We start from the raw sequence: 60948 nt of genomic DNA on the forward strand, positions 1-60948 counted from the left end.
CCAGATAGATGACATCCATAGCTCTTCCCTTGTCCATTGATGTAGTCACTCCATTTCTAAATATTCAAGATGTTTCATGACCATGTTTCCCTATCATTCATACAATACAATTATGAGCTTCATTAGACTAAGCTTGGTTCCAAGCGGCAAAAGTTAGAAATTTCAAACCAGACATGGTTTTGTGCTGACTGAATATAAACTTTAGGCTGATTTTCAGTCTTTATTTTTAATGGATTCTGAATGCTTCCACTAATTCAGGAACTCAACTGATTACAACAAGAGAAGGAGGACTTATTTTGCTAAATGTAATTCCTGCTTACGGGATTTACTGTGTACCCCTTATAGCTGGAGAAGGCAATGGGATTGTGAGCATTTAACATCTTACAGGGTCAGGCCATAACCACTGTCTAAATTCCACCAGGTTAATGCTCTAAGGGCAGATAACAAATGCTAGCCTGTGTCACATTCCTAACTACAGATAGGGCATTATATTTAGTATTTAAATGTGTGAGACTTAGTCTTTATACATGTTAAAGTAGATCGTTATATTTAGATCTTAGACAAGCTTTTATCTTAATAGAAGTGTCACATGTAGCTACAACTAGAATCCAGGATATAGCTTCCGTTTTTATAATTGCATTACTCAGACCTTAATAAAAGTGGAGAGAATATGCAAAACTACCTATTCCTGCTGTGAGCTACCAACAGTTTGGCTTTAGGAAATACTTACAGAACACGCTGTATTCATGTTCTCATGGGCTCGTAATACAGCAATACCAACATGGATGGGCAGCAGTATAAAACCTTACAATAGGAGTATTTGTAATATTTTAAACTGGCTTCTAGCCATTTTGATAATTGCTAGTTTTACAGTACAAAAGCTAATAACTGTTCTGGATTTCTCTGAGCAAAAATGGTATTATTTTTCAATAGCTTATTTTACAGCATAAATTCCCAGCGACCTAGATGGGACAAAGCACCTGTATGATTTTTGTTGCTCTTCACTCTTATTTCAATAGTCTTACATATGAAAGAAGTAAAAGACTACAGACGTTATTACTGCAAGAAGTTTAAGTACAGTCTCATCTTTGATTTCACATAAATAGCCAAAACTAGTTTAGAAAACTGGACTATGGAAAAACAATTTCTCTTTCAAGTGGTGAGGGACAGCTGTGCTTATTCATTACCCTTTGTGCTACATTCCCTTATTTCTTTCTATTTGTCTTTCACACTGGTATCCTCTTAGCCAGTATGCTGCTATATGGCCTCTAGCCTTAGTTCACAATTCTGAACAACTTTTAAGAAGTTAATACTCCTTTATAGAAGTGTTTCCTCACATCCACCCACCCACCCACCAGGACCCCAGGGAGAAAAACATCAAACTCTCAGAAGTTGTTCTGTTCTTCTACAGAGATGACAACTGCATTGCAAAGATTTCCTGTTGAGCGCTGAGCCTTGCCATAAAATTCAGAAATTCCTTTATATCCCTCTAGTCCTGCTGTTTTTATTCCACTTGCTGCTAACATTAGGTAGTTCTTACAAAATGAACAATTGAGAAAGGAGATATGATTTTTTTTTTCCTTTGGAATTCATCCATGGAAATAGTGAGACCAACAAAGAAAAAAAGATATGTCTAATGCAGCAAGGTCTGAAGTAGCACTGTAAAAAAACCCAACAAAACAAAAAAGTCCTATTGATTGAACATATATAAGTTGGTTTTAAATGTCCACATTTCTTTTCACTGAAAGGGATTGACCAATGTGAATGTAATTTTTATAAACATTCAATGAACATAGATTTTTCAGGAAAAATATAGCACATATGGACTGGCTAGCTGGTGATGTCTGCAGTACACATCAAATGAATGTGCAATAAAGGTAAAAGTTTGGATAGGGTCAAGCCTGTCTAGCCATCTGTTTTCAGAGACCCCTATTCATTAACACTATGAATTCAGGTATACCTCAGCACAAAAGACTGAGTTTCATAACTTGCATAACTGAATCACAGGCTGGGGCCTAAGGAATAATATAACATTTGCTTTCTGAATAAAAAAATCTTCTCTCTCAAAGAAACTACTGTAGCTTTGTTACTCCTGTGTTCAGGTTTTATAAAAAGGAGAGATGGTATTAGAAATGTCAGCACTGCATTCAAGGAATAGGTAATCTCTCAAGGTGCATCTACCTGTTGTGGTGAGCTTCACTGAGACATAAATACAATCAACCCATGACAGCTGTTGTATTAGTTTGTCAAGAAAAGTTTTGTCACATGATTCACATGTGCCATAAAGCAAATTTCCTTATTTGTTTTAACATCAAAATTATGTCATGGAAATATTTAGAAGATGAATCAGTAAGAGAATCTTTTTATAGATTCCTAAATGTAGGAAGCCTGCTGGTTTTGCAACATGCAAGTATCCTGCTGAGAGAGAAGAAAAATGCAGAACTAAAGTTGGGACAGAATTTCTTAGCCAATATGTCATTCACTGAAAAAAGAAGAGTCAGCATGGTATATTTACCCGTTAAATAAGAAATTAGCTTCTTAGTTTGAAAATTTGTTGAGAATTTTGGATCCTCATTTTGAAATGGCATTCTGTTCAAAACCAACATGCATTTATGTCAAAAATAAAGCTAGAAACCCAGGAACACAGATTCACATGAATGTCCAGTCCCTTACAATAACAGGTCGCTGTCCTTTCTGTATGCAGAGGTCCATCTTAAAATTATTTCCCCATTACTTCTTTTAGACAGCTTCAGAAACTTTTCATTTCCAACCTAAGTCTACTCACTATCCATCTTTTATTCTGCTAAAAAGACAACCTTTAAATTTTTTTTTTTTAATAAAAGCTTTCATCTCCCTGATTGGCCCTTTTGTGCATCTTTTAGTGTCAATCAACCCTTCTCAAATGTGACTACTATGGTATTTAGATGAGGACCTAGAAGTGGTTGTACAATAGAAACATTTCCTGTCTTGAACTGAAATACATACGATCAATTCACAGTTGCACAATATTACTAGTTTGCAGTAGTGCTGTGACTGACTGGTCTTTTTTCTTACTGGTTATTTCCAAATGATAGACTCCCAGATGACAGCAGAAGTTCCTTGTTATTAGAAGGACCTTTCATCTTGGTTCTATTATTCTGATAAGCCTCTGTATTAATGATGCCTTTAAGCCTCGTATCATCCGTAGGTTTATTATCATCCCCAGCTTTTGGTGCCAGTCTTCAGTGAAAAATATTTGGAGATATCAGTCCCAGATGTTCAGCTACTGATTTCCTTCTGACCTATATTTTTTCTGTCACCTCGGTAACTATAGACGACTTGGACTTAATAAAACATTCCATTTGATTCAAAGTTAAATATTTTCATAATTCTGCATTGCATTGATAGTCACTTAGTTGTGGTTCAAACAACAAGAATTTTTTCATTGTGATTTTTCCAGTCAGCCAATGAACTAGTCACATACCAGAAGAGCCAGATGCAATCTGGATACAAACAGAACATTTACAAGCACAGTCCCATAGCATGTACACTGCTGCTGGTGCTAACTGAGCAGAGGTCCCAGCAGTTCTCCTACTAAATCTATGTTTGGACATTACTTTATACAGATCATCTTGTAAGGTGCTCAGTATTCCAGACCATTCACTTATCTTTTTCTAAATAATGAAATTAAATCAATATATAAACAAGTTAGGAGAAATGTCAACATTGTACAATAGCTACTGCAATATAATATGCGTTCCTAAGAAGCCACAGCTGTGCTTTATTGGTCCACAGTGTAATTCTAACTAGGCAGTTTCATTAGAGAATATTTCACATCCTTCTTTACGAACACTTCCTATTGTTTCTAGGTATGATATTCAGTATAACAAACAGAATAGCAGGTAACATACATCAGGACAAACCTCCTGTTAGTCAAAAAGTGAAACAGAAATAAAGTTTAGCTCTGTAACAGTGTTTCTGACTCACTGAGCATGTAATTCTCAGAGGATGAATTTCAAGTATTGATATATTTATTGTAAAGTAAAATTAAGGGTCAAAAACTAGCCTTCATTACTATTTTATAGATTATTTCCTAGGAGGGCTTATAGAAATCATAACTTGAAACAGATAGCAAGTGATTATCTGAAATTCAACCATGATATAAAATAGAACACTATTGTGATAGCAGGCTCTCTGCTACCTTTTGGGCTGTACTATAAAGAGTAGGAAAGTAGCAGCAAAAAAAGAGGAAGGCCAGCAGAGGATCCTAAGGCCACTGAAGGGAGATGCAGAACAGAACTGAAAATTCATGAAATCGTCTCTGGACAATATCACACCTCACCTGAAGTGTGGACCCAGGAGAAGAAAGGTAGCAGCTTTCCAAAATAAAACATTCCCCTCCAGATCAAGTAATGCCACTTGAACAGGCTGCTGAAGCCACTGCCTGTGGGAGTATTCTGTGCCACCTACTCCCGCTGGAGAAGTGAGGCACAGACATGATGAACTGAATAGCAGAATGGTTTTTGTGGATGCATCTCATGAGGCAGGAGTAGGGAGCAAATCACTCTCTCAATCTGAGCTTGCTTTTTCTCTGAACTGAGAGGTCAGGTAGTCAACATGCTGCTCTCAAGAGCAGCTCTAGAGAGCTTCACAAGCAGAATATTACAAATTCCATGAATTTACTTTTTTCATTATAAGAATATATATATATTCGAGGATATTCCCTGTGAGATACAAGTGATGTACAAAACAAAGAAATTTTGTGATATTGGTTATATATGAGGTCAACTAAGGTGAACGCATGGAATAGCATAACCTTAAAACCTATGAATTGCTACATCACATGGTCTCACACAGCCCAGAAATTTAAAGCTACTTTCTTAATGGTACAAAACCACCTTACTGCAAAACCTTGCAAAGAAAGTCCTCCTTTTCTTAGCTCCTATAGCATTTGTAACAATTGAAAGTCATCTGTAATTTGCTGATCTGGTAACATGGGTAATACTTCTCATTAGACTTAAATAGCTAACTTGAAATAGTCATAAACAAGTCACGCTTGGTAATAGGAGTTCTAAATTAGGCAGCTACAGGACAAACAAAAGCCTGTATTTTGTTCTTGATCCTTCTCTTGTGCACAGGAAAACAATTGTGCACATAGCCTTTGATTCACAAATAAACACGGAAATTTCAGACTGAAATTTCAAAATGCAGCACAAAACACAAGCACTTGCTTGTATTCACTGCATGTGTCTGATCTACGTTTACTCTCAAAAAGCTCACTTTCGCACAGAAGACAATGTCTCATTTTTATTAACAATTGATTTCCAGCTATCTATATGGATGGAAACTAACATGCATATTTTTACATTTGCAAGCAGATCTTGAAGAGAGTTTCTAAAGACTCACAGCCTCTGATATTGTCAGAACGCTTAGAGAGTGCAAAAATAAATAAAAGAGCCCGTATGCAGAAATAATACACAGTTAATATTATTGCTGAGTTCTTACTCTTGAAGAGTAAAATTTAAACTATATTGTCACAGGCAATAAAGAAATAAAAGGTCAGCATTTGACATAAATGCCAACACAAAAAAAACACCCCTTTGGAGAAAATAGCAACAGCCTCAGCAGGCACACAAGGAGTTACTCCTCTACTTGTGAGAGCATGGGGCATGAAAGAAATATTTTGGGGTTGTTTTTTTTTTCCAACACTTCCAGTATAACACAGTAACATTTGAAAGGATATGGCCTTTCATGTACTAGGAAATAAGAACAAGTTCTCGGTTTACCTTAGCCAAACTGTCTTCAATCGTTGGCACTGTTACTGACCAAAAGAACCTTATTCTATTAATGAAATGAGACAAAATGTGTGAAAAACTCAAGTGTAGCTGATGAGAGGACAGTGAAATTCAGAAAGGAGTGTGTGAAAATAGCTCCAAGCTATCCTTTCCGCTTCACTGATCATGAATCAGCTGCTTGAATTTTTTATTGGCTGCTAATGACTCCAAGGGCACTTTATGTTAAGGTGTGAACAGGAGGCGGAAAAAGAAAATCCTGGCCATGCTGCGTACACTCTTAGTTCTACCTTTATAGATCGACCACAGCTTGGCAGGGTTTCAAACAAGGCAGCTCGTATGTGGCCCACGTAATACCCTCCCTTACAGGAAAGCACCGGTATTTTCCGATCCTACCAGGCATCTTACATAATTATAGGTAATTCTTTCTTACCCTGACCATGCGGTAGCTACATCATGCCAATATCACAGGCTGCCTCACTCCTGGAAATCCTCATTCCCTCATCTCTGCTGGACACTCTCTGGCAGTGATCCCTTGGGACCAACACACGCATTTCTCAGTTCACTTTTCTACTCATGAACATCTCTCCATAGCAAGGAATGATTCGGTTCACTTTCTTTACAAATATGCTAGTTTAGTTAGTTAATAAGCATGTTTCTTAGAGCCTGAGATTTTGGCAGTTGCTCTGGTATGTTATCCTACCTCAGTAACTCCCCTGTAGCAAACTTTGCATTGAAGCACATGTCACTGGGCCTCTCACTGCTATCACCATCTGCGACAGCTTCTTTTTTCCTCAATTATGCTCATGCTATCTGGGCTGAAAAAAATCTTCCAGTCCTTGCCAGTCTAAGCATATGCCTACATATTTATTCAAGTAATTTTTATCGATCTGAGTTGACAATGCCATCTTTCACATCATTTCACTGGGGTTTCATTAACATGAAGTGTCTGAAGATTAATGGAAAAGAGTCAAGTTTGGATCACGACTTCCTTATTTACAAGTTTTTCAGAGTGAAGTGGAATAGCAGAGTGCTGCCCAATAGACCTATTTCAGACAGACAGAGCATTGTCACTAGAAAAGCTATCTAAGGCCACTACTCTCTTCCTAAACCCACCGGGAGACAATATAGTGAATTACTGCTGGACTATACCAACAACAAACTAATATTTCTTTTCCTGTGGTGGATCAGTTGCTCTCCTCAGTGAGTAGAAAGCAAAGTCAAGATACATATATTTGAAACTCCACTGCTTATCCTCTACACCCAGGCCTAACACCTATCTCACCCACGCTGGGGTGCCAGAAATACCCGTACTCCCCTCCACATGTGTCAGCTACATCCCCATCTATTACTTAGTACAAATGGCAAACACGAGCAAGCTGCTGCACCCCTTTCCCTCAGACACCAGCTTGTTAATTCTCTGATAATAAGCACGTTTATTGAGCCTGTCTGCAAGCAATTCAGAAAGTGGTTAACTCATCCCTGCTATTTCACTTGATCAAGATTTATTTTGATGTTCAAGAACAGCTGTGCTAAATGAACATGTTCTTGTGGAAGGGGACACAAGCAGCAATAGCACTGGACTACAAGATTAATACAGATTTTTTTTTTTAATAGAACCTCTGAGGAGAAATATTTCTGACAATAGCTGTCATGCTATTGTCAGGCAGCTTAACCTTCACAGCGTTAGGTTACTATGCCCTGAACTACGGGGAAGATTTAGTCTAGCTTTAACTACATAGGACAGACTGGTGCTAGATTTGACATCCCAGCTGAAGAGGCAGAATCCACTAATTAGCGCGACAGTACATCCAAGGGACTTTCTATGCACCAGAAGCCAATTTTGAAATACAAGCAGTATTATTTACATCCCGAGAAAGTGCTAAAGAAGCTTCACAGCGAGTGTAATTGATGATTTAACAATTCTTTGCATATAAAGCCTTAATTAAGATGTTTTGAGAATCAAGAACCTCTCTGTAAGAGGCATTTACCATTACCATCTTCTTTTTATTACCTGGTCACAGATATCATGCTGTAGGTACTCACAAAGTTTTTATTAAGCAAAATTACTACCCTACCAGCCAAACTAAGCTGGTTTAAATAGTTGCTATAGAAAGTATGGACTCACCACCTTTTTAGTTATACTGCAGACTTGCAGACATCCCCAAACTGATAGTAAATAACTGAATTTTGAAATACTGTTGAATTACAGAAAAAAAATAGAGACCTTACTTCTCTAATGAGGAACCTGACAACCTAAGCACATGTGGACTGCAAAACGTAGTGTACTTTATAAACATTATTATTAAAGCATACGTTTTAAAAGCATGTGTAAACTGAATAAGTACATCTTTTTCTTTTTTTCTTTAATAGATGCTTGTTACTTTATAAGTATGCAAAAATAAGTAAAGGAGGTAAATAAATTTATGAAAAATAGTGCATTTGATTGCATTACAGGAACTTGATATAGGAGAGGGTAAATGCCTATTTAAACAGAACAATACAGAGCATATCTGATATCAGTGATGTGCTGGCTATTAGAAATAGAGATATTGCTTTCAGCTCCTTGTAGAACAGGCCAAATGCTAATCACTGTCATTGATGTAAAATGAAATTAAATCCACTGAAGCCAAAAAGAATACAGAATACTTGCAAATATATACAAAAGAGCAGATTTATACAAATGTAACTGATGTGGCCCATTATGCTAAAAAATTATCTTAAACAGTAAAGATAGAAGAATGAGCTTTTAATTGTCCAAGACAGCTGAGCTTCTGATTAGGTCTAGAAGTAATTATCTACTAGTGCACCTACATTTTTTCATTTTTGTAATTACAACATTTTTGCAGTATTAGAGTAGAAAAGTCCATTCTCCACACTAATAGTACACATCAAAAAATTAGGAATATCTTTTAAGAGCACACTCATAATACCTCAATTTTAAGAACTTGCTTCCTGAAGGCTTCCAAACTGTGTGATAAATGAGGGGCTACATGAAGGGATAGTAGCATAATCCTCTCTAAATGGGCTTACACGATGCTGTTAATGCTGCTTTTGTGGCATTAACATACTTCAGTACTTCAGATGAGATCATTCCAAAGCTGAAACTGTGTGCAGAGGCCATCTCCAGGTCAGGGACATGAAGTTATTTTGCAGTCACACTGTTATTCCACTGCCTCATCTACTATTGCTATTGTCTGATAAATGGCAACCTGCTATTTTTAGGGAATAAAAATAAGTAAACATATTCAACTATACTGTGTTAAAAATAGAGTTTTATTCTAGCAAGTAAGTACACTAAGATTCAGAAACCTTTGTTACCAAGAACACACAGCACAAGAGACACAGAATGGATTTTAGGTCAAGGATACAGCATAAAGCCCCTTTATTACCAAAGTGCTATAACAGTTCTATTTTAGTCTCCATTCACTGTAGAAAGGACTCAAATCTTAAGGTTGTAGCAGAAAAATGACATAATAAATTCAAGAGTATCAAATGTTTATATTACGGGGGAAATCAAATGTTTGTATAATGGAAAGTACTAAATCGATCCAGGCAGCATTCAGAATGGTGGCTGGAGAGAATCCAAATAGGTCAAGAAAATAAGTCCTAAAATTATTTTTCAATCATAAACTATCCTGATCTGTTGCTTTCAAACCTGCCATCTAGTATGATGTTTTCATTATTTAATACGTACAGGTCTAACCACAGGCCTGATGAGAAAGTAACAATCTGCTTCGAAAGAAATCCAGATCATAAGCCTCCATCTACCCTTTTCTACTTTTTTTGCTCCATTCATTCTCTGCCTCACCATCTTTCTACCCTTTTACATAGTAGAATCACATATATTGTTATGTCGGGATTAAATATATTTTAGCATTTCATGTTAAGAAAAATTTCCATTCTTTTTGCATAGCATTTGAGCAAAGCATTTAACAAAAGAGCCAAAGAAAAGCAGAAGCCCTAAACAGAATTAAATCTTTTCCTGTAATTATTATACACAAATTGTGAAAAAATCTATATGAAAGAATTAAACTGAAGGCATGGATTTTGATCACATAATGTTTACCCCAGATTTATAGAACTCAAATCCTAAGATTTTCATCCTAATCTTCAATAAGAGTTAATACTGATGAGAATACATTACAAACTGTCTTCTGTGTCCAAGCTGTCTTCCTTCGTAAACAAAATCAGAACAGTCAAAATAACAGCCATTTTAGAAGTAATACAAGTTTAAAATGGTTCTGAAATTAGGCACCTAGCAAGAGACATATACCAATTAATTTATTTGAATACATATCTTATTATTCAAAACAGTCTGCAGAATTTTATCTGACTCTGAAGTAAGAGGGCATCTGAACAGTTGCCCTTATTCAACATAATTCCAGTTTTCCTAAATAATACCACTTTCCTTAAGGGCTTTCGAAACAAGAGTAAAACCATCCCTACAGTGACAATAAGCAACATAGACTCTTTTAATCTGGTAATGTAAAAGCCAGAGGAAACAACAGACACCTGCTATGTCCATCCAGCAGTCTTGATAAAAATTTCTGTTATATTCTCTACAGGTGTGTCAGTTCTTTTCTGTGCAGAAAACCATGGTTTCAGGACTTAAATGATCTTAAGACTCTCATAGAATTGTAACTATATATATATATATATATATATAACCGGATTAGTATGCATGCAGAGCCGCCTTTTAGCTCTGTAAGAGATTTTTTTTTTCCTTTCAATTATGTTTGTTTCTTTCTCTCTCTTTTTCTCATTCTAAATGCCTGATGAGTCTCTGCCCAATCTAGTATCCACAAACAACAAATCTAAAAAATCCAACATCTAAATCTTAACAAATCTAGCATCCACAAACAAGAAGATTGGGCTAATAGGATCTAATTGCTTTTTTGGCTACACAGGTGTACAACTGTGAAGTGAATTGTTTTATAATGATATCTGGAACAAGAACAAAGTACTTAAGCTTGCAGACACTGGGAAAAATACACATTTCTTCCATGTTCCAGGCAGGGAGAGCACAGATTATACCATTTTAACACCAGAACCTGCATCACTTTCTTTTTTAAAAGAACTTGCATCATATTCCAGGCACAGTTATACTTCTGGTTGTTTTTTATACATACTTAAAAGTATTGTCTTACACTATTCAGCGTCTCATTGGTCCCAGGCGAAGAAGTAATAAAGGAGAGAACCAACCCACAGACTGATCTCTCCCCAGAGATCACACACTTTTTTCTCTGCAAAAGCTGGAGTCTGAGACTGAAGACAGACTGCTACTAGGTACTGGGACATCACCTTTTACATGAGGCCAAAATACTTCTATGTCGCCACATCTAAGTGCATTTTTTTACTGAGAAACGTTAGTGATATCAAGATGTAAGAGTTAAGGCACAACAGTTTCTGGGAACAGCTGGATCTGTCTTTAGACAGATCTGAGGTTAGATAAGAACAGCTATTAATTTCACTGAGGGTTACCCTACCACTACACCTATAAAACATTTTACGTAAGACAGGCTGAGAAACAGTTGTCTTATAATCATCAATCAGCTCAGAACAATGTCCTATATTCTGAATTTCCTACAAAGACTATTGTGTATTCCTGCTCTTTGATAAGCCTCTGATTTTTCCACATAAAAAAATACCACCTCTCAGTTTACTTTCATTGTTTTTCCTAAACAAGTCTTTTTTAGAAAAATATATACGTAGCTTGTGCTTTTTTAACTGTCCTGTTTACTCAACTTACCATCAATTCTGTGTTTAGTCCAGCTGTGGCATTACGTTTTGAACAGCATTAGCACTAATACAAAAGTTCTACATGTCCAGAGATTACTTACAATCCAAATTGATTTCAGCTGTATTAAATGGTTTACTCATCATTCTGGATTAACATCCTCTGTGTCTGGGGGAGGGTGCAAAAGAATTGAAATATAATTTCAACTTCTACCCCCAAAAATAACAAATTCTAGATTTTTAAAGAGAAAACATTTAATAACTAAATAATTCTTAGAACAGTTTTAAAATCAAATGCTGAAATCTTTACTGGCTGTTTTAAGTCACAATTCGCAACAATTCCTACTGATGATCTAGCCCTCAAATTACTCAGGAAATGAACTAAACTTACCTAAAAGGGGGGAGCGGTGCAAATGACAGGCCAATGCTTCATGTCTACATACATGTTCCTCCTATTAGCCTGCAGGAATCATACTAGTTTACAGAGAATGAGTTAGATTTGACAGAATTGTTTATTAATTTCCAGTCGTAATACGTGTTCAGATGCATTAAGTACAAGAACTTTGCGTAAGTTCTTGAGAGCAAAATGGGTCTTGCACAGCTTTCACTGGAGATGCTTTGGAAGCAGTCCCACTTGGCTTTCAGAATGAATCTATAGGCATCAGAATGAGACAACTTCTAAATGGAGCACACATAATGCAACAGTTACCGATAGTCAATAAACAGAAAACCTAACAATGCCATTTCAATGCAAATGCTTCTCAAACTGGAATACAATTTAACCACAGTGTTGACATTTAAATGGACATAAGACACAACCCAGTTAAGGTAAACGTGAACGTTTGTGCTGATTACCTTTTATCAGCTATTTTCTCTTTCTTTGCCAATTTTCTGTACGCAGTAAAGGAAAAGCCTTCCCAAGTAATTCTCTAGGCATATTAAGAAGAGTGTGTGGAAGAGGGCATACTTCTGTATGCTGACAAGAAATCTTATGGTTTTATCAAAAATTCTTCCATTCGGTATTTATGGTCCGCTGACCGACCTGTGTCAGCTGAAATATCTGTGTTTGTGAACCAGCAGAGGAATATAATGAAAATTTGCTAGAGTATGTTCCCATCTCCCATCTGAAGACAAGCGCATGGAAGATTATTCAAAATTATCTCCTGCCCAGTTTCTTATATGCTGAAAGATTGCTAATTATTAAACAGAATGTATGTGCACCAAATGTTTTAAGGCACAGATTTCACTGCTTTCTCACTGATGTGAATTTTTGCCAAACTACCACAGTTCCAGCACACGCACATAACTCAGGCGGTATTGTTTCTTTATTAGGAAGTGGAATTTAAATTATCATTTAAAAAACAACAGATAAAATGTAATGCCCAACTGTTCATATATGTGACTAAATGTCATTGGAATTATATTATCTTCACTCCTGTGCAATAAAAGCAAACTCTACATTACCCACACACACCCTGGCAGATCCTGTCTGCCAGACATCTGGTTCCAGGAGCTCTCTGTGCTCCTAACTTTATCATTAGTGTCTGCCGCTGCTGTAGCCCTTCATTCAACATGAACTACATCCTGGGAAACTCCACTAAAGAGAACAGGCGAAGAAGTGCACAAAACTGGAGGTCATATCAGGAAAACTTGTTTCATCAGTAATACTATGTGTATCAAAGTAGCAAGTCAGACTTACTGTATAGCCTTTAATCTTACTATGTTTGCGGCAGACTCTTAGTCTGAGTTCTCTGAACATTTCATGAAACAAAACCATTAAAAATTGTGTAGCAGCTTTCAGAGGTGAGTAACCCCTACCACTTCAAAGAACAATACATTATGTGCTGGGAGGAAGTGAGTGAGCGAAATACATAGTTTACACATCATGTGTGCAGCAAACGCACATTTAAACAATGGACAGTACTTTAGTCACCAATCTGTTTATTTGAAAGTTATCTGAGCTCCTTTAATTTCACTTGAACTAGTACTAGAGGAATGCCTTATTCTAATTCAGTACATGCATTATCATAGTAATAAACTAATTCTGTTATTATGTGTATGTTATGACTGGAGCTCACGATACTGAAGTCAACATAAAATGAACCTCAATTGAGAGAAAGAAAATACTTCAGTATTAATTCTCTGCTCAAGACTACCAAACAAATTGGAAAGTGCCAGTTGCTAAATCCAATGATTTCACAATGTTCCTTGACACAGACTAAGCAGAGATGAAAGAAATTCTACAGCTATTCCCTGAAATTTTTGGAGTCAAATACCATTGTGCAGTCAAAAGACTTGCCCCTTTGATAATGCAGTTCCAAATTATCAAGAAGTCAATCAAATAAGTGCTAAAAAAAAGTTTCTACATATTCACAATGGCCTTATTAAAAGATGACACTTACAAAGAAAGAAAGGACTGCAAAATGTCTCATCCAAGCCTGCTATCACAAGCAGCTATATTATATAACTCGTTCATAAAAGGACCAGAACCTTAAACAACCTTTAAGTAGCTAGTTCTGTCCCAGACCTCACTCTTCTTACCAACCTTGCTCTATATTCCAGGCTGGATTTACTATTTACAGTCAGGTCAACATTATTGTTCCAACATTAGAAAGTGTTACCTTGCTCAAAAGATACACTCCCTATGTATATTCCAAATAAAACTTTTTGACTTAAGAGAAAAAAACCAACCTAGTTTCACTGCATCTTCCTCCTATTAGCCTGCAGGAATCATACTAGTTTACAGAGAATGAGTTAGATTTGACAGAATTGTTTATTAATTTCCAGTCGTAATACGTGTTCAGATGCATTAAGTACAAGAACTTTGCGTAAGTTCTTGAGAGCAAAATGGGTCTTGCACAGCTTTCACTGGAGATGCTTTGGAAGCAGTCCCACTTGGCTTTCAGAATGAATCTATAGGCATCAGAATGAGACAACTTCTAAATGGAGCACACATAATGCAACAGTTACCGATGGTCAATAAACAGAAAACCTAACAATGCCATTTCAATGCAAATGCTTCTCAAACTGGAATACAATTTAACCACAGTGTTGACATTTAAATGGACATAAGACACAACCCAGTTAAGGTAAACGTGAACGTTTGTGCTGATTACCTTTTATCAGCTATTTTCTCTTTCTTTGCCAATTTTCTGTACGCAGTAAAGGAAAAGCCTTCCCATATTAATATTGAAATCTGTTATTCCATCAACATAAGAATGAAAAAAGGAATGAAAGATGAGTAATACACTTTGAACTCAGCCAATATGGATTTAGCTGCTTTACTGTAAATTACTTCTTAGGCAAGCCTTCCTATACCTGATTCTTTCTCTGTAGCCAGCACTATCTGTATTTCATCATAATCTCATAAGAATGAACTACTAAAGATCATGAGTCAAGACAGGTTGGACCATCACTAACAGAAAGCTTGATAAGAGGTTCCAAAGGCTGCAAGTACAATACGGAAATACTAGCTCAGGTCTTGAAAGTTGGTCTGCCTTGACAATACTGCTTCCAGTTCAAGACATATAGCTTGTTCACATGTCTCCACACCACAGTCAACTGAGCACTGCCTAAAGGAATTATGTTCCCATTTACCTTAGATATATACCTTACTTTGTTAAGCTCATAATAAAAAACTACCAAGAGTTTCGATGAAACAGAATTTTCTGTTTAAATATCCATCTTGTATTGGTTCATAAAACTGCCTCACCATATGGTTTCTCATTATTTTTAATGATATATAAGATGCAAGATATAACACCACTAGAAAACAGTAGAAAAGCATAGATGATGAAAAGAAAGACATATGGAGAAAACATAAACAGAAAACCCTGAGAAGGGAAAAATACAAAGTTATAAACACAGATCCTATGTGAAATCAAGAGTTCACAGTCGTATTGTGGACGCTAGAACTCTCATGGAACCATTGCATAGCTGTGTGTGCTCATTTTGAGAGGTAAAAATGTTAGCACTGCATAATTTTAAACAGCAGAGCCAAGTTTGTCCCTTCATTTTTATTTTTAAATTGCACAAAACACAAAGATTTGTGGTGCACAAAGCCATTTTGAATAGGCTGCTTAATTGGTACTGTAAGTCTAATATATCAGCTGCCTGGGGATCTGGACAGCAGCCAAGCATCCCAAGTTCAACACGTACAGTAGCTCTATCTGTTCTTTCTCCTAACATGGAAGGATTACAGCGACTATAACTTAAAAGTTACCACTAATGCATCTTTCATAAAGTTTGCTTTAAAAAACCCCTCCCCAACCTATTAAAGCTATTAAAAGAGCAGATCAGTACTTCAAGATATTCCGGACTGAAAAGTACTTGGTGCGTTTTTTGTTGTTTTGTTTTTAAACACACTTCAATTCAATAGCCCAATGTGAAAAGTTCAGGATAGCTGGTCACGTTTTTGGCATTATATTCATAAATACAGCAAGTTGTTATTCTGTTTCTCCTCAACTAGAAAGGAGAGATGCCACATGAAATTAGTAATCATATCATACATGTACTAGCACTGTCTGCATATCACTTTTTTCTATCATTTTTTTTTTACAAGGGAAGCTGTGTTAAAAGTTCTGTTTTACAAAAGCCTAAATTTAAACATGCCCATGTTGAGATGATTTCCAATAGCTTAGTGAATAGTGATGCATTGTAGTGTGTCAAGTAAAGCTGAAACAGCTTGGCAGGATCTTTGGAAAATAAATGGAACAGCACAGTTTATATAAAGGCAGAATTTCTTTCTCCATGTATACATATTTAAAAAAAAAGAATCCAATCACTCAGTTTCTTTCTGTTCACTTTCTCACAAGAGTAAGTGGCATAAATATTCCTGAAAGGTGAATTTGGGACTCAAGCACCTTAAGTATTTGTCAAAAGCAAACTTCTAATTATGTTACGGATTTAGGTAAAATCCTTTTATCGCATAGAAGGTGACAAAGAATTTCTGTAACTAATCATTATACTTTAAATACTGTTGTCAAAATGTTAAATATCTACAAGGCACTGGCCATTGCCTTTTTAATATTGGCAAGAACAAATTTGCAAACAACTGTAATGAAGAAAGAATTACAGAATTATATAGTATTTCACCAAACAGTAATGTTTCAAGTATGATCATGTATTCATTCTAACTGATCTGCCCATCATGACTCGAAGGTGATCTATTGGCGCCATGTATTTAAAGAAGAAAAGCTTTATTCTACACAAGCACGGTTACAAAGCTACATGGATCACTGATTTAAAAAAAAAAAAAAACAAAAACAAAAACCAAAACTGTATGCTGTCCTAGAAATTTACATTAATATGTTCTTACAGTAGCTTACTACTAAGTACCACATCCAAATAGTGTGACTTGCACAAAATTTAATTTGGAACTATTCAGAAACACCAGCTGCAAAAAAAATAGAGTATTTCCTTACACAATCCTGCCAAATCAGCATACTCCTTTGGAAATGTCTATTACTATCCATTATCTGATCCCAAAGGATGAACCTAGAGAAACTGTTACTAAGTTCTGAACCCAATTCTATTATAAATATTTAGCATCATGGGCATACTCTGAACTCTACTCCTTGTTTTGCTCTGGAGACATCACCTAAAGGAACCATTCCATTTTAAGTGTATAAGATAATGAAATACTGGCATGTTTCTCAGTTTTTCTTAAGCAGTGTGTTCCATGAAAACAAATAATATATTTTTCCTTCATCAATTCGTGTTTGTTTTGATTTGTACATAAGTTGTCATGCTCTGCATCACAATTGTTTCCATCTACATTTTGTAGACAAATAGGAAATGATGAAATTTATTTACTGAATTATTGAACTGTTGTTTACATGAGAAAATAACTTACCTTGCAAATCTGCGCTATCAACAAATTGTTCATTTTAAAGACCCGGCAAGTGTAAAATTAGCTGTTACAGAATTACAGGGTTTGAGCAATAAGCTACTGTAACAGATAAATACATACAGCAAGAAAAAAGGCTAAGAAACAACACTTAATATTAAAGGAGGCCAAGTAAATAGCACCTTTCTTTTTCTTTTTTTAAAGAATAACCCTTCAATGGTTATTGTAATAAATGTGCTAGAGATTATCATTTCAGCTGCAGTTCACACCAGTGACAAAGTTGTCGTGGTCATAGAAAAAACTGTTTTTATTCCTCTCCAATTCCTCTGCCTAATCACTTAATAGGCAAAGACTGAATAAATAGTATTCACTACAGCAAAAACAGAGACCAAGATTTTCAAGCTTACATACCTTACATTGGACAAAAAAAAATCCATTCCTAGTCACCAGAATAAAAAACTGGATTTTCCAATGATTTGGTGACCTGCGTATCTCTCCACCAGAATGTGAGAATTTAAGCTATTTCACTGCAGTGCCTTTCGCTTTGGTGTCCAGGAAATTGCCTACTAACTTCTCGTTTCAGAATAATGTTTTTCATACCATAGGCTGAGTAGCCAGAAATAAATCAACCTGATATACATGTAGTCTTTTAGGAAGGCTAAAAGCAAGACCTAAAAAAAAAAGTAGTATCAAACCACTTGCTTTGAGTAGCAAATATACGAAGTCTGCTCACAAAAAGTAGCACAGAGGTATTCATCAGGTTACTATTCTACATCGTATTATAGCCACTTTAAACTGATGAGACAGATTTTATATATGGTATCAACCACTCCCAGGGTTTTGCAGAGTTATGTTTATAAAAGGTTAACAGCAGGCACTAATACAAGTATCATGACTCTTTTCAGGCAGTAGGTGAAACCTTGAAGAAAAAGTGGCTCTGTCTTCAAAAAAGTGACCTGACCTTTGCTTTGGTGGGTTTTTACTCTGCAAGAAATAAAAAGCACTGCATGCTTTCCAATGCATCCTTTCTAGCTGATAAACTATTTTGTTCTAGCACTCAGCACAAAAGGACTACCTTTTATAAAGATCAAAGAGCATGTTATTAGTGCTAGCTAACGATAGCTCCATGCGTCATACTAGAAACAAGCTTCATAGACCTGGAATATGTTATATGAATCATGAACAGAGTAAATACATAATTGGCCAAGAACCTTTGATATGCTTACCAATTAGAAGTAATTCCCATTGAATTATTTAATTTTACAATGACTTTGCAGTTCTTTGGATATCAAAGGCATCACAAAACCAGCATGCTTATCATTTATGACACTTCTGCTCTGAGAATTTCTTGCAGCATGCAAAGAACTCTCTGCAGGGAAACTATGATGTGTTGCACAAGCAAGCTAACCTAAGATTGAAGCGACGATTAATAAAATCTGTTCAAAAACCGCAATAGTATGTAACGTTTTTACCTGCAATCGATGAAATGTTTCTGAAACAACCTATAGTTCAGTATAAGCAATAGTGGTTTTTTATTGGACAAAGAATACAGTGCTAGTGAAAGTAATTCTAGTATATGATGTGGTACTAAAGAACCCCTTCTGTCAATAGACTTTTAAGTATTTAAATATATTTGTCTAGTGTAAAATACTGCTTTTATGGAGCCAGATCCTGCAGTCTTTGCACAGCTAAAACTTCCATGGAAATCAATGGGAGCTTTTAAAGTGTAATAGTAAGGACATGCCCAGGGTCACTAGCACAATACAGTTCTGCTGCTATGCTTTATGCGTACGCTCAGACTTTCTCTGTCACTTGCAAGAGCGTAAGAGATCAAAATACAGAAATCCATGTGAATTCAAGAAGATGAATACCGTTTTTAAATGAAGAGTATGACTTCAAAGAGACTGTGGCACATAATGTTAGTGCATTTTTTGTTTGGCTAAAATGTTAAATAACGTTAAAATATTTTAACTTTGTCCTGAATATTTGCAATATATTAAGTGAGTTTTAAGAAAAGTGAAGTTTAAAAAAAATCCTTACAGTAAGTTTAACAACAGTGACCATTTTTGGGAGAACTGTAGCAATGCCTATGATGGCAGAATTTGGCTCCATCTATTCTGTTAGCAAACCACCAGACTGTTTATATGATGTAAATTGCTTTTTAAAATGTTACTAGAGCTATAAACGCTGCAGGCCCAGCCCTACAGGTTATACATTCAAATTTCAGGGAGAGTTTGCCTCAGTGAAATACAAGGAACTGTGCTTTATTTGCAAAATCAGCTTGATGCTATTTGTAAGGAAAAACCAGGTATTTCAGATCTAAACTTCTGGGTAACTAAAATTAAATCAAGGGGCTGATCCTCCAGACCTTACTCCTATGGAGATCCTATCCTGCAGAAGGTCCAAATCCTTCCGTTCGCACTGGAGTATTTCCAGCCAGTCTTGCCCCAGCAAGGCAGTGCCGTATTCCCGTTGACTTCATTGGGGCAACTCCAACAAGTCACAAGACTACGGCTAGACCCCGACCGCGTTGTTAACTAACGGGTTCACAGATAATTTATCATTATTTATTTTTAAACGGTGTTTGTGTATTCTGCTTTCAACCAAGCTTTGCTTCCAGCCGTAAACGCCGTCCGTTTAACGACTGGATGGTGCTGGGGTGTGTTTTTGGGAAGCGGTTGTTGCCAGGCTCGCTGCTGACTCGCGCCATTGTTGATTTCGCTGTTGTAGGGGAAAGGCTCTAGGGCGGCAGATAAGGCTGTTGCCATGGTGATGAAGGAGATTCCGAGGGAGGAGTCTGCAGAAGAAAAGCCCCTCCTTACTATGACATCACAGGTGGGCGGAGCGCGGGGCTCTGAGGAGGCCGCGGACACAGCGCGAGTCACCGGCCGCGGCGGCCCGGCCCGGCCGCAGCCGCACGGGAGATGCACAAGGCCCCCGCGCAGCGCGGCGCAGGCAGCCGGAGGGGAGCCTCACCCGCTCCCTAGCTTCCCCTCGGTGCGGTTCCAGCTTTAGTGGTGCTGGCTGAACCCATCTGCTAGAGGATCTCGCACCACGGGTCCTCACTGACACGGTGAAAAAAAATAGCATGGGGTAAATAATGTACTCGCTTGGGGTTTTAGAGGTTTTGACATGAAAATTTAAACAAAAATGCATTTCCCCCCCCCCCCCCAAATAAAGGGATCTGTAGAAAGTACAGCATATGTCAGTTACCAGAAAGTTATTTAAAACCAATTTAAAGTGTCAGTTATAAGTCATGCCATCAGTATTCACGCCACAAATATTCCTTCCCAATGCATATATAAAATATTCATATTCAATGCATATATAAAATAAGAAAAAACCACTTCACAGTAGTGTCATTTTCAGTATCTCAGATCCCATTCCTAAGCTCTCATGGGGATTCTGCTCCTGGTCCAGGTCAGAATACGTTATTTTGCATGCCCCATTGCTTTCATTTCTACGACTTCAGTCAAAGGAAGGACATAACATCATCCCACTAAGCCTTACACCTTGGAGTAGCCATCAAGCCTTGGGTGGTTTCATTAGTTTCTTGAAGACAGTGACTGAACACCACTGTAACACACAGCACTTCCATCTCACTACAAGAGTGGACTTTATTCCCTCTGGCCACTCACAGACATGAATTTGTTCCCCACGCAAGTCCATTTAGTTTACTGTTAATATTTAGTGCACACAAGTTGTTCCTACTCATCAGGAGGTTTAATGGAAGTAATCTTACCACATAGTTGTTCTTATGTGAGAGCCTTCAACAAAATCCACAATCCTGTTTTATTCCTTTCATGTTTTAGGATAACAGCTACTGTACTTTTTGGAAGTATTTAAGATGCACACAAGGCCAGCACATACTTCTCTTACAGAGTATCACAGATGTGCTGCACTAATACACGTTATAGAAATAGCATCATCGACTTTGGAAACCAGGTCTGGCAATCTCCTCAGCCCCTGTTGAACAGCGTATTTTGCTTGTGGTGAACTCCAATGTCTATGAAGTAATTTCACAAAGAAAAAGGATGCTCCCTTTAAGGCATCATTTCTAATATTCTACTAAGTGGTTAACAAACAATTAGAAACCAACATAAAATGCTGCCCCCTCTACGCGCCCACCCACCAAAAGTGCAAAACTTCCACTGGCTTCAACAGGGGCAGGAGTTCAGCCTGGGTTCATTAAATGTTTAATGCACCATTTGTAGTGGTTGTCTGTCAGTCTACTCAGCAATAGTCTATGATAAATTTATGAGTAAAATGCTTGTGTCTGTTAGTCAGTGTAATTTCTTCCACTAAACACAAATACCTACTTCCCTGCTATGCACCAAAGGGGTGCAGAAGCCAAAAGGAAGCAGAATCAAGTGAAAAAGTGAGTATTTTCCATAGCCATCTCTGCATCATGTATGTGTGATGTGCAGTTATATGACCATATTGCATACATCATTTGTATCCTAACTGTCTGGCTGTAATGTCGTTTTGAGATGCTGTCTCTCTAGTGTGTCTGTGTAAACCTCTCGTTCAGACCATTCATTCAGAATAACGCACTGCTATATTGCGATATACATTTAGCCATCACCATCAAAGTGTTTGTCTCTGCTCTTTACATGATGAAACAGATGGATGTGGTTGCTGCTCACAGGGTGAAACACATGAGTTCCAAATTGGCTGCAAACTTCCCAAGCCAGATTAAATTGGGTCATGAGAATAAGGCCTGGTCTTTCCAAAGTTATCACCACCACCAAACTCAGTACAGGCACGTGTATATCTTAGGAAGTAGTTATTTACATTAGGTATCTTTGTTACTCCATCCCTACAACTAACTAAGCAAGAAACCTGCAAGTAAAATGCCCAGAACAAGCCCAGATAGAGGAGTACTGGCTTTTCTAAGGGTGGGGAAAAAAAAAAAAGTGAAATCTCCCATTTCCAAAAGTCTTTGATGAATGGAGGATTAATCATGTCTGACTGTGGAAGCAGACTCCACAGGAAGCATAAGTGGAATCTGATATACAACGAAGAGACTCTAAGTCCTTGTTTTGAGAGAAATAGTGATAATGTATGGAGGCCCTTGAATTTATATTTTAAGAGATGCCTCTTTGCTCTCTTCCTCTGGAAAATGTCATATCCAACACAGAACAAGTCAGATAAATATTCACATTTTATTGTTATGCTCCTAGCAAACCCCTTCTCGTAAAATATGAAACTTATTTGTTGACATAAATACTGTGAATTAAATTTTCAGGAAGTTTCCAAATCACAGATTATTTTATATCATCAGATCTGGAGGCAAATCTTCAAATACCACGAACCAAAAAAGTACTGCAGCCTCCAGTGGGGCTATGCCAATATATGGCAACTGGGAATCGCGACCAGCAGTAATGAGTCTACTACAATAAGCAGAGGCGTATTCTTGGTAATTGAATAGGCCTTTCAGTATCTATTTTTTGTGATTCTGTCTCAATTACTTTCAATGAAAGTCACTTTATTGGTGTGAGAAAGCATTCAGTAGTTGCCAAATTTAATACTTCAAGCATCAACACAGTGAGCTTTCAGTACTAATGGGATTTTGTAAAACATAACTCTATACCATGTTGCTGTCTCCCTTTATCTTTTTAAAGATAATCCAGAAGAGACTGGAACAAATGAAATAAGGTATTTTTATATGAATAGAACCTAGAAAAAGTGAAAGAAAGTTTGCTGAAGGTTCAAAGATTAACTGGAAGTTAAGCTATGAACCAATATACTTCTAACTGAAGCAGGGATATCAATGAGAAAAATTGTGCATAAAAGTTTGATTTGAATTCCAAAATAAAATTTTTGTTTAACCTCTTCACAGCTTCTTTGCATTTGTCAGGAGGAAAAAAGCTCACTTCAGAATTACTTTCTAATGAGAAATTTAAACCTAAATATCCCCTGGAGTCAAAGTTTAATTGTACAGTCAGCTATGAAATTCCCAATTTACTACAGGTCAGTGAACTTCAAAGGATCTGATTTAATAAAGTACTTCGATCCACACTTATACTTTAAAATATGATTAACTACTTTATTGAACAGTAAAAAAAGTGCATGCTTAAACGCCTTGCCAGCCTGATTTTAAACAGACAAATCTCAGGGTCACAAGTGTTATTTATCCCAGATTCATCACACCTAATTTCAGTTCTTCATTAGAGTACATACATTGGAGAGCTAGTGATGGTAGGATCCCTATAAAGATAATAGAAAGAAATAAGACCTACAGGAGGTGATTCATGTCCAGGATGATCCTGTGGCAAATATACTCTGGTATTATATGGAACAGAAATGGGAGTCCATGAAAACTTCACCAATAGGAAAAAGAAATGCAAAGTATATATTGAAAGCTATCCCCACTTCTGTTTGTAACTGAAAAATATGGGAGCTGCCTACTTAGAATTTACATGAACTACACAGACATTGCTCAGAGTACAGTTTTGATATTGACTGCTTATAATTTAAAAAGTTAACCTACAGAACACTTAGTTTTAGAATTTGAACTGCAAAGAAGAAATTTTAAAAGTTGAAATTACATTATAAGAAACATGCTGAAATTCATCCAATCCCATGAAAAATGCAGGCTACAACACACAAGTTGTCAAAAAAAAAAAAAGAGATGTTTCATGACTACGCCCCAATTAACTCCACCAGATGCTTAAGACTTTTTAATAGTCTCTCTCTGAGGTATTAGGTTTTTTGCATGCCATTAGTTGATCCAAGCACATTTATATTTGCTCAAGGGCTTACGAGTAAAACACTCAAACATTTCCACTGCCTAAATTCCACTGTTTTGGTGTTTGGTGGGGGGTTTTGGGGGTTTGTGGGTTTTTTTGGTTGGTAGTTTTGTTTGTTTGTTTGGGGTTTTTTTGCTTGGTCAGTTGGGCTTTTTGTTTTGTTCTGGGTTTTGGGGGGGGGGTTGTTTGTTTTGTTGGTTTTTTTTAAACTCTGATAGGAGATCTTTCAAATGCTTCCGTTCAATTTTATAAAGGAAACAGAGTAAAGATAGCTAATGTTCAGCTCCCAATGTTGTTAGTAGATTTTCTGATGTGTGTATCAAGGACTTACTACATAAATTTGATTGCATAATCACAGTGTTCCATATAAAGGTTAACAGTCCCATTTGAATCAATCATGTTCACTCTAAGCTTCTTAGCGTTAGACTTGCATTGACTTACAGCCCACTCCATAAATGTTTACTAAATAACGTTATAGCAGAATGGTGAAAAGTTAAAGTGAATGTAATTAGCTTCTGTTCTCTTTTATACCAATCTAAACCAGAATTAACTCCATTTTAACTAATTGATATACATTAATGTAAAAAAAGGCAAAAATCATGCCAGTTTTAGATAATGACAATACTTAAGTTTGGACTGCAATAATTCACTGTACATTCCAATCTGCCCTCTGAGAGCAGTGGCAATTTCCTCCCTGTTCTTAGGAGGACTAGACCTGAGATCATATTTTTATATTCTTTTTAAAGGATTCATGATAAGTTCATTAGCAGTATCTTCCGTATATCAAATCTGTCTCATTTGATTTATTGTAAGAGTTTTGAGTAGTTTAGCAGGGGACACTTCTTAAGTCCTACTGATAACTCTTTTCATCTATTATTAAAACAGGGTAAATACAAGAGTAAAAAAGAAAATACAAAATGCATAAATGCATGCTTAGCAGTACAAATACTAATTGGTTCTTTACCTCTAAGTTAAATATTGCTTAACACTATTACTGCTTTTAGGGCAGTATGCATAATTTCAGCAGAAATATTCTCATGAGTATAATAAAGTTGCCTTGACAATATGCTTAAAAGTCATAAATTGGCTGCTTGCCTAAAGTTATACAGACTTCTCTGTCACATAAATTAAATACATTTTCCCACAAAATAACAGATTTAATTTGAAATTACCATGGGAATTGATGGTGTAATTTTTTTGTAAAATAAAAAAGTTAACTATACTGTTTCATACATTTTAAAATGCCTTACCATTCCATAAGCACAGAAAGATTTGGACAAACATTTTTTGTAAATAATATAGTGTCAGTTTAACCCTGGTTTTTTTAATATTAATTATTTATGAATAGGAATTAATTTTCAGAAATTTGTTGGTTCTTCATTCATGAATACTCTAAGTAAAAATATACTATCCTGTTAAAGAGTTGCAAGCCATGTACTACAGTTGTTCTACATTCTATTGCTGTTTGTACAGTGAAACTGTTCTACTGAATTGCAAGTCCAAAAAAATTCACAAACAGCTTTCCAGTTTCAAGCTTTTCAATCTGCAAATACATTTCAAAGCAAACACACATGCCATGACAGATCCCTACGGAGAAAGACTGTATAACTTAGCAAGAAATTATGACTTGGTTCCTGTGACTGCCCACAGTGATGCATCCAAAACTACAGCCTTATTCTCAATATGCTACAGAACTCTGTTTTAAAAGAAAAATCCACAGAAAGGACAAGAAAAATCTGTGTGATTTCAAAGTAATTACAGCCTATATGCAAAGATATAGCAAGAGTACAGTAAAAGATGAATTTTGTTGCATGGGAAATGAACAAAGGGCATTTTCACCACAGCTGAAGATCAGTAGGAGTGACATAAGCTTTATAAAAATTACATTCTGTGATAAGCCATGATATCTCTTATCTTCATGCTGCTATAGCATGAAGATTTGGTCTTTAAAAAGCAGCAATTGTGCATCTTTCATCTAAACTGACATTTGATTATGTGCCATACTCAGAATAGTGCATGAGGCTGTATACAATCTACTACTGCTGAAACCCTTGAACTTATCTGTGCATCACTGGTAGTTCACAAAGAATTTGTATATGGAGCTGAGTTCCATGTGCTGGCAGTCTTACTTTCAGCTAATGAAAAACATTAAATAATTTTCTAATATTTTGTAAGCAATCATCATAGTTGCCCCCAGAGATGCTGCAAGAGTACAAATGTAATCCCTGCAATCTGAGTGAAACCAGACTCCTCTAGTTTCTGTCCTCTGCACCTTATTTGAAAGCATTTGAGAACTGTGGTTCTCCAAGTCAGACTTCCTCTTCAGGTGGAGTTGCCACACAAAAAGTAATTTCAATGAATGATACAGAAACCAGAATCTAGCATCATGAGTTACCATTTGTTCCCTGTAGATACTGTCATGGCACTTGTGCCTCCTCCCACAGCATAGGTTTCTTCAGGGCTTTCTGAACAGATAACTTCAGATTCTGTAGCCTTCCTGTTCTACAAGACTTTCCCAGCCTACATTTACTCAGCTTACATGTCAAATTTGTTAATCCCTCGATTAACTAGCAGGCCATTTTAGGAGTACAGACTAGGTACTTCCATAAACTAACATTACAGAAATAATTTCTTTAAAGGAACATTTTGTAATTTCTTAGTGACTATATTACTTCAAGGATCTCTAAGCATCTATGATGAGTTAATTTTGTCTTTGATCACCATTGTAGATTAGTTCTCCAGTTCAGAGAGCGATACAGGGAAGAGGAGAGGCTAAAACACAAATCGCAGGGTAACACCATGAAAACGATGCATAGCCAAGTGAGGGAAAATAAATAAATAAAATCTTCTAACACCCAGGAAAGGGAGGCACTCTGTTTTAGTAAACAGCTTCCTTTACTTAAAAAGTGCATAGAGCACGCAGATATTAATGCAACAGACAGATGTACAGTAAATCACATTTTTATATGAGTAGTAAAGGCCAAATTGTCAGTCACAGTCGAAATACGACAAGGGCAACTTTCCTTCCCTTCCCCCATGGCTCTGATCCAGCAAGACTGTTAAGAGCATGCTTAACCTTGAGTTTTGCAGGACACACTTAAGTGCTTTGCTGGAGCGAGGCCAAAATGCAGGAGCCAGATACAACTACAATTCCCATGTTTAGTTTCCTTTAGCCGGACCAAGAGGAACAGAGGGAAAGAGATGGTGAACTGTGAGCTATTTAGTTCTACCTTGCAACTATACACCATAACTTTTACAGGTCAGCACTTACAAACACAGATAGGATGCTACTGTCACACAGCGATCACAGCAAGAGTTATCACCAAGCAGTGCAACTGCTGTTTATGAAGATGCAACACAAGCATGTTATCATTTACCGATTTAGACAACAAGCATAGGTTTTGAACAACACAGCTGGCATGTGAATTTAAATATCCAATACAGTGGCTATAGTAATCCTCCCACAGCTTCTCTGACTTCACACAAGCCCTCTGTCAGTTGTTTGCATTAAGCCCCAGGGGGTCACTTGACTTGTGTGATTTCAGGTAAGATACCATCACCTCTGATTCACAGGCCACTCCACACACTTCCTACTACTTAGCAACAGAGTACCAGTTATCACCTGCTGAGCAAGACTAGTTTTCAGAGGCAGCAACACCAAAGTGCTCTTTGCAGGAGGGTGAAATGAGCTTGTCTCAGTTTTAGAGCTTCCTGCAATTCACATGAGGTGGAACTCAGTTATAGTGCGTGCCCTGTGAATTGATTCTCTGTTCTTGTGAAAACCAAATATTTGGTTGGAACATAAATTCACACTAGAGTGACAGAGAAAAAATTAGTATCACCCTGTCACAAGGATGATGCAAGAAGTCAAGTAGCGATCACACTTACTATACAATAGCAAATAAAGTGTGAGGTGGTAATTTTGATTGTGAAATATTTATAAACATGCTAGAAAAGTGGGTGAAGAAAAACATAACTCATGCAATTTGAACTTTTAGCACGAGACTAGTGATTTTGTCAGGAGTTCCCTTTTCAAACCTCCCTCAGCGAGCAGAAAAGGAGGTCTTCCAGTTCTTATCCTGCCAAGATAATAATCCACAGACACAACTGTCAGGCCAGTACTTCCAGTTATGCTCTAGAGAACAATAACCTCAATTTCTAGTTGTGGTTCTCATTTATCAGTTTTTAGAAAGAGCTAGTTAGTAGAAATTAATTCACTTGTTTCCTCTTATCCTAGTGAGTGCCACCAAAGATCATGACATGCCAGATGTGTGCAAAAAACCTATCTATCAGGAAGCCATTGCTATGTATCATACAAATAATTAGTGATTTAAGTTAGCTGATGCCTTAGTAGATGCCTCTGGTTATGTTAAAAGGGCAGTGTAACACTTACAAACTACTCAAATTAATCTAACTCGTTCACCTATTTATCCAGTCTCACCCAAGCAGCAGACAAGCTTCTCAGAGTAAAGTTAAAAAATACAATTTCCCCAATAGAAAGTCTGAGTTAAAAGGTTCCTGCTTTTTCCCATGCTCATTACCACACCCTGAGCTTTCTAGGTCAGATCATTTCACTGATGCAGTCAGCAGCTCAACCACACTCTCACCAGCACAGTGAGTGGGCAGTACAGCAAAACGTGTAAGTGCCCAGGAGCAGCTTTGCTGCTGAACTGTATAGGGGATTACCCATTAGTAGTTTGGGGCTTCCTAAATTAGTGCCTTGAGTAATTCAATCAGCTTCAGGTGACAAAATGGGTAGAATCCAATCCAAGTAACTTGGGTAGCTACTTACATCTAAATTTTAGGTGCCTCTTGAATCAGTCCTCCTAAAGTAAGTTCCATATATAGCCAGTGGGAAAGCTAGGTGCCTTTGAGAGCCTCCTGAGGGACAGCCTAAATTAGGCAGGCAGGATCTCCCTCCAGAGTTACTTTTAGAGGCATATATCTCTCCCTGTTGAACATGGAGGGAATTTGGGCACTTAATTTAAGAGAACTAGTTCACTATGTGCTCAAAACATAGGTGCTAATTAGCTGCCTATGCCTGACTGGAACCCCCCAGTTTAGATTCCAAATAATTTATCTTAAAGACTAGCATTATGTTATGCCCTACTAACATTTAAAAAAAGAAACAAAACAGCATGCATTGTGCACTGCAAACAGATCAAGATCAGTAATGCAGTAAGAGAGTATATAAAATGGGATGTCAGGACCATACCTTACTGACAGCTTCAGTGCACTCCAGCACTCCCACAGCGTAAGCCCAGCACTCTAGGAAGAGAAAGCAGACAAAGCACTTGTAGCCATGAGCAGGGCAGGTTGTGCAGGTGAACATTTTCAGCTGTAAATGTGACACTAGGTAAGAAGTCTTACAGCTCTCAGCTGTTCCCCGGAGCACCAGGTGTGCTCCAGCTTCCTCTGCCTTAAGGCCAAACTAAGCTGCTCTGTGGAAACTTCACAACAGAGCCCAGTCAGCTGCCCACCCCCTTTTTTTTCTTTTTTTATTTTAAAATCAGGCTACTCCCTAGGTATTTCATAACTCTCATACTACAACATAAGATGTAGACTGGGAGCAAAGCAAAATCAAAGCCATAGCAGTTGCTGTATACATACATAATCTCATTGTCTCTGGCATAATAAAACACAGCACCACCGACATCAGCATTGCAAGAAGCACCTGCATTAAAACCATAAGCCGAAGGCCCTGAAGATGAGCAGAAAACAAGTTTTTACAGGACAGCTGAGCTGCCACCATGGTAGCAGCTGGGCACCTGCTGAGCCCCGTGCAGGCTCCCTAGGGCAGTGCCAGGCCTGAGGAGAGGCCCTGGGGCTGAGGCTCCAGGAAGATGTTTTACCAGGCAGGGAGTTTCTGTGGGGGCAAGGAGAGAACATAAGGCCTGGGAGGATTCAGGGGTGACTGCAGGGCAGAGGGAGAGGTGGTGGCTGGGTGACTGAGGGAAGCTAAGACCAGGCAGGATATTGGCTAGAAAGAAGAAATCCCTCTCATGGCCACTGCTCCCTTTCAGGGGGCCAGCACTGCGCCTCTTCCACAGCAACATCTCCTCTCCTGCCCCAGCACACCCACACCCAGGCCCACCTAGGGTTTTATATTTTTGACCCCAAACCACCACCATTCATTGGGCTCCCACCTACCCTTCAGGCCTGAGGATCACCCAGAGAGGGAACCATCCATAAGCTGCCACTGCCTGCTCCTCACACAGCAGCTCCGAGGGCAGCATGGACACCACAAGCCAAAGCAGAGCACTGAGGAAAGGAAAATTCAGCAGCAAAGGCAGCTACAAATAAACAGCTACATCAGGTGAATAAATGCAGACAGCTGGGGATGGGGCAGGTGACAGGGCACAGAAAATGGAGACCAGGTGATTCCCCTCAGTGCCCTCGGCTGCAGCACTGCCCAGCCTGTGCTGAGGGGAAATATGGCAGACATGGCCTCCAGCACAGCAACTGCCACCACCTGACCCAGCTTCTGTGCCTTGTCTCAGACCTCCGCTAAGTAATTCTTGCTTTGAGTATATTTAAGCAGTGGGGCTGATATCAGCCATTCAGATGGCACTTTTGACTCTCCCAGTATCTCTCCCAAAGCGCCAAAAAAACCGCACATGTATGCTTTTTGGAACAAAAAGTTCCGATAGCAATACTGGGGTGAGAAAAAGCACCTTTTTCTGTTGTGCTGTCCAACAGCAGAAGTCAGTCACAGAAAATTAATTTGAATTTAGAAGGAGTATTTTATACTATGGATGAGTCTCTTCAGATGTATTAGTAGCAGGGAGTATCACTCTCCACAGATTTTAGATATCCTTCAGTTAAAGGAGTGTGTGGGCTTTTTCTGTAATTAAAATGAATTTTATAAAGAAAAATAAAGTTCTTAGAGATATTATGAGAATTTATGGCACTCACTGGCTAAATTAGTACTCCAAAATCAACAGTTTCACAGGCTGAGTCTATACTGCTTGGCGTGCATGCAGATATTGCACGCATAAATAACTGTGCAGCGGTGCAGCGCCAGCCGCCTTGGCTCCTGCTCCCAGCGCTGCTTCCTCCAGTGCTGGGTGGTGTTGGGTGCCTTGCTTAATTTCACTTTGCTTCTCTCATCTGCAACATAGAGATAATACTTCTCAGCTCTGTGGTGGTGCCAGGCTTGATTCATGAATGTTTTAAAGCATTCTGTGATACTCACCCTGCAAGGTGCTTGAGAACCATAAATTATTACTTTAATATAGATAATAGTTTTCATCTCATGAATGTTTTATAGCACTACTCCAAATTCATGCCTGATATAACTCTAATAGCTTGAGCAGAGTTAAACTAGGGATAAATCTGGTACAATATATGAGGCAGCAAAATGAAATTCAAAGTGTGAGACCGAGGGCTTACCAAGCGGCATTGCATACATAGTAATGTCAGAAACCTACCCCACTGCCTGCTTACCTACAGCAAAAATATCAGCTCATGGCACTGTAACCTGTTAAGGTTTGATTGATCATGAAATGTCTGCTTCATGTCAAAAACATATTTTTCTAATATGTTCTATTGCTATACATATGTAGTTTGTATATATTGAGAATTAGTAGACTTGATCATGTATTTGCTATCTGTTTTGACCCAGATATTTCAGTTGCAAGCAGATTATTTTTCACAGGAACAATCCTTTTAATAAGACACTCCTACGGCTTCCAGTCCTTAGTCATGGGAGCATAGGATACAGGACTAGGAGGGATCCTCTGGGCCACAGTCCACTTCTCAAAAGCAATCACATCATAAACAGCCATGTAGAAAGCTTGTCAAAAGCTATTTTAAATAGGTAGGCTTTTTGTCCCCCTACCCTAAAAAAAATACTGTTCATACACTTCACTGCTGTGATAGTTAGAAATATTCTTTTAATTCCCAGACCAGATCTATTCATGGCCGATTCAGATCTCTTTGTTGTCGTGCCAAGCTTTCTCTGTAGCTGAAATAACTTTCCTCTTCCAATGTCATCTAACCACTCTCCCTTTATGTATACATGAAGAATAATTATATTCCTACTCAATCTTCATTTTGTTAGCCTAAGCGAGTCAAACTCTTTTAGTCTCCCTGTAAAATGTGTTCTGTATTCCTCTGATCATTTGGGTGGCCCATCTCTGATGAATTTAGTATGTATGTTCCCAAAGTAAAAGAGAGTCAGAGAAGAGGAACCTATTTGTTTTCTAATTGAACAAAAATGCTGCAAATGTAGCAGAAAGAAGACACAACTTAGTAAAAATTAAATCTTGGTGTTTGCTGGCAAAATTGATTAAGTGGATATTACCACCAATCTTCTTTCAGTTTAATGGTGGAATTTTATCAAGGGACTTTGAACAATACACTGCTGGTATCAAACTAATGAAGGCCTGTTGCTGAGCAGGTCTTCCTTATATAAACAACATAATAAAGAAATTTCTAAGGACGTGATAACCAGCTTTGAAAAGAAAAAATATTTGCCAGACAACTGCTACTTCATACTTCAGTTGAGCTTTGGAGAAATTCAGATCTTCGTTGATTCTAGTCTCCTTCCCCTCCACGACTCTGATTCTTAGCATTATTGCTGGTCTTCCCAGAGTTTATCCTCTTACCCCCGCAACAGGTTTGGGCAATAAATTGCCTTTCCAGTTGGTCTTCAGATTTTCTATTCTTCACTGTCTCCAGTGAGAGATCTTGGCTGTCTTGGTTCTCATAATCCTTCTTCATTCCCTCCTTCCCCCATTCTTTCCTATTAAAGAAAATTTCCATGGAATGTAATGGGAAACTTGATAGGCATCCAAATCTTATGTGATAATGTACCCTATTTATATACTCTTACAGATACAGAAACAGAATATTTCCTGTTAAGTTTTTACATTTACTGATGTAGATCTATAGTGATTCCTATAGAACCTCTTCTTTCTTCCCTCCTGTACTCCTCCAAATGGTGTAGGACTTTTCTTAATGCTGTTAGTATATCACAGAATAGATCATTGAAGAGCCAGCTGATCCAGAGGCTTTGACAATCTTTCTGCTGGATGCCATGTTCACCCGAATATGCAACTTGTTGCAAAAGTGCAGCAGCTGTTGCTAATGCTTGTTCCTAGAACAGGATGTGTAAATCCAAAAAGAAAAATGTATTCAAGCAATTTTTGCTGATATCTGGATTTGATCATAAAGAAACTTCTAAAATACTAAAAGTAATTTGGACAAGAATTAACTAGGCATCCACCTTCATTTTTTCACCAATAGAAATGAGTAAGGACTGTCACCAAATCATAAACAGAAAAATAAGGTCCTCCTAAGTCTTAAATATCAGTATTAGGTAAAAGTATAGACCTGGAGATAATGCGGGTACTGTAGAGCCAACTTTAATGGAAATCAAAGGTGTGCAGCTGGTATAAATGCAATTGCCAATCAAGTGTTGAGATTTACCAAATTAAGCAAGTAACTTCTGTGGATTGAATGAGACAGCAACCTGGACAATCAATTCAGAGAGTTAAGAACCCACATGATTAAGTCACCTGTAAGGTGCATCTGCAGTCTGGGTTTAGCATATGCAGAACTAGAGTTTGGGACAGTATCATTGCCAGATTTCTAAATTAAGTGCCCACATTTGCACGTTCTGCTACACACAGTTGGGCAGGCAATCACTCATCTGTCTTCCGTGTTACTCATGTAAATTGGTATTTCAGTGCAAAACTGTAAGGTCCTGGGCAAATGAATAAGTGCACATATTATACGGTCAGTCAGTGTTAGGTACCAGCTTAAATGTTTGATCCATCAAAAGAATGGACTTTTTATTTCAATAGCTCTGGTATTTTCTTGCAACTTTGTAATACAGAAATCAAGTACTGAAAAACAGTGAATCTAAGCTGTTTTGCTGTAGTAACTTTAGAGGCAATCCTGCTACTGGAGTAGCTAAATGCCAGTAATTAACAAATATAAAATGAGGATGAGTAAATACCATTTTTGCCAGCTTTAGTCCATGTTAGCATCCTAAATTTAAAAGTTCAAATATATCTGAGAGAAAATTTTGGAAATTCAACAATGGAAAAAGAGTGAGAACAGAATGGAGAGAAGGAGAGCAGAGAGGATAAATAGCTCCAGATGAAAGCAAGAGACAGAGGGAAAACATGTTTTCACATTATTAAAGATTAAGTAAATGCAGGCCACACCATCAGACATCCATCCAGCTCAGCATAGGTCTTGATCCTCCAATCAGAGATAGATTGCAGAGGAGACTTTTATTTCCGAGACTGTTTTATTGTTTTGTCTTTTTAATCCCTAATACATGAAATAGCCTGTAATACAGAGATTTCCTTTAGGTAGGAGAAAACCAATGCATTCATGCAATTACAGTAAAAAGGGAAAACTGCTTATAAATAAAAACTGTATTACAAGTCTTCACACAGTCAAAACTCATGCAGGAAGTTCATACATTCACCAGGCTCCATCCACTGTCATTCATATGTCTTTGTATTGCAGAGAAGTGTTTTCTGTCTCAGCAGGTTATTGTTTAATGGGCTAATGCATGTTTGCTAGATGAAATGATATTGTGGAAGTTCTGTGGGGAGGCATGTAACTTGTGAAAAAAAGACCACTTCCAAATACTAAAAAAGCCCTGCTTAGTCTCCTGGCGATAGAGAAGGCCAACTTCACCCATTGATTTGAAGGGAGTTACATCAGGCCTTGTATACTTTAGCCCTATAAGCAATAGTATGCAATAATTGCTATGGAAAAATCACCTTGCTGCTTTATTTTTGTGCAATTTGTAAAACTGGACTATAATTTTGCCCCAATAGAGTAACTAAAGTTTTTTATTTTAAGCCCAGAGCTATTTGTACATCTTCTAATTGCAATAGCTTACTCTCTCACAACCAAAAATAAAGCGCATGATACTGTGAGAATATGTTTTGTTTCTTTAAATTCTGCATCCCAACAACACTGTGACCCTGGGTTTTTTTGTTGCTAGCTGGTGAATGAGCAACAAGAAAGCAGGCCCCTTCTGAGCCCCTCCATTGATGACTTTCTCTGTGAAACTAAACCAGAAGCTGTTGCAAGGCCTGTAACATCAAATACTGCAGGTAAACAAAATTCGTTACTATCCCTCACTAGAGAGAAATACTTTTAGTTTTATCTTAATTACAGTACATTTTTGTCAAGTGATTTCTTGATTTGTTACTATTTGCACAAAATGATAAGCTGGTATTAAATTATAATTGCCTGATCTATTAGTAGAAAAAACTTTGTTCATTACATTTGAGGGCAAATCTGATGTGATCCAAATCACATGTATTCTAGCAGATCTCTGGGGTTGAATTAAAGGGCACTTAAGTTCAACAGGAAGTACATATCAGTTTGACCAATTCTCAATCTTTGTTTTTGCAAAATTTTAACCTATGGGAAAGCCTCATTTAGTCTGGTTTTAACCAAATTCATTCCTTACTCTAGAAAGATTTTCTTTAATAAAAACTTGGCTGGGATGTCAGAGAAAAGGGAGGAGATATCAAAACAGTTTATCCAGGCTGAGTTCAGACACTCTGTTTGTGAAAGGATCTAACACATTTCTTAGCTCCTTTGTGTTGCGATGAGATAGTAGAGCAGAAAATAAAAAGTAAGAGTGAATCCTGAAAGCCCTTTGAATTATACTGAATTATATTTGAAGTATATTGTCCTTTGGAAGTGTTTTCAGAAATTGGCCTCCTCCTATTCGGTATTTGTGCAAAGGTAATCAAAGTGGTTGCGCAGATCAGCTGAGATACAGTAAAATCAGCATAGCACTACTAAGTTCTATTGCTGTCTCATAAAATGACTTGGCTTGTTAGAAGCCATTTAATTAAAATCTATATACATGCAAATTATTAAATGAATAATTGACAGCTGGGTGATTATCATCACATCTAATTAATGTGTCTAAAGCAATATGCAAGTTCTAATAACAAAAACTGGAATGCTGAATTAAATAACAATTGTAAATAATATTTTTTCTTTTATATATAGCTAAAGATATTACAGGGATGAATAGAAATATTTCAGGTTGTTTAAGAGTGATGTTTGTTGTAAAAAAGTAAGTATCTGTAGACCCTATATCTGCCTTGAATATCTACCCGATTTGAGGAGGCTAATTAGATTTATTTAATAACAAAATAAAAACTTATTCTATGAAGATTGATGAAATTCAGTGATTTACCAAGAACACAGATAAAGCACTGCAAGAGATAATACAAATTGATCTGTCAAAAACACCTGCCCTATAAAATGATGATAAAGAGGGAGTTTTTCTATCTTTTATGTGCTGAAGAGTTTTAAATGTTACTCTTTAAGCAACTTTTAATGAAGAACTGAGACTGAACATGCCTTTTATACTGATATAGTCCTTAATAGAAATAGCAGTAGAATTTATAATTATATTCAATATTTATCCCCCAAAAGACAAACAGCAACAACAGTAGAAACCATTAATAAACACACCATTATTCCTTTATGACCCAAGAAGTCCACCCAAGAAGCTGTCTACTGTTCAGCTTTTTCCGTAATGGCATGTGGCACAACAGTAGTGCCCTAAGCAGCTGTTACCAGTACTTGATAAATCATAAGATTAAACCAAATCTTATCTAAAAGCTCAATTGTACAGGGAACCCTCACAACACAAGAAAATCTGTGGAGTAAGGCCATAGCCTTAAGACCTAAGATATCTTTAAGACTTTCAGAGGAAAAGCCTTTTATGCAAATCAAGCTTTTTTAAACTGCATCCAGTTAAGCACCTGAAATCCCTAGACATATTTGAATATGCTGGTCATCATCTTTAGCCAGGAAATATGCATCTACTCTAGTCAAATGCAAACACATTAGTAATTTTTTTTCCAATTAAAACAAATTTTTAGAAGTGAGCTATTTGAATTAAAACAACATTGAATTCTAACATTTTGTCTCTAAGTATTATCAACAGGTCTGGATCTCTTGGATCTTAGTGAACCTGTCTTGCAAACCCAAAACAAAGCAAAGAAATCAGAGAATCCATCAAGAAGTGAAGGCTTAAAAGCTTCAGCCCACAGAAAGAAGACAGACAATTCTGACCTTATCAGTGTGGATACTGAGCAGAAAGTCCAGGCTGTCAGAGTTTCAGACAAGTCTTCACTAGATTTAGGTAAGAGTGTAGCTATTTTATCAGTGCTACACAGCCTTGCTTAGCACAAGTTTCTCCTTGCCACTATCACAAAATAACGAGCAACACCAGAATTTTTGTTGCACAGCATTTTAGCAGGGAGTGTAACCTTTGTTCCACATTATAAGCTACTTGAAACACTTTAAACTTGAAACACTGTGAACACATTTTGCCTTTGCCTTTGCCATTATACCTATTGTCACTAAACGTGCAAATAAAGTTTTGAAAGGATTCTTTCAAAAAATAATTTAGTCAGGGTGAGTAAAATGGTAGAAAAATCTATAGGGGTATCATGAGAAATTGGTAAAGGACATAAATCAGAGGCAGCCCATACTGGATGTCCTTTTCAGAACTGCAGATGTCAGAAATACACATTATATTTGTGAATACTGCTTTATCTATGCATACGAGAGAAAAAAAAAATCCATTCTTGACAAAAGAGCTATATTTATACAGATTGAAAAAAAATCCCAAACACAACTCAATATCCTGCCAAGCATGATCTATAGATGAGCTTTGGAAAAGGTGAATTTAATTTAGTTCCATCCAAACTAAATTACTTGCACCGCAACTGAGAAATTTGCAAGGTAAATGTAATTTATACCAAGGTAGCGAATTTTCCATTCATCAGAGCAGAAATTCTTTTAGAGAACTTTATCTTCAAACAGGAGCTGAACATCTGATCTTTGCAAAGCAAGTCTGACATATGACTGAATAATATCAGTTGCCTACACAGTCATTTTTAAATGGTGGTCACTAAAAGAAGTTTTATTTTTACAATTTGACTACAATTAGGAAATAAAAAATATCTCAAACTATCAAATAGTTAATATAATTTTATCAACAGATCTAAATTACATACAAGTCACTGATTTTAAATCAAGAGTTGCACTGACATTCTGACTGTAAATGCTAATGTTGTGAATTCCCAAATATTTTCACAGAATATCAGCTAGAAATGTGCACAACATTTCTGTATATTGGACCTTAACTAAAATATAGTCTTTGGTGGCACCATTTTCTCTATAACCTACATGTAACAGAGGAGATAAAATTTCCTGCAGTAGTTTCTTTAAAAGATTCGTATTTTCTTTTCTTACTTTTCAGTTGATATTCAGACACAGCTAGAGAAATGGGATGATGTCAGTTTTCATGGAGACAGGAGTAGCAAGGTCCACCCTTCTACAGAGCGAACAACATCATCATCTAGAGCTCCATCAAAAGAGCTTTTATGGTACAACTTTTTGCTTTCCTTACAAAAATATTTCCAGTCCAGCTTTCTTAATTCACAGAAATGCTTGCTTGATGACAAGTCATATTATTAAATCTGTTATGATTACATTAAATGTGTTCAAGCAGACATTTTGGACAATGTATCATAAGCAAGTACACTATAAAATGACAGTTTGCCAGCAATTTTTAATGTTGTGAAAAGTAGCAGGTGCAATTACTAAATAAATGGTGGTGAGAATTCTAGAGAGGGATGCAGTGATCCAAAACCAACTACAAATATGTGAGTAAAATGAGTAAAAAAGGATACTTGGCAGTGATTTGACAGTCACTGGATATCCAGTGTATTTTGGTTTTGCTACCAAGAGGGCAGAATTTCTGTGTGTAACTGGAAGAGGCAAGATAAAATATCCAAGCCAAGTACTACCTCTTTCACGCAATTCAACTAAAATTGCAGGGGATGTAAATGAGGGAAGAATTGGACTTTGCCTTTGGGAACAGTTCATGTAGATTAATTCTGCTGCCTTCCTGATATGTAAGCAACACTCATTCACTACATTATGCATGACCATAATTAGCATTTTCACACACTAGAAGCAGTTTTCTGACCAAATGATGCTTATCCTGTATCTTAACCTGCCCTTTATCTGGGTGTTTCATTAACTTAGAGCTTTGCACATGTTTTGCTCAGTTAACTTGATGTTGGTCTACCGGGTTTCATTTTCTAGGAAGAAAGAATATTAGGATATTGTGGCACAAAAATGCACATATACCAAGATGAAGTCCTGTAATGTGGTGCTTGATTCTTAGACACTGACTGCAGGTACAGTCTTGTGTCGTTGCCTAACTTCATTTTGCGTGGCTATGAAATAGAAGCATAGCGGTAGAGGCAAAGTCTTCATTCCATTATAGTGGTTTCATGCCAATACATACCCAGGGCTCTACTGGTGAATCAGGCCTGACTCTGTTCTGTTGTATTAACTATTGTCTGCATGTGACTGAAAAGCATAAGAGTGGGAACACTGAGAAGGGTCCAGGCACTTTTGATAACTGCAAGTTAAACAATTCAGTTAAAAGAAATAACCTAATTAATCAGTATGTGCTTATGAACCTGAAAGACATAAGGCAGCATGTCTTAGCATGCAGTGATAAGTATGTAAATGCATTATTTCTAGGTCCACAGAAAACAGATCACAGTCTGAGCTGACTAATGTCAAGAGTGCCTTGGACTCTGATTCAACGTCAGAATTAGAACTTGCACCTGCAACACAGGTAAGAGGATTTGGTAGATTTATTAACGATAAAAAGGCAAGTAGGAATTGTCCCACTGGCTAACCGTTCACATTCTGGAAGAATTATTTAAGGGATATTTTCAGGATCATCCGTTAAAAGATTCATACAGCCGAATCTTCATGCAACTTCCAAAATAATATGTTATGAAAATAATTTAACTATGTCAGCATCTCAAACATTCGGAGTTTAATACTACAGTGAACTGTGACCTTCCTGTACAGAGAGAAAGACTTCAAACTACAATTTACAGCATTCCTTCCTCCAGGTCTGAAATTCAAACTTCTAGTGGTTCCCTCTCCCTGTAATATATCTATTCTCAAGGTCTCTTGGTCAACCAGGAACCCCCAGAATTGGGAAATGGCTAAGGAATACAGGAAGGGATCATTAGACCAATGTTCATTAGCAGTTTATCTCCACAGGTGGGAGAGCAGTGTGGTCAAAGGACTTTTTCCTGCTGGAAAAGGAACTCTAATACGGAGGGCTCTGGGCTGAAGGTTTGTAGATTTGCCCAATTCCACTGTCATATTGTATATTGGACAGGACCGTGTGGAAATGATTACTTAGAGTTGTATGGTTTTAGATATGTATGTATGCATATATATGTACAAACATGCATTTATATATACATTCACATAGATCAGGTTGCTTATACACCTTCCTTCCTGCTTCTTATTTTTTAACTGAAAGATTTCAAGTTCAGCCAATGCCACTGGCAGGGGGAAGAGAGAGTTGTTTGGTGGATTAACTTTTAGTTGAAAATAATTTTCTCCTCTTCTACAGCTATTTTTAGGCCTGGACTTCAAAACGTTTCTGTCAGACGGAAAATCTGGAAATTAGTGGAAAATAATAGCCTCATTTGAAAACAGAAAAATGAGACACTAAAATGCCAAATGTCTTTCCTGAGATGATGCACCGTTTTTTGCAGAAAATAGAAATAGAACCCCGTTATCAGGATCCATTCTTGTGTTTTAGTTAGGAAAAAAGTCTCCTTTAGTTCCCCGCCATGTCTACATTACAAACAGGATTTTTTTTCTCTTTGGAAAGCCTAACACTAGTTGTAATGCATGATATCTTTCCTTTCTTTGCGAGAGATTTATACATCTTAGTAATGGAAAAGATCTATTGCATAATATTATCCACTTGAGAAGGACAGTGTGTTTTCACATGCTTTGTCCAGCTTACCTTTAAGTACCTCTAACCCCTTTTTAGGAGGCTGTTCCTCAGCCTAATAGATCTAAATGCCACGAAGTTTGTGCTCAACTGAGATGTGTGTAAATCAAGTAGACACTCACAGAATTTAAGTGCTGTGGCTTTCTGTAAAAGCAGTTACAAATTTATTATATAAGATCTCTACTTTATGTGGTCTATGTCCTGTTTATCTTCCACTAGAATAACTGCAGAAGCAAAAATCCACATTTTTAATTCAGTATAAGTTCAGTCAGTTGAGGCTCCATACTATTTTGTAAAATGACTGGTATTTCAAAATTAAAAAAAGTGAAGTTGAATCAGCCAACTTGAAAAAGAAGCAGAGTATAAAATTCGTATCTGTTGTTCTGCTATATTTCATGTTTTGTTTTGTTTTATCATAAGCTGCTTTTTTTCAAACTTGTGATCCATTCAAGTCATGAAATGTTGTTAAACTGGTAATTAGTAGTGCAGAGAAATGACCTGAAGCGAGATTGCGTTCTTATTCTAGGTAGTTTACTTAGAAATTTAGTATTTTCATTCACTGCCTGCTCCATCCTGCCTATACATGGTCTGTCAAAGTTGTCAGTTCCCAACAAGCAGGCTCATCTATCTTGACTGAGTTCTTAATCTGCTTGTAAAAGAAATCACGTTAGAGCTTTTATGAAAGCATATGTTTTCCATACTTTGTCCTCTATAGATCTTGTCTATCTCATTTAAGGGTAACCTTTGCATATGCAACAGATTCTGCCGTACCCTAAAGATTTCATCTTGTCAAACTTGCTGCAGTTTTCCATCAGCAGTTTCTCAGACAATCACCTTCATCATTCATCTTTGACACGTTAGATTTAGTTCCTCAAAGTGAAATACTAAGTAACTAGGTCATATTTTCATTAAAATTATGCAATCTTCTTAACAAAATCCTGTGTTTACCAGCACTTATGCCAATACAAAATCACAAAAGGCAAGCTTTGAATTAATAAGGAAGAAATGTGTTTGAAGGCTAGAATGGGCAATAGCATGGTGGCTGTCATTGGATGTGGCAGTCTTGCTTCTCAGTATTCTACTCACATCATACGTTACCTACTATTAACCCTTAAACTGCATTGGCCCAAAGTATCTTTGTTCTTTCTTTTATCTGCCATTCTGGAACGGTCCTTGTTATGCTTTTACTAGTACTGAGATATCCTACAGTGTTTGGGTTTTTTTGAAGGTTTATTTTTTCTCTTATAATTACAAACTGCAGAGGGAGATAATATGTTCAATTGTATATACATAAAGTCTGTTCATGTTTTAACTCTCTAAATGCCTCCCTGGGCATTTTAGATATTTTATTGCTCACCCAGAATGCATACACAAAACCCCTGACATGCTAAAAAACTGTACCTAATTCTAATATGTCAGCAGTCTTAGACGTAGCGCAAAGCCTGGAAACCTTAGAAATCTGCAGTTTGGGGCAACAATATTTAGAATGCAAAATTTATTCCCCACTTCTCCCAAATAGCTACAGTAAGACTAAAGGCCCGAGCTCTCCTTGGATGTGCCAGTTACTCTAATGAAATGACGAGTTACAAGGGACAGATTTAGCTCATTATATGAAGACCTGCTCAAAAGTTAAGACTATAATTTAAGCCTCTCACCAACAGTTAAGGTCCAACAGCACATAAGCAGACTACAAGCGCAGGAAAGTGTGTGCAAATGCATTGGAATGGAAGATTTGTCCCTGAAGACAGCAGCCAGTGATCAGCTACAGCACCTCCATTGTAGAGTGGTGAGCATATCAAACCACAGCGTATGCAGAGTGTCCATGCCTCAGACATACCCATTCCACCCTGCCCCATACCCCACCTTGGGCTCCCCTTGAGGGAGGCAGCTGCAGAGTCCCACCCCATCACCCGCTGGAGATGTGAAGTTCTCCAGTGCTGGCACTCCATTCCCATCCCCTCTCTTCCGGCACTAGAGAAAGGCAGCATGTTTGTTATATGTGGGGTCTTTCATTTCTGGGTATCACAACTCAGAATATGACTCTGCATTGTCTATATGCAAATGCAGCTTATGTGGGTTTTGTTAATTGCTTCTTTTTTCCCTCTGGCTGTACATTTAACGGAGGAGAAAGTAGATTTCTGTGGGGATTATGCGGGGACAATGTGTATACCCGGACATGCGGCAGAGGAGGGGACTTCTGTGCTTCTTGTCCTCTTCCCCCTCACCTCTCTACTGCCCCAACAAGCTCACTCTCCCCTTCTGCAGTACTACTCAGTCTGAACATCATGATTTACAGTATTGTCCTTGACCTACGGAAATTGCAGTCACTGGAAACAAAAGATTAAAAAGCGGAAGTAATCAAACAGTTTGCAAGAGCCAACTCATAAATAATGAAAAGGCTAGGAATATAATTAATGTCTATCAACAGATTTTTGTGTCAAGAAGGCCAAATTTAATTCTTTGATCAGATTACAGGTTGGGAAACCAGGACAGTTGATAAATGTTGCTGTGTGATATTCTGCAAGATGTTTGAATTAACATACCATATTCTGATTTTAAAATTAGCACCATACAATATGAATAAAGTAGCTGTTAAACAGATTAAAACTGGCTAACCTAACATCTCAAGAACAGTAGTTATTTACCAGGAATTGTAATTACATGGGGGTTCTACTGTGATTCCAAAGAGAAACGAAGATCTGAAAATATTGATCTGAAAATAAATATGCAAGCCATTCCTGATAAAATTTGCATATGATGCAACAGTGGAATGAAAAAAATGTAAATAAGGGAGTCATAAAAATGAGCTGGTGACCAAGACATCTGTATAAATACATGTTCCAATACAGTCACTTGAAAAATCATACATTCCAGAACAAGAATGCAGGCTCTACTTACAACACTATGCTGGAAGGCAATTTGAAAAGAATCTATGGCTCAGAGTGTACGAGGATGTCAACATGAGTGCTCCCTGTGCAGTACTGTGGCAAGAAGAGCGTGCAGAAGCAGATGTAATTAGTGGGAGATAGGAGATCACCCGATTTCTGTATAGAGAAACGGCAAGATAGGTACTGGAATATAGGGTTCACTTTGGTTGTCTGTATGGCTATAAAATAAATAAAGCTATAAAAAAATAAAGAGGGAGAGTAAAAGAGACACAAAAAAGGTTGAAATCTGCATAAAATGCCTCATAATGAGATAATTTAAGATCTCTATCTCTTTATATCATTTAGAAGACAATTAAAACCTGATTAAAGTCATCAGTACCTTTCCACAGAGAAAATAAGGGGTACTAAAAAGTGCTTTAAACTACTGGAAAAAGAATAAGAAGTGATAGTTGGAAACTGAAATTAAAATTAATAAGAGAAACAAGGAGGGCAATTAAACAAATTTGCAAACAAAGTGATAAGATTAAGGTCTCTTGATGACTTTAAATTAAATCCAAGCACCTTCCTCAAAGACATATATTCCAGACAACCTCAATTTATTCTCCGTGGAACGTCAGTTTCATCCTGCGGATGTTGAATGACAAATACCGTCATGTGATATATAGACAAACGGACGATTTGAACCAGTTATCTCTTCTGCCCTAAATTCTGTTAATCGGTAAAATAACTGCTTTGTGTATAGGATTGGGTTTTGGTATGTTTTCAATGACACCCTGAAATCTCTTCCTGACCTCACCAAAGAAAAAAAATATTTTCCAAACAACACAGACCAGAGGTAATAGATGTGAAAGCAGAAACAATAGATCTTCAGTGTAGACCTTCCCTCACGCTCTGTGCTTCCTGTCACTTGCAGCAAAGTCCGGAAGCCAACACAGAAGAATGCACACAGTGCCCCCCCCGCCACGTGCTTCTCACAGAAATTGTGGGGTATCATTCTTTTCTAACTGTATGTGTATTGTCAACCCAATATACATGTCACTCATCAATCTCTACCTGAGAGACCAAACAAAACAGAAACTTTAGGGCTAGATAGACAAACGAATGTCATCTTTCTAAGTAAAACAACATGCATGTACACACACAGACATACGTGTTTGACCATGCATTGCACATTACTTCTGTGAAAACCCAGGAATGTATTGGATGTTTCATCCCAGCAGTGCACATTCCAACACTTGCAGATACAGCCCAGTGAGTCTGAAGTGAGCAAAATTAGTCTTTTAGCGATGTGGCTCATTGAAATTGAATATTACAAGTACAGTCATCAGAAATATAATCACGTAAATTAATGCAATTGGGACCATGGTCAAGCAAATGGCTAATGAGTTTAACCTCTGACAAAGACAAGGGAAGGGATTAGCAGTCAGTCCTCTGTTTAGCAAGATTAGGCCACTTTGTGCTTTTCTATGCCATCATTGAATACTGTTCGGTTTTGTACTGTGCCTTTTGTGCAAAAAAAAATAAATAAAATGTTTTTAGTAAAAGAACAGGGAGAAACTTGTTATGTACTTCCAATGGGATCGACTGATGGTAAGGCACAGAAGAGAGAGCTGCTGATTGTAAAAAGGATTTGTCCTTCCAGTGAAATCCATAGCAAACCTGGCTCCCCAGTGTGATCCCAAAGCAGAACCTGAAATAAAAACACAAAAGGTACAGGGAAAACGAGATGTTTTCTTCCTGGAGCATAGTGAGTGGAATGCATTGCCACAGTCATAATACAGGAGAAGGAACAATTAAGGTAAAACTCTTACACAAAATAGTAAGCTCTTCCCTTTGTAGCCCCGCTCTTGCATTGTCTTTTCTTGGACGTCTCTATCTTTCACGCACCTTGAGTGAAAAGAAAAGTCTGGAAGAGATAAATTACTCTGCTTCCCATTGAGGAATGATCTCTGCTACAGTATAAGAGAATTCAGAGGAATTCATGCTGGGACACAACCAGTTTTGCCCAAGGAAAAGGCCATTTGGGGCTCTAGGCAATTAAGGAAATAACTCCTATATTTCCTAAGAAATGTGGTAGAGAGTGTATCATCCCTTTCTGATTTATTCTTTTATTTTTTTAGGCACGATCAACTAAGGAGCAGCGTTGGGGAGGGCCTCTTCTCTCCAGAAATCACTCCTTGGAGGAGGAATTTGAAAGAGCAAAGGCAGCTGTTGAGGTATTACTTCATTTACTGTCTCATTTTCAGCTAATGTTCTACGGATTTCTTATTCATCTTGCAGCACAAGCATAGGAGAAGGTTGGAACTGGATTATTTAAAGCAGATAAAAGATACGTTTCCTGAAGTTACTCATTTAAAATAGCAGTTTCTCTCTTAAAAAAAAAAAACACAAAACAACAAAACCTTAGCTATGAATGAAGATTAGACAGAACCAACTTTTCAAGGTTGATTTTTATTGCTACAGCAAGTGGGTCAAGAAAAATTCCCCATAAATATAAGTACTTCCAAACTTAAAGAGTGAAACAGATTCTTCCCCAGCAACTGAATGTGTGCAATCAGTTATTTAAGCTCAGACGCAAACCAGTTCTCCACAGTGAAACTGGAGTTCAGAATCACTGATAAAACAGAATGATTACCTGCTGTAATGGACAACTGCACGTATAGCAGTAACCATGCACCAATGCATTTTTGTAATTAGTGGCAGAATGATAAACACAGGAGTACTCTCGTTTCCTGACAAATCTATTCAGTTTGAAAAGGTGCAGGTATTTGGATAGTTCTTCTATTGCACTTCTGTTTTTTTCACTAACTACTACTTTTCCAACATTAAAAATGCCCCTTGAGTGTTGTCCTATACCACTAGTCCCAATTGAAATCCTGATCCTGTCTAGAGACAAGGTGGCATACAGTTTTTTTAACAGAATCCAATAAAAAATTAGATATCAGCATTGATCTTGAGCATCTTATCTTCTCAGGGGTTCAGTCGGTAACCCTTCAAAATCCCATTGCCACAAAGAGCCAAGACAGCTGCATCCCACTGAGGACAAAAGTTCAGGCTGAATTATGTAACAGCCACTGAAAGGAGTTTTTAGGGTGGAAAGGATGAGGCTGTGAAACCGATTCCTCAAAACTGATTATTTTTAGCATGAACTGCAGTCTCATTAGTCTCCAAACATCTAGAACACTTTAGGGATATTTGGGTTTAGATTTAAATTTTAGCGTCTGTATTTTAATACTCCTCTAACTCAAGTTTTTTATACCATTGTAATTCCAGTGTTGGCAGTTGAACTATTCTAGATGAATATTGGTTGATTACAAACAAAACTAGGCATAAATCATATGCTGGCTTCTAGCTAGAAACAGAATTTCTTATTTAAGAAATTAATTTGATTTGTAGGCTTTTTTCATGATATGCTAAGGTAAGACTGCATGGTTTCTACCATGGTTTCTTAGGATCTTATTGCACACAAAAAAATTCTTGTCTCAACGTACAAGGCTAAAATGGACACAATCAGTAAGTTAGCTGTTTTATAAACTATACACTGAATGCATTTTTCTTGTATTTTCTGAGTGCATTATTTTTTCGTGATCAAATAGATTCTTTATAAACAACTGCTGGTGATGCACAACAGATTTTTTGATGTCACACATCATACACATTTGCTCCCGGCAGGAAAGGAGAGACTTGCTTTCAAATTGCCACTGCTTAAAATGCTCTAGAAGTTCCTAATTGCACTGCAGACTGATCCTTAAGGTGGGACATGTTGTGCTGTAATCTGTGATTGTGACACAGGGAATCTGATGATGATCATCTCTGCGTTACGGTTAGTGGTTAAGCAAATGATGCCAGTACTCTTGCAATTGCCAGAAACCATGTGTGATGGGGAGTTCCCAGACATTCAGCAGAAAGAAAAATGAGGTGAGGCCAACAACAGATTACAAGACATTATTGAATTACTTTACAGAGTAAAGTAAGGAAAAGAATATATTGTAAAAAAAACCCCTGCACATTAAAAGGTCATTCTGAGGCAACAAAGACAGGTTGTTAAAATGCTTTAAGGTAGTCTCAAAAACAGCTATTAAAAAGAATCTAACTAAATGTTTCCCTAACTGTGTAGCTGGCAGTCTTAAGTTATTCTTTCTGCTTAAAATAGAAACTTGGACCAGGTAGTTAAAATGTAAAGGAAAGGATTCTTCAAGACCTTATAGAGCAGTTATTTCCATTTGCATATGAAAAAGAGTTGAATTTTCATCCTAGCTAAAATGAAGTGGTAAGAAAGCTAGTGATTGAAATAAATTGCAGCCCATCTCAGAAAGATTAGTGCTTTCTTAAGCGGAGAATAGATACAGTTCAAAAATTCATTTTTTAGGCTTTGGATGTTTCTGTAATATTCTTCAACTGGGAAAGCTCCAAGTGGTAAGATTAGCCAGAAAACTGATCATGAAAAGGAAGCAAATCTCAGGTTCTTTGTGGCCTAGTTCGAAAGGAATTAATTAACAGCTCAGTAAATGAAGACACCAAACTTTATCCTCCACCCAGTATTCACTTCAGAGCTTTGGGAATGGTTTTAAGATGTCAAACTTTGAGATTAATGAAGATCTGTGAGGTAATTCTTTCTTAAGAAGGTTTAAAGATATCTGTGCCATTGGGGAATCTTTTAAGAATAAAGAGGTAAGTAAATTAGCTTTTTTACTAGAGAGGGTCCAGATTCACTTGCAGCGAGTGGGTGCTTGCAGACTTTGCTACCTTTCCTGTCATTCTGGAAATTGATTTTTGCCTCTTCCCTTTGCTATACATGGGAAGGAAGCACAAATAGCCTAAAGTCGTCATGATTTCCAAGTGTCATACCAAATATGTTTTAACGCAATCTTTCTAATAATTAGCTGTGTTTTACAAAAAATTGGTACTTTTGAATTTTTTAAAAATGCCAGCATGGGGATTCAGATCCATCCTGTACCTATGTTCTGTTAAAACGATTGTTTTATCATCCACCATCCTACTGGTAATAAGTTAGAATAAATAAAAACGAAACCAAGAAAGTGCAAAACCTTCCAACTGAGAAATGTCTGAGATGGGAAAAAAGCAATTTTGATATTTTCTTATTCCACATTTCCCTGATGTAGAGATTAAACTGCAGATGCCACGCTGTTTTGTGAGCTTACGCAGAAGAAACTTTGAGCTGTCCTTCTCAGCATCATTTTATTTACACCACCATGTCACATGAGCCATCTGCTGTATAATATACTGTTATGAAGCATCAGAACATATTACAGCTAAATTATGTGACAATAGTAGAAAGAAGATGGGATTAATTTATTCTAGCCTCGGAAAACATACTCCAGAATCATCAGCTTTGTGGTTCCCGTGAATGCTGATTAGAACCCTTTCTGTACCTATGATATTCCTGTCTCACTGTTTCAACATCCCTTTTGGATGTGCCTGAGACTGCCTAAACCACATTTTAAATTGGTATCTAGGAGCTTGAGTCATTCAAGTGCATTTTGTTTGGTACTCTCTCAAATCACAATGGGAATCTTTGCCTTGATAGACATTTTTTTATCTCTAATCTTTACTAAAAAGGCATATTTCTAATTTTGTTTTGAAAAGATATCAGCTAAGGAAATCTTATGCAGTTAGCACATAAGTTTAACTGACTGTCTCTTTCACATTGAAGAGTATGTTGATGCAGTAATTCAAAGAAAGAACAACCACAGAACTTTTCTTTATTATGCATTGGTCAAAAAGGAACATTGCCAATTAATTTTTGGCAGTAAAGGACAAGCAAAATTCTATTCTAACAGTTATGAGAATAGGTAAGTTTAGAAATTAGCCAGCAATATTCAGAAAGTACACCCCCCACCTCCCTTCACTGTATCATAGGAAGTAAAAAGCCTGGAAATATTTTGCCTCCCATTCGTTTAACTGCTTCAGCATATTTTTAAATACTAAGAGTAAAAATAGCCTATTTGACAAAATGCAGAATATTCTGCTTGGAAGTAGTCAGATGGTACGAACATTTTTCCTGGTTGTCATCCCACTTAACTGCTGCAGATGATCTGAGAACGTGTTAAATGTGTTCAACTGGTCTGAAAACTTTTGGTACGTCCAAAGTAATTCACTAGCATTAAGGTAGCAAGAACATTGAAATGAGGTAATTGGCACCAGTCACATAGCACATAGAGTTAAAATTAGATCTAGGAGTCTTGATCCAAAGCCAGATTTTCAAAAACACTCTATTAATTTAACCCTCCTGCCACTGAAGTCAATGAAAAAATTGCTACTGACAACAGCTGAAATAGACTTAGGCCTTTAACAAAGACTGTGTAATATTTATGGTCCTCTTCCTCAAGGACATTAAAGTGCTCTGCTATTGACATTGTTATTTGTCTCAGCAATATCATAGCGTTTTATCAGGTGCCATAACTGTGCATGATCCAGTTGCTCAGTGCAGCTTTGCCATACCAGTTTCAGAACCCCCCCATGCTGACTGTACTTAGAAAGCTGTAGCTGGGACTCAAGCCCATTTGGCCCAAACAAGCAAATCTGTGCTTATAGTTGCAAAGTAACACCTGGGTCCTGGCCTGTGTCCGAGTAGCATATGATGAGTTGAGAGATGTTATAGCAAAGCAGGTCTTCTCCCCATTACATTTTTCCTCCACCTTTGACTCACTATAGATAGACATTAAGGATGGCTACTTGGATGCATAGTAATTCATTAGCTTTTTAAGTGGAGTATGCACACAGTGAACTTCTGTGTGAATTATAAATATGTAATTAAGCAGCAGAATTTGAACTTAAGACCTAAAACTGCTTATATGCTGGCTTACGATCTGCAGAAATGTGATTTGTTTCCAAACCATTGATTCATAAGGGATTTTTGTGGGAAAAATACAAGCAAACATTCTAATATAAATATCATATATGTGTGTATCTATATATAATTAGTTCTATAAGTTAATCTGTTTAAAAAGGCATTACTAATTACTTTTCAGTAGTTTTATTAATATTAAACTATAGGAAAGGGAAATTTCCACTCCTTTACATCATCCTGAATCTCAGAATTACTGCTAGTAAAAACATGGTCAAGTAATTTTTTCTTCAATGCAGTCCAGATTTGCACTGAATGCAAAATAGTTGATAGAGACATCTGTTGAACAGGATAGTTTAAGGGATTCAGGTGCCTCTGGTCATGGCTGATAAAAGAGGGAGCGATCTGATTCATTATCCTAGCCTTTTCAAACCCTAAATGCACATTTCAGCACAATCTCACAACTATTTAAAAGACTGTATTTCCTTCAAATTTGGAATGAAAGCAAATTTTGAAACCTCAGAAGTTGTTGTGTAACAGAGTTGTCAAGTTCTGTTCACTTCTATTACGAAGAGTGGAATCTCCTTTCCAGGAGTGAATGATTCACATTCATTTCCTAGTCCACAGAGGAACATAGCAGATACCTTCACAGATCCAATAATTGCATAATTCAGACAATTCTGAGTCTCACGGAAGAAAGCGCTGGATATCGGGAGGCACGTGCCACAGTAAAAGCCAAAGGGAAATGCCTGTTATGTTTCTAGAGAGGGAATGCACCTTGCCATTTGTAAAGAGCTTTATGATTTACAGCAACCACACCTAATGTTAGCCAGTGCAAGTCCTCCTAATCCTTCACACCTAGTCTCAAATGTTCTCATTGCTGACTCATTCTAGATATGGTATAGTCTGTGCTTTCCTTTGTCCAAGTACCTAAGGAGGGTTGTAGCAAGTCATGCAATCACAGACTAAGCTCTGTTTTTGCAAATCATGCCTGGCTGTGGAGCAGTAGCAAAGCAGTCAGTCTTGTAATGAAGATTCAGACAAAACTGTCTGGACCAGTTGTTAATACCTTCAGTTAATTTTGATTAGCATCTCACTCTCAAATCGTTCTGTCTAAACCTCAATAGAATTATTTGTGCTGTTGTCTTTGACATAAAGAAGCTGAGAAACTGTGCCCTCAGTAGTGTCAGTTCACTGAAGTTCTGGCCATGACCTTGTAGGAACTGGAGAACTTTGCAAAGGCTCATAGTGCTGAGCATATATTCTGCTATGGAACTGCTTTTCAGGACTTATGACTAATGTGTGGAGGCTGAAAAAATAGCACCTTAACTTGGATTCTCCTCTTTTTTTTTTTTTTTAATGCTATTTCTGTTTCTTGGTATCATTTTCTAGTAGCCACAGTGGTTCCCTCATTCTGGTCGTTACACATCCTAAATCTCACTCTTGTTTCATCATTTCTGTTTCTCTTGTATATCCTGTCTTTGAGCTGAATGTTATTCTTACTGTACAATTTTATAATCTCATATAGGTTCCTCTCACCAGCACAGGATATGATGCAATATTAAGATTTGTCCGCTATGTCAAAAAGCCCCATTTGTATCAATTCTCTTGTGCAAACACTCTCTGTCTAAGCTTTGCTATTACTCTTTTACATAGTTGAAAATGATGCTGAATATACCAAAGTGGGATGCTTGGTCTCTTTTTAAATGTTTTGTCTATTGTTATTCCTTAGCATGTATGCTTAGTTGATTTTTTTCTTTTTTTCTTTCTTTTCTTTTTTTGGCCAGGGACTAGCAGCATTCATTTCCTTCAAATTTTATGTAACAATTTGCTGTTAGCATCAATAAGATGCAGTGTAAGCTGCTGCAAATCCTGCTTCAAGTAGGACATACGCTGCCTCTGAGATAAAGAGTTTTCTGTTGATGAAATGCATTCCAATATAAGAGATGAAATTTAATTATATGGAATTCCAAATATGAGCTGTAGTATTTCAGTCAGTATGATTATTAATAGAATTAATACTGCTCAGCAAAGTTGCCAGACTCAGACCACTGGTAGAAAGAAATTAAAAGCTTACCATTTTATTTTAAAGTTTTGTTGTTCATTTTCTTCCCTTTTTTCCTCTTTTCTTTCTAGTCAGACACAGAGTTTTGGGATAAAATGCAAGCAGAATGGGAAGAAATGGCTCGCAGAAACTGGATTTCAGAGAACCAGGAAGCACCAGGGCAAGTCACCATCTCAACCATTGAGAAGGTAACACAAAGTTTTTTAATACAGTACATCCTTCCTGTGAAAATTTGAGGTGAGCCTCAGCTATTCAAGGGAACCCAAGAAAACTCTTTGGACATGAAAGCTAATTTTACCCAAAAGAGCTCATCCTCTTTAAGTGTCTGTGAGCGGGGCAGATTTAAAAGACCTTACCATAGTGAGAATACATTTAGACTTGCACACTGCCTGAATTCAGCTGAAAGGATCAGGAAGCAAACTGCTGGATTATGGGCACTTTTGAAGATGGGCACTTAAGGAAGAGCACCAAATAAAAAAATCTGGGCTGGCACATTCAAACACTGTTGAGGATAGAAATGACAGAGATTGTGTCTCTTCTTCATTCCCTCCATTGTATGTTTTAATATGATTAATATTATGTAACTGATATTAGCATACACCCTTTACACTGCAGTGGCAAGAAGAGAAAAAGGCAAAATTTAAAGAAATACTAAAATAAACTCAGGTGCTTGCAACACTGTTCTGTATCTTGAAGGTTAATTGAAGATTTCAGGGTATTAACTGAACAGACATCAGGTTACAAGCACTGCAGGGACTCAGCTGCTTGGTGTGTGCTCTTTACCATCAAATTGGATATACTGGGCTCACGCTAGGTTCAGTTCCGCTGTTATTGCAGGCAGCATGAGTTGTTGCCATTATCTTTGATGGGAGCAGGAGAGCCCAACATGAGTACCAGTAGGTATAACTTCTGAGCTAAAGTGAAAATAAAGAGAGCAGAAACATAAATGTCCAGTGATCCTGACTTTTTACACTTTTTGTCATTGAAATTTCATGGGGGAGCTCATACCATTTTCATAGAACAAAGGATGTTTACATCCAGCTGGAAAACACTGAGTCATTTAATTTTATAGAGTTGCCATTCCTTGCTAGAGTGCTTCATCATGAGTCCATTATCTCTCTTCTCCAGGGTTATTATTTCCATACTGAGAATCCCTTCAAAGACTGGCCTGGTGCTTTTGAGGAAGGACTGAAAAAAATGAAAGAAGGTGACCTGCCAGTTACAATCTTATACCTGGAGGCTGCTATTCTACAAGAACCCAATGATGCAGAGGTATTCACTCATGTGCCTTTTACTGATACAGGAAAAGGGGACTCCCTTTAGCATACAATGATGGAATGATTTTGGGGTCCAAACCTTTGCTAGTCCTGACTGACTGAAATAGATTGAACGCTAACAGTGGTTTTGGAATAGTGTATGCCTTGAAATAGATAAAGGTGAGCTCTTCATAAGATGAGAATCTATTTTTGAAATTATAGCATTTCCAAGTTGTCATTTAAAAGCATTCAAAAGAGACAATATTTCAAACCTTTCCTTCTTTTCCTGATGTTTTCCAGCTATCTTTTAAACACTGCTATTGAAAAGATGAACATTTTTGATTTAACAAGAATGTTGACAAATTTTAAAAAGTTATATCAATTTCTGCAATATTGATGTTTTCAATGAGTATATATTTAAAGTCTGTTTTCTGTGAAACAGGAAAAATATTTACAGCGTAAGTATCTAGGTCTCTGTGAATCTATTGCTACATTAAATAAAGCAGCAGTATTTCGAAAAGCAGAGAGAATCCCCAGACCATCCAGAATCCCTTAAACCTATAAAACTTAATAATTGTTCTTCACTGTTTTCCATCAAATTCTAGCAACATTTAAAATGTACAGTAACGCAAATTTAAGAAATCAGCATGTGATCATACACTGACGGAACACCTTTGCATTCATTGATTATAAATATTATCAGGCTCAAAGATATTCAAAACTGCATTGATTTGTACTGTTGGTATGCACACCATAGAAAAATCTGTAGTTAGCGCTGGACAGATGTGCTATTTTTACTCACCCTGGTGCTTAACAGTGATATTAGTTGTAACTCTGCTTGCAGCTGGGTATATATAACAAAATAACACAATGATGATTATTTTTGCAGGCCTGGCAGTTCCTGGGTATAACACAGGCAGAGAATGAAAATGAGCAGGCAGCCATTGTCGCCCTCCAAAGGTAGGTGAAGATAATTGCTTAATAAGGGGTCTGATGAGTATTAGGTAATGGAGGCCTAGGTATATTTAACGTCATACTTATCTTGTAACATGAAGCATTTAGTTAACTAAGTAAAGCATTGATACAGATATAGAAATCTTCCCAGCGACTTCAGAGGGATGACTAGTGATTAATATTTCTGTTTTATTGAATAAGTGCAATATTTAATCTAGTAATTTAAGTAGTTGCACAAAAGAAAAGTTACATGGCCTGATAAACATTAGGCATAACGCAATTAAAGTGCCTTTTTGATATTCTAGCCACTTGGCATATTTTCTGTAGTCTGTCCTTTAATGAAGAGGTTTTCTTAATTGGAATGAGCTCCCTCCAGCTGCTGAATACTAAAGTGACAACATTTTTCGGTTGATAGAGATGTGAAGATCACGGTATGCTTGTATGTAAAATGTCAGTTCCAAAATATCAGCATTATTATTATATTTCTGTAGTGGGTTTTCATGTTTCCATTTGAAGCAAGTACCCTCTCCATATTGAATTGCATTAGCAATGTTAACCATCAAGTCATTTCACCTAAGGATACTCTAACTTATTTCTATGTAACTTATTAGCTTACCTGGATAGAAATCCAAGGGGTTGCCTGATTTAGGGCTTGCTCATCGCCACAGTTTTGAAACAAGCAACGGTGATGTTCACAAAATAGACTAGATTCTGTTTTCAGTTAATGGTATATAACCATAGAAAGACTACTTGAGTTGATTGGCTCCAGCTTTATTAAAGAAAAACTGAGAATTCAGGATGACTGAGAAGATTCTTAAGGATGGAAGAAATTTTGTCTTCAAAATACTTTTTTGTATAGCTGCAAACCGTATTAAACTGTTCGCTTGAATTTACATAAAGCTTCTCTTTGTTTACTAGACAGATACTATAAAAATGAGTCTACCTACATTTACTCATAACGAGAAGGATGAAAACAAAACAACGCATATGCATACGTCTATGTACACGTGTGTATGCACAGCAATGTGCATGCATATGTGTGTGTATACATATGCATAATGCACTTATCACAGAAAAATAAGACGAAGTCCCGTCTTTAAAAGTATTATTGGGTAGATCTTACTTGTGTGAGTGATTTTTTTTTTTTTTTTTTTTTTTTTTTTTTACACAGGTTATTTTGGAAGAATTCAAGAATTGCGTTTGGCTAAAAAAATACCTCAATATATTTTTATTTTCTGCCTAGGTGCTTGGAACTACAGCCAAACAACCTAAAAGCTCTCATGGCCCTGGCTGTAAGTTATACTAACACTGGCCACCAGCAAGAAGCCTATCAAGCTCTAAGAAACTGGATAAAGCAAAATCCAAAATACAAGTATATAGCGAAAAGCAAAAAAGGGTCCCCAGCACTTACCAGGAGAATGTCTAAGACATCAGATGAAAGGTAAATACAGTGCAAATCCTGATGGTGGAAATTTTAACGACAACACTAGAAATGATGGTGCATGCTGTGCGCCCTTACTCTGTAGAAGTCCAGCCTGTTCCCTATGATGGAAGACTCAATGTCTCTAGTGGCAGGAGTGGGAAGCCAACACAGGACATTTGGTTTAGCGACTGAAGGCTATATCTTACGCCATCCCTGGAAGTTTAAAAAACAAAAAAAACCAAAACCCAAAACCCACCTAAAAATAGATGCTTCTTCTCAACTCCCATCACTTTCCTCTGACCCTGTCTGCTGCCTCTGTATTCCCACATCCCGCATCCTCATTCTTCAGCTGCTTCCAAATCCATACCAGGCCTGTATCCTGTTCTACATATGTGTGTTCTTCCTACTGTTCATCATATTTCCTACATCCCAACCAAGCCACTCGAATCCAGGAATGATAGCCATTTTGCAGTGGGACATGGCTTCAGTTCACTGAAAATATTGAGAGGTAGCATCTGCTTGTTTAAAAGCCATTCTGGTTCTAACCAAAGAGACAGTGTAGTCATTTTATCTGACTTCAGCCTAACATACTGTAATGGGAGCTGGCAGCCATTTTAAATAACAAAAATAATCATGAGTTGGCAGCCCTTTGTCATGATTTCATGAGGTTGATAAATAAGTATCTCTGAATTGTGAGATGCACGATAAAGCCATTAAAGGCATAAACATGATTTACAGAACTAAAACGCTAGGGGTATCTCACTGCTTGTCATTTTGAAGACAGGCCTTACGTTTTACCCTTATCACTAACAAGCCCTGGGTTGACAAGATAATTTAGTATAAGCAAAAATAAAATATGCAAGTTCTGCTTAATTGCTAAGTGTGTTATTCTACTTTGGCCTCATCCCGCTGACATCTGGTGTTGTCAGTGCAAAGGTTTTATGAAGCCTACAGTGGGTACAGAAGTCTTAAATTTTGGCATCTTTCTTCAGGGCTCTTGGCTAGTCACTTGATCTATTCCTCTTAAGAATGACTGCTATTTTTGCCAGTAAAGAACTCTTTTACATCTGAGAAACTCATCCGATTTTAATAGTTTTAATAAGCCTCATGTTATCTCACTTGGGTTCATAGCTGCACTTTGACTTCATAGAATCATAGAATGGTTTAGGTTGGAAAAGACCTTTAAGATCATTGAGTCCAACCATAAACCTAGCACTGCCAAGTCCACCACTAAACCACGTCCCTAAGTGCCACATCTACACGTCTTTTAAATACCTCCAGGGATGGTGACTCAACCACTTCCCTGGGCAGCCTGTTCCAATGCTTGATAACCTTTTCAGTGAAGAAATTTTTCCTAATATCCAGTCTAAACTTCCCCTGGCACAATGTGAGGCCGTTTCCTCTCGTCCTATCACTTGTTACTTGGGAAAAGAGACCGACACCCACCTCGCTACGACCTCCTTCCAGGTAGTTGTAGAGAGCGATAAGGTCTCCCCTGAGCCTCCTTTTCTCCAGACTAAACAACCCCAGTTCCCTCAGCCGCTCCTCATGGGACTTGTTCTCTTCATTATATAGGTGAACTTCATTATATAGGTGAAGTTTTTATTCCAGACATGAGTTTACAACAGCACCTGGAAGTAAATCTTTGCCATGATGAAGCTGAAGAAGCTTATTTTCAAATTTTAGGAGTATATAATTTCTGATACATCCACTACAAAGATTTTAATTTCTGGCTATGCAATCAATATTGCAATATTTGTAAAGAACTGTAAGATGGAACTTTAAGTTATTTTTCACCCTTGTCTAGCTCATTACTTGAAGAAGTAAAGGATTTGTACCTGGAGGCTGCTCACCAGAATGGTGATATGATAGACCCTGACTTGCAGACGGGACTTGGAGTCCTTTTCCACCTGAACGGAGAATTTAACAGAGCAATAGATGCATTTAGTGCTGCTTTAACTGTTCGGCCAGAGGTACATTTTATGCTTTTACATTTTCAAGAATTTAGCTTTACAGGCCATTTTCTTTCTCTCCTCTTGATCAGGCTTATATTAATGAGATGTCACTTCAGCCATTAAAATTTTAATACCTGAAATAGAAATGTTAATTACAAGACAGTCCCATTTAGAACCAGATTTATACATGTCCAATTTCTAGCTGTGTGCTGATTAATTTTACTAGTTATATAAAGTTGCCTATAATCATGAGTCAGAACCTCACATTCTGTGTCAATTAAGAGAAGATACGATACTGTTATTTTCTGCAGTCCTCCTTACTTTGCAAGCAAAAATGAGCTATTATGTCCCTTTTTGACACCTACAGTAGAAAACTCATTTTCTCACCAGGACTATACATTATGGAACCGTCTTGGAGCAACCTTGGCAAATGGGGATCGAAGCGAAGAAGCTGTCGAGGCCTACACACGTGCTTTAGAAATACAACCTGGCTTCATTAGATCCAGATACAATTTAGGGATAAGCTGCATCAACCTAGGGGCATACAGGTAAGTTACAAAAATGTATAAACAAAAAAGTCACGGATCATAACTAGGAAGAAAAAAATCAGAATATAGCTACATCATCTCAGCTATTGTAAAATTTGGTAATTATTTTTTATGAAGTACTAACAAAGCAATGATACTTTTCTTATTCCACAAATTCTACACGACAGAAGTACTGAATGTCTATCAAAAGAAAATAAATGCCTCATTCAGCAAGCTGCTTAAGCATTTTTTTAGCTCTATGTGCCCGTACTCTTATTATAATCAGTGGGATTGTTCTCACACTTAAACTTAGTCCTGTGCTTGAGAGCTTTTCTAAGACAAAATATAAAAGCCTGTCTTTAGAAGGGAAACTTCAGTTAAACTGCTTCAAGTAGCTAATGCTGTCAAAACCACTTTCGGTACATCCTTCAGGAATCAAGGGTGATATTCCAGGGTCCCAACTGTCAGCTTAAGACAGTTAAGATGAAGGGGAGCTACACAGCAATGAAGACAATATCCCCAGATGTATGAACAGACTGAGCTCTGCATTACTACAAGCCATGTCTGCTTGTTTAAAGAAAATCAAGCAAGAATAACACAAAGAGACTGATGTACTGCATTGTAAAATAATATACTTGAGTCTAGCATAGAAATTTAGAAAGTTTTACTCTAGTTGTTAAGCAAATTATATTGCTTGTTTCTTTTTTTTTTCTCCCCTACAGAGAGGCTGTCAGCAATTTTCTCACTGCTCTCAGTTTGCAAAGAAAGAGCAGGAATCAACAACAGGTTCCTCATCCTGCTCTATCAGGCAATATTTGGGCAGCACTTCGAATTGCTCTGTCTATGATGGACCAGCCAGAACTATTTCAAGCTGCCAATGTGGGTGATCTAGACATTCTGTTAAGAGCTTTTAATCTAGAGCCGTAATAAAAAGTATCCACAAATCGATTAAATTGTATTAGGAAACACAGAACTCTTTTATTACTCATCTCAAAATGACCACATTTTCCAAAAGATCATGGCTGTACATCAGTAGGGGAATTCTCTTGGACATTATTCAAAAACAAAAAGTTTAAAAGCACAAAATATTGTAAATAAATTCAAACTCGAAGGACTGAAAGGAGCTGCGGCTAATCGGACAAAGCCCTGAACTAGGTGAAATAGACATTTCTGAAGAATCTTCATCCCATGCAAGCTGTATCTCTCTATATATACACAGCTATACAAAGAAAAATGTATTAAGAACAAACCTAGATAATCATTATTGCACATTAGAATGGCAAGCAATGCATCCAAGGAACCTGCTTAGTAGCTCATCGCACTATGCTGACATCACTTTGCCCTACAATGTGGATTCCCTATCCTTTGGTTTCTTTGTTGAAAAGTCTTCTCAAGGTCCATTTTTAACATAGCTCTGAAAATAGATGCATGTAAAATGGATGTATTTTGTTTTGAATATATTTATTAGCTGGCAGTCAAGAAAATTTTTGCTTCCAAGGCTACCTTGATTAATTTGGGCCCAATTCTGCAGGCTCAGAGAGTTGTAAACCATGTGCAGTGTTAAGAGGAACACTGTACGTGGAGGTCTATGGGATTAGGCCATGTACATATGGGAAGGCTAAAAGTTGCCAGCAGAAGTGGTAATTTGCACTAGAATTGTTGCTGTTTAAACCAGCTATCCCTGATCTTGGACAGAGTATGTCTGCTTCAAAGGAGCTCATAGCAGGATCTGCACCTATCTATGTACTTATGCACTTTAATCTTCCTTTTTGTAAAATAGCGCTATGCTTTTATTTTAGTTACTAACAACAGAATGTATAGGATAGCCTTGTTGGCATAAAGGACCAAATTTCATTTCCTGAAATGCAGTGAGAGGGTTTTCAATATTCTTATGTTTAAAAAATGCAAATACAGTATAAACTGCAATATCTATTAGAAAGATTATTCTATTATGCATCCATCAGGTACTACACACGTACATGCATGTGCATGCACATACATGTTGTATGTGAATTATGTCATTTCAGAACATAATAAGCCACAGATCTTTATTGCAAATAAAGAAAAATCTTCATAGGACTTAATGCCTGCAGACCACAGTCAA

At 37.3% G+C, this 60948-nt stretch overlaps 1 protein-coding gene and 1 long non-coding RNA gene across 4 annotated transcripts; one reads left to right on the forward strand and one right to left on the reverse strand.

Annotated features, from left to right (window-relative positions):
• Nucleotides 1–18866: 18866 nt before the first annotated feature.
• On the reverse strand, nt 18867–30340 carry LOC127019919 (uncharacterized). The gene is made up of 3 exons (XR_007766998.1): nt 30261–30340; nt 29326–29378; nt 18867–20155 (listed from the first exon to the last, which is right to left on the reverse strand). It is a non-coding gene; the product is annotated as an uncharacterized LOC127019919 (long non-coding RNA).
• Nucleotides 20089–59771, forward strand: PEX5L (peroxisomal biogenesis factor 5 like). Of its 3 annotated transcripts, XM_050902238.1 has the most exons (14): nt 20089–20193; nt 21698–21736; nt 35083–35194; nt 37048–37257; nt 38383–38509; nt 39681–39777; nt 45977–46072; nt 52801–52917; nt 53858–54001; nt 54875–54945; nt 56183–56380; nt 58170–58335; nt 58708–58865; nt 59567–59771. In XM_050902238.1, exons 1-14 carry the CDS (start codon nt 20125–20127, stop codon nt 59769–59771), a joined length of 1809 nt encoding a protein of 602 aa, XP_050758195.1. In that variant the 5' UTR covers nt 20089–20124. The 3 variants fall into 3 exon arrangements, with proteins under 3 accessions (XP_050758195.1, XP_050758196.1, XP_050758197.1); XM_050902239.1 differs by lacking the exon at nt 21698–21736; XM_050902240.1 differs by lacking the exons at nt 21698–21736; nt 37048–37257.
• Nucleotides 59772–60948: the final 1177 nt, after the last annotated feature.

This window comes from Gymnogyps californianus, chromosome 10, assembly GCF_018139145.2.
Source record: "Gymnogyps californianus isolate 813 chromosome 10, ASM1813914v2, whole genome shotgun sequence".
Lineage (NCBI taxonomy): Eukaryota > Metazoa > Chordata > Aves > Accipitriformes > Cathartidae > Gymnogyps > Gymnogyps californianus.

Bases quoted from the DNA above. Each gene is read 5' to 3' on its own strand.
- PEX5L (XM_050902238.1), top strand. From the start codon at position 20,125: ATGGTGATGAAGGAGATTCCGAGGGAGGAGTCTGCAGAAGAAAAGCCC. The intron at 46,073-52,800 runs GTATTACTTCAT...TTTTCTTTCTAG, and splicing joins GAGCAAAGGCAGCTGTTGAG to TCAGACACAGAGTTTTGGGA. The intron at 58,336-58,707 runs GTACATTTTATG...TTTTCTCACCAG, and splicing joins CTTTAACTGTTCGGCCAGAG to GACTATACATTATGGAACCG.